The sequence below is a fragment of the Papio anubis genome, chromosome 13, assembly GCF_008728515.1.
Source record: "Papio anubis isolate 15944 chromosome 13, Panubis1.0, whole genome shotgun sequence".
Classification (NCBI taxonomy): domain Eukaryota; kingdom Metazoa; phylum Chordata; class Mammalia; order Primates; family Cercopithecidae; genus Papio; species Papio anubis.
In genome coordinates, this window is record NC_044988.1 from 30,340,172 (window position 1) to 30,412,260 (window position 72,089).

Below are 72,089 nucleotides of genomic sequence, written 5' to 3' on the forward strand. Positions count from 1 at the left end.
TGTGTGACTGCCCAGGTCTCATGGCCAGGAAGCCATCCCTGATGGGAAGTTATAGTCAGAAAGTGTTTGGTAAGCAAGAAATAAAGATCAAGGACTTCAGGAGACCTTAAGTGACCATTGCGGGGCATTGAGACCAGGACATGTTCTAGTTCAAGTGACCATTTGGGTCATGGCTCAGATGTCATCTTCTTAAAGGCTACTCCTAATCATCCATTCCAAAGTAACTCTCCCTTCATCATTCACTATTACAGCAATGGGTCTCAAATTTCAATGTGTATGGCTGATGGTCCCACCCCCAGAGCATCTGATTCAGAAAGTCTTCAGTGAGGGCTGAGAATATGCTTTCCTAACATGTTCCCCGATGATGCTGATACTGCTAATTTAGGGACCAAACTCTGAGAACCACTGATCTATTTCATCACCCTGCTTTTCTTTTATACAACATTTTCTTGGAATTATGTTTGTATTTTAAAATTTGCCTATTGTCTGGTTCCATCGTAAGAAATTAAGCTTGCCGCGAACAGGAATTTAGTCAACTAAGTTTAACTGCTATGTCTCTAGGATTCGGAATATGCCTAATTTGTTATAGGTACTCAAAAAATATTTATTGAATTAACAAATGGACACATCACCAGGAAGTTCAGTGGGTGAAAGGTTTTTTAGATGGTGGTGATTGGAGTGCCTCTGGGCCACAGAAATACTTGTATCTATGCCCAGATAGGAGGTGCTGCTCATCAAATTTGCTTCTAGGCAAATAAAATACAAAGTTGCAAATCTAGGGACAGGGAGCAGTAATCATGAAACATGATGCTAGTGAACCAACAGGATAATTTCAATAGTAGGGATAGGAGGGCTACCTAATTTCCTCTAAGGCTTGAGTATATTTGGCCATTGCTACAACAGAATAACATGCAAAGCTCCCTCCTGTGCCTAGGTGAATTCTATAGCCTCAGCAACTCTGTGCGTGAGGGGTGTCTGCATGGCTTCTGGTTGACCAAAAGCAGTTATTTAAGCTAGACTGTGTATTGCAGACTGCAAGCCCTGCTACCTGTGTGTTTATGAATTGGAAAGTGCAGGGATAAGCATAGCAGTTTACCCTCCATGATGAAAGCTTGGGAAATGACCATGGCTTTCCCAGTTGTCCATTCTGGGGGCTGGCACACTCCAACTCTGCAGCCCTCGGCAGGCTGGAGACTTTCAGGGCTAGTAACTTGGTCACCTCATGAGCTGCTCTTTCGCTTAAACATATACTCCTGAACCACTGAGCCTCTTTGACCCTCTCTATAGCTTAGAAATTATTCAGCATTTTGGTCAGCCTGACTTGATCCACTTTTCTCTCTACATTTTTCTTTATGATATAGATTTTCACGTCATCTGGAAATACCCCTATGAGCTGCCTTTCAAATGGCTTTGGCAGAAGCAGTTCTGAGGACAGGAGTTTCTTTGAAACTCCCAGAACCAAAAAGTGAACCATTATTTTATAAGAAGTCAGGTTAAAGGGGAGAAGGGAGAATCAAGACTCCACAGTGGGCAACTAAGAATGCTTCTGTTGCAAGCATGTGCCTGGCTACTTGGCTACAGTCGGAGTAAGTCAAGGTGATGGGCAACCTGGTGAAGCCCTGTAGCCTCTTGGGAAGAACTCCTTACTCCTTGCTATTGGTTCTTAACCCCTGATGTATTAAACTCACTCCTCCCTCCAACCTCTAGAGAATCTGATTTGCTGTTCCTAGCGGAGTGTATTTGGTCTGCATAAATAAGTACCACAGACTTCTTTTGAGGGTGGCTTAGACAGCAGATATTTATTCCCTTGCAGATCTGGAGGCTAAAAGTCAGAGACCAAAAATTCATCAGGGTTGGTTTCTTGGAAGGCCTCTCTTCTTGACTTGTAGCTGGCCATTTTCTCCTCTTTGTCTCCACGTGGTCTTCTCTCTGTGCTTGTCTGTGTCCTAATCGTTCATTATAAAGACACCAGTCAGATTAGAGCCCACCCCAAGGACTTCATTTAACCTTAAGTACCTCGTTAAAGACCTTGTCTCCATATACAGTCATATTCTGGAATCCCAGGTGTTAGGACTTCAACGTGTGAATTTTGAGGGGATGCAATTCAGCCTTATCAGGTGGGACCCCGGGAAGTTGTATTTCTAGCATTTTCTCCAGGTAATTTCGATGAAGCCAGGCCTAGAGCCCGTGTTTGGTAGCTCCTACAAACACCTGCTAGTTCTGCAGCCTCCTCCACTGGCATGACCCTCTCTTTTCTCCTTTGCAAATGAGAGCTTCTCTGCCAGGCCAGCTGACTTTCAACTAGATTGTAACAGATATGCTCCGGAAGGAATCAGTAACCCAATACCTTGCTGCCTGCAAACATAATCTGGGTTTGTTTGTGGCTGGGCTTCTGGGTATCAACCCAGAGACATTTCATTTCCAATGAACTATGTTCTCAAAAGCAAAGTTGGTTTGCTCTTTGTAGAAAAACCTGAATCTGAAGACAGGTTGTAAGTGAAGCTTAGTATGCTGGAAAATGGATCAGATGTAGACCTAATTGCCTGTAATTTATCGTCTGTGGTCACAATTTAGTCTGCTTTCCAAGAATCCTCATTAAATCTTCAACCTCAGGATACCCAAAGGAGCGGTGCAACACTAACAAGCATTTGCCTGAAAAGTCAATCTTCAGTATATATTTCCCTCATATAAATCCTTCCTTTCTTCCACTCTCAAAACTGTCCATATGAATGCAAATAACTCATCTATAGTAGGAGCCACTCTCTCTGCATGTGTGTTTTGGATGTAGGGAGTATGGGGGTGAGGTAGGTTGGGATTAGCCTCCCATCATCTGTGTGAAAAAGTTTAATTTTAAAAGCACACTCTGTTTGCCATTTTTTCTTTTTAGTTTATGAAGTGGTAAATCTGCTCCTAGGTAGAGATAATATTTTCCTTTGAATTTTGTGGAGGAAGAGCAGTTTTTGAGTTGTGCCCATGTCTCAGGGATAGTTAAAGTGATACATTTTTGACCAATCCTGCTGTATTAACAGCAGTGGCACCAATATCACAAGTTAAATATAGAATTTACTATTGGTGTGGGATGTCAAGGTTCAGCTGTCCTCAGCTTTGATTTTGGACCAAAAGGAGGCCTAGATACAGGGGCTCTATCATTCTTCTAGAGAGTTTGAACATATGTGGAAATGTGTTTTAGGGGGTCACGTGTGTGGGGGCATTCCTGAAATGCAATGGAGGGAGGCAGAGAAATGAGACATCTCATTCTGTTCAGAACAGGTTGGCACAATGAAGACTGATGCACCCAAAATGCTTTTAACAGGCCTCCTGGGAGCCTCATGATGGATATCAAAGCGTGAATTTTAGTAACAGCCAAGATGGAATGAATTGCTGTGATGCTTCCCTTCAACCCCTCAAACACTGAAGACAGGCTGAGGGAAGAGGCCGGCCTGGCTTGTCCTACCTAACTTGTTCAGGAGGAAAGTGGGAGCAGAAGAAGCCGGCAGATCTTGCCTGTGCCTTGATCTCCAGGCCCTGCCTGGTTTGCACTTGGCACAGAACCTGCAAACTCGAGACAGTGCCCCTGAGCCTTAATGCTGCTGGCTTAGGAGAGAGGTGAGGCCACCCAAGAAAGCATTATCCCCACCCAAAGAGAAACGTAGTCCCATGAAGGCAAGTCAGCCAGGTAGGGCGGAGAGTGTTGGGTAGAGTAAAAAACTGAAGTCCCAAACTTCTCAGAAAGGACAGAAGAGTATGTGGTTCTGTTTACTACGGGGCATGAATGGAATATGGGAGAACTATTCTTCCTTATTTTTTGCACTTCATCTGTATAAATTAATACAAGTATTTTCCTCATGACTTCTTCTATTCCTTGGCGTCATCCTCAAGGGATAGGTCTTCCTCTTTGATTCCATTTTATTTTTAAACTTGTTTCTCCTGGAGTGGGTACTTTTTTACCCTTAAAATAAACACTATAAACTTTCAGTTCAATTCCACATACTGTTACATTTCACCAAAGGGTTAATAAGTAAAAAATGCTTTCTAAAATTTATTTTTATTTCCTTTAAAGTTTTCAAAATGATTATTTAAAGAAGCAACAATTGCTTTTGCAACCACCCCCTCTATTTGTGGGTTTTAATAAGATACCTCAAACAAATTTGGGAATAATTTTGAAAATAATCCTTTCCAAAAATGACTTAAGGTTGAAAATAAGATTACTTCTCAAGTAATAGAAAACATATATTATTTTTACATCTTGAAGTTCAAGAATATCTTATTTTTATAGTAATGGTTGGCAGTGTGAGAACAACATGCATCACTTCCTATGGATATAGTTATTACTGAAGTGTTATAATCAAGAAATGTGAAAAATCTAAATTTGATTTCATGATTTTTCCGAGATTTTCATTCTGTATGTGTCGCTGAGACTCTCCAAATGCATTTTTTTCTATGTGAAGAATAAACTAGATCTTATTACATTCAAAACTTTCTTTTGACTGCCAGTGGGGTAATAAATTCAACTGTTCAATTTTACAAACATGTATCATGTGTTTAAAGTAATCTTGTAGGTACCTGGATGGGAGATGCCAAAATTAATAAGATATATTCTTATTTACTATCTGTTAGGAAGTAGAGATGAGAATTGACATAGCTGGAATCTAACTAAGGCAGGCTTCTATCAGTACTGCAGTAAATCTGTGAAGAAGAAATGATGTGCTATGGAGTGCACAGTTATTCAAGCAATATGTATTTAACACTTGCCAAGCCAAGATCTCACCTGTGTACTGGGAATACAGTGGAAAAAAAAATGTACTGTCTCTGCCCTCTTGGAGCTTATAGGATACGGAAAGCATATGTGTCCAGAAGGGACAAATTCTGGCTGGAGTACCGAGGAGTAATTTCATTGCAAAGACCATACTGGGATTTTTGTGAGAAGGAAGGTAGTATCTCAACATAGAAACACCAAGGGAAAAAGCATTCCTGAAACAGAACAGAAGCTCAAGGTAGAGACTTTGGAGAATGTATTTGGAAGTGGAGAGTAAGTCTCAGATGCTGGATCTCATATACTGGAGCACAGGATGAATCTAGAAAGATTTGGAGATTGATTCCATGCTGTGAAAAACTCTCAGTGAACACACTTTACTTGATATTTCATGAATCATGAAGTGACAAATATCTCTCTTAATGGTGGAAGTATTTCCCATTAAAGTTTGTAAGGTAAGCACTTTTTCCCTTCTTGTTGTGAGTAGTCAAAAACAAACAAACAAACCGTGGAGAAAGCATTTTTTCCCTTCTTGTTGTGGGCAGTAAAAAAAAAAAAAACCTTGGAAAATTTTGATTAGGAGGATGTTGTGATCATATGAGAATGGCAGTGGCAACAGGGCTGTTTCACAGATCTCTATTATGACTACACTCCCCTCCTGATTCCCAATGAACAGGCCATGGTAGACATATCCCCCATGGGTAGGTAATGTCTAGAACATCAGATTACCTGTGGTGCAGCAATAGGGCCAAAGTCTTTCTTTTTGAACCTGATCTGTAAGAAATTTGCTATTTAGCCATGTGACTGAAAGTGAAAGGAGGCCAAGAAGTGGAGTATGGCCACTGCAATTCAAAGGCTTGTATGAGCCAAAAAATGAGTAACTGATGATGAAGAAGCCATAAGAAGGATATGAATAGTGTAATTAAACAGAGAGGAGCAGGGAACATGAATAAGAAGACGATACAGTGACACCAAGAGCGATTTATATTCATGACCATGAGAGTTAGAGGGGTAGCTAGGAAATCCATCGAGGCAGAACATCTGTGTTTTGGTAACTTGAGGGATGTGGGGAGGGGAAGTTTGTGATGGGAGAAAGAATTTAGGAGAACTCATTAGCCAGGCATGGTGGCAGGCACCTGTAATCCCAGCTACTCTAGAGGCTGAGGCAGGAGAATTGCTCAAACCCGGGAGACAGAGGTTGCAGTAAGCTGAGAGCACACCACTGCATTCCAGCCTGGGTGACAGAGCAAGACTCCGTCTTAAAAAAAAAAAAAAAAACAACTCTAAGATTTCAACACTGAGTGACTAGATTGGTAGTGATTCTCTTGCCTGTGCTAGAATGCAGGTGTAAGGGAATTTTGTAGAGGCAGAAGGTGCTGAGTTCTTCCTTGGGCAAATTAGGTGGATACTTGTGGAATATCTATGCAGAGATGCACAGATGAATGGTCCTGTGAATTTATGACTTTGAAGAGAAATCAGTGAAGGGGAAGGGAGGCAGCATTTATGGTATCTTACTATGCAGCAGGTACAGTGCTAAGTGCTTTACAAATGGATCTTCATTTAGTTAATGTTCTCTGGAAAGACCATATAATTTGCCTGTTTGTTCTCAAATCCAACCCCTGTTTGCTAACTCTGTGTTGCATTGAGAAAGTCTGTCCTTGAAAATGACTTCTGGCTTGATTTGACCAGTGGAAGGGATGGTGGGAGATTGGAGGGCTGGAGAAAGATATTTCTCTCCTCTCTGCTTCCAGTTGCATCTCCAGTAGCAGTAGCTGCCTTTTCTTTTCTTTGGTACTCTCTCTAACTGGACAGAAAAAGAAAAGGGGAGAAAAAACCCCACAGTCAGTATGCTAAATTTGACTGCATCTGCATATAAGAGAAAAAACTTGCCAAGAAGTGGCTTAAATATATGTGTGTGTGTGTGTGTGTGTGTGTGTGTGTGTGTGTATGTCTGTTATATAAAAGATAGGCAGTTCAGACCTATTATGGTAGCTTTGCAGTTTCTTTAGGGACCTAGTCATGTATCTCTGCTCAGCCATCTCTTACATGTGGTTTCTACTTTCAGGGTATCCTCATGGTCCAAAATAGCTGATGAAGCTCAGCCATCATATCTGTGCTCTAGGCAATAGGAGAAAGAAAAGGTGGAGAAAAGGATTATCTCTCTGATGCCGCCACTTGTATCTCATTGGCTGAAACAGAATCACATGGCCACAGGAAGCTGAAAGGGAGGCTGGGTAATGGTGTTTTAAGTTGGTCATAACTACTCAGCTATAAATCCAGGCTCTTTTGGATTTGAAATTGGACCTTGGATTTGGATAAAAAAGAGTGGGGATAATGGACAGTACACAGCATTTAGAAGTCTGTATTTCAGCTATAAGGTCACTATTATCCTCATTTTAAAGGTAAGAAGTGGTTCTAGAGAGCCTAATGAGGTCTCACAGGTGGTACATGGCAGTGCTAATATTTCACCTCAAGCCTCTCTGACTCCAAAGTTCATGAGTTTTTCTCTATAGTAAGTGTAGGGCTGGAGAGGGAACGGAGAGTCCACCACATAGAGCTGATGACTGAAACATGAGAGAGGATGGAGCAAATTCCCAGGAAGAACATGGAAATAAAACAGAGGGGCTCAGGAGAGAAATAAAGAACCAGAGGGGCTGGGGAGGCCTAGAGTTAAAGGTGGAAGATGAATAGCCATTTGGGGAAAATAAGAGGAAAGGTTGAAGAGGAAGGAAGAAAGCCAGAGAACCAAGGCCCTGAGCAACCAAGGAAGCAGAAGGCTGAGGCGGCAGTTTCACAGTGGAGGAACACTGGCCTTGGATCAGGGAAGTTGGGTTTGGTTCTGAGCTCTGTCGTTCTTTGATGACATGACCTTGATAGTTCTTCCACAGCTTGAACCTCATTACACTCATTTCCTGGTAAACAGAAAACATGCCCAGGTCATTGGTGAAGAACATCAGAACCATTTATTTTCAAATACGGATACAGGTCATATTGAGGAGGGTGTTCTGCAGGCTATGTACTCTAAGTTTAGAAACACTACTTGATAAAGTCTTGCTCTTTTAATAGTTTCCACTGCCTTGGATGTGGCCTGGGTATAGAAGTTGTAGTTTATGGTGCATGTCTTAATTCCAGATCACTGTTTCTACCTCTGTTTACAAAATAATTGTGAAATAGTCAAAGGCATGGAGAGGTCAAGCTATTTCCTCCTTTAATTCACTGCAGAATAGAGGGGCTCTGATCTATCAGAATGTACCCACACGTAGAATGGGTCTCTGACACTGGACAGCTTCAGCCGTCCACCTGTCTCCCTGCACTCCTCTCTCTTTGGAAGCCTCTGCCCATGGACTTGGCTAGTGAGTTCCTCTCCATTCCTTAGGAGAAGGTGCTGTTATTGCATTGGCCCTCTCTGTGATATTGTGCAGTACTCTGCACGTTTATAGCTTGCATAAATATTGAATAATAATAAATAACTACAAGAGAGGAAGAATATTATAGGCTGGGGAGAGTGAAAGATGCTGAATTCATTATTTGAAGGCCAATCTCAGGCCTCTTGGCTATCTCCTTCAAAGAGATTTGTTTGCCAGCTGTGTTGAGAAATATACTTTCCATATGATGAGCCCAGAGAAGCAGCCAGTTTCCCTACAGAATGCTTTTGGAGTATCCTCAGGAGGGCCTGCAGAATCCTTAATGGCGTTTCAGAGAGGATAACCCCTCACGCCTCCTTGGCAACTGCGTTAGTGGAAAGCCCTGGGGAGAATGGCTGTAGCAAGATGATGAAATTAGAGGAGTGGGCTAGATTCTTTTTACTTCATTTTACTTTCTGATTCCATGTGCAAACAGGGCAGCTTTCCAACCATTTTATGGATGCATTGTTGGCTGAGAAGGTCACTTGCTTTTCACTCACAATGATCTTGGCTCAAGGAGGGCATTTCTTGTTTAATACGTAATCCAAGTTCAGTGTGTCAATCAGATGCTATCTCCTCCATCTCAAAGACATTTTTTAAAAATTTGATGTTTATGAATGAGTTAAGACAGACAACTTACTTCTTAAATTTGAGGTATGGTAAAATGTTGAGTAAATATTTACAGAGCTGGGAGACTGGAAAAACTATAATTTAAAGAGAGCAATATGCAAACCAGTTGGGCTCACATCCTTTGTAGTTCTGACTGGCTGCAGCCTAGCCCAGCAATGTGGGTCTTTAGTAAATAAAACTAATGCCTCCTTGATAGCATGATCAATGTCTGCATGTTGTACTGAAAATGCTTCCATTGAACAGATTGGTTTCATTCACTCAGAATTTCACATTGTTTTCATCTTGTGATGGGAGAGAGGAATTCCCAAAATCTTGAATAAACAAGAACTAGTACTAGCCTTGCCCATGTGTTCCTTGCCTTATATGTCAGTGCACCCTTGCGATTGCCCACCTAGCTGGTGAAACCTAGTAGGGGCAGGAGGAGGTGGAAGGTGAGCTAGGCCGAAGTCAAAAGCAGGGGATAAAAGTGGGTAGAAGTTACAGTTTTAAGAACAGCAGCTCGATGATGGTCTTTTCAAGATGTCAGGGCTTTGGAAACCTCAGTGTGGATTTGGCTTCCTAGTGGTAGCTGGTAGCAGCTGGCAGCACAACTGTACGAAGTGGGAGACTTTTTCCAGAGACAGAGAACTGTTTGCAACCCAAGACTTGGAGATCAGATTTTAGGATTGCAGCTTTTTTTCTAACAAACAGTAAATGACACAGGATAAAAACTTTTCTAACTTTTTTTTCAACTACCCTGCTCCCCTTAAAGACAGACTCTTAAGCAGAGACTGTGGGACCCTTCTCTTATCCTCGAAGACTCAGGCCTATAAGTGAACTAGGAAGATGTGGAAGGGGCCCTCTCTAATCACTCTGTGTAGGAGGACTGACCCAAGAAACCGTGACTGTTTCCCGCAGAGAAGAAAATGGTTGTCACTAGCTAGGCCTTAGTTGCCTTCAAATGTTTGAAGAACTATTACAGGGGAGAGAAATCTCTCTCTCAGAAAGGCCTTTCCTGAATTTCTTAACTTATGATAGGCCTCTTCTGTATATCGATCTGCCTTTGGTTAGTTTCCTTCATAGCACTTCTTATGACTTGCAATTATTTTATTTCTTAGTTTGTTTACTTTTTACATTGACTTCCCTTTCCGGAGAACAGGGATCATATTTATATAATTTATATGAATATGTTTTATTATGTCACAATTCACTTCTTTCTCTTTAGCCCTGGGTGTGGTACTGCACATAGTTAACATTCAGTAAATATTTGAGCAGAGGATGGGTAAAAAGGACAGCTCAGGAGATCCAGGGTGATGCTGTTGTTCCTGAAGGGACAGACTCTTCTGAGGGTGTCTGCTTTCTGTCCCAGAGTTACAAGTTGCTCCTAATTCCACTACTAATCCTGCCAGTTGAAGTATAATTCCCCACTATGGGTCACCTGGGGGATCAGTAAGAAAAAAATCAGTGAGTTGATACAAAGTTTCATTATGTATTATGTACATAAAAAGTAACATACACTTAAGAGTGTATCTTAAGAATAATTTTCTTTTTTAAAAAAAATAGAAGCCAGAATGTAAAAAAGTCTCTCCCTCGCCCACCCCTGCTCCTCTCTAAATACACACAAAGAAAGAGTGGGCAGTTCCTCTTCACTTTCAGGTATTACTGGTAGACAGCATCGGATTGTAACTCCAGCCTGCAATCAAGCAGACTTTGCACCTGAAATGGTGAGCTACTTGATGAGATGCTGAGGAGTTGGTTGTCTGTCAGTTAGCTTCCTTGGGTTAATATGACAAGGGGCTTCCACTATGTTTTGAAGCAAAACAATGACAATGACAACCCTATTCCCCCCACAAAATAACAAAGATAGTCTTGAGTAAAACAATGCTCTGCACCTAGCTGTTTGTTAACTTCAAATGTATGACATGGTCTCTTCCAAACCAGACGTTTGAAGAAATTGAGCCTTTGTTGAACCAGAATTGTACTATCTTTCTCCAAGCGGCAATTTTGTGAGATTTCTTGAATTGAATGGTATATCATGGAAGCATTCTCTGTATGGATTCAAAACTCAGGTCCCCAACCCTGTCTTTGACAGATGCATTTTAAGTAATCCAAGAAATGGCTCCACTTCATCACATACCACAGAATTGAAGGGCATCTTCTAATAGTTACTCTGCCCCCATATGCATGTCAAGGGAGTTTCTCAACGGTGAGTAGAACACAGGAAACAGAAGTTGTGTAGCACTTGAAGATCTGACTAAGCCCATCAATGTCTATTCTGGATGCAGAAGCTACATCAGTTTTCTTCCTGAAAATGCAAGAAAACAACATGCACATTCTTCAAAAGAAAGAGCCACTGAACAGTCAGTGGAATAAAGTCCAGGGCCTGCGGCAAGAGTTTTTACCACTGGTATAAAGGACTGTCATTGTTTTCCTGGCTACAGATCCAGGAATTTAGCCACATTTAAAGACAACATGCCCAGAGTAGTCCAGATTGACAGTTCTTCCTAAGTGACCCAATGGGGGTCATGTTCTCAAGTGTTTGGTGAATATTCAAGAAAGATACCATCCTACTATTACAGGAAAATGGCAGCTGTGTCTCCTCTTCCCTGTGCACTAAAGGGAATTTGGTATTGTCTGCTGGGTCCCTCATGCCTTCTTCATTGGGCAGATTCTGGATAATGGATGAAGGGAGGAATTAAGGAGAATCAAGACAGGCTTCATTTGATTTTCATTAGAAAGCACCAGAGAGAGAAGGATACAAAAAGGGTGAAAAGGTGAAGAATCATTGAAGTTGATGTGACCAGATTTGGGGGAGAGTTAGAGTGAAGAAATAGTGAGTTTTGGGGAACAAGTCCTCTTACTGTGAGAAGTAAGGAGGCATAGAAAGAGGATTGTAAGAATTTGGTCGTACCTATGAATGAATCTTTCTTTGACATTTTTTCAAGGTATTGCACTACAGTACCACATAGCTCTACAATAACTTTTGGATCCCAAGTTGATGGATATTTGAATGCAAATCTGTGTCCAAACTGGGTCACATGGTAGCTAGGCTTTGTAAGGGTTGCACGGTTATAAACATACATGTGAATGTGCACAGTCATTCTATTCTGTGGACAAGATCTCATGAATCACTGCAGGGAGGAGGCACAAAAATCCTCTTAATTAGGAAATAGATGTTACTACTGAAATCAGGATTCAAGACATTGCTGTCACCATGGCAGCCTAATTTGATATTTTCATTTTCTCAGAGTCGGTGAGGGACCTGAACTTTTAGTGAGGCAGTCAGTGCTATTCTGTTTGGTTTTCTGTATTATCCCAGTTGTTTTGAAAGTTGGAAATATACTTTATGCTGTAAAGGAAAAAATACTAATATTTTTAAAGGAGACTCCACCATCTAATTAAACCAAATGACTTTAAAGTAATCATTCTTTAATTGGTGGGCTAAACAAATTCTGCTATAACATGATGTTAAAAGTGGATGATAAAGAAGTCAAATAGCCACAATATTAAGATTGCTAGGACTTAGCAATCTATCAATTCCTTATGGCTTTCTTGCAGCAGGCAGGGGGCAAGTTTTGGTGAAGACCTTTTGGGAAGTGTTTTGTTTTTTATACCATTAAAATTTCTTTCGCCTATGACATTTTTAAAAGGCTTTATGGAAGTTCCATTTTCTAGGATTTCAGAGTAGTGCCATTTTTTTAGTGCTTTACTGGCATGATATTAGGAGAGGATACAATTCTCAAAAGAGCAGTAAATCTTACCTTAGATATTTTAGTTGGGGTTACAAAATCCCCATAAATCTAGAACTTCCAGTGCTACGTTCTTGGCCTACTTCTAAAATGCTTTGGAATTAATTGCCCCCCAATGTGAGGTAGATTCAACCTCGGGATGTATTCCAAAATCAGTGCAAGCCCTTCTGGCTTCCCATGGCTTCTCAATATCTATTCTATATTCCTTCTATTCACTTCCATCACTGATGAATCCTTTAATGTCTACCATCCATCAAAATGAGCATCACTTACCACTTCATAACTTTTATGTTCTGACTTAGCATGTAGGGTCTTTGCCTAGCCTCAAAATACCAGATCCTACAATGTATTTGTCATCTTTACTGTATGTTTAGTATTTAAAAAGCACTGGGGTAAAATGCATGGCAAATTTCCAAGACCAGTAAAAGGGAAGATCATCTCAGAATGATTCCAAGTACTCTACTGCCATTTACGTCTCAGCTCTCTGTTTTGTTGGTCACTGCTTTATATCAATTATTTATAAAACTAGGGTTTTCTAGGCACGATGTTTCCTAGTAAAGTTTCCTCATTTAGCTCAACCAAACCTAATGCATTTGTGTTTAGGAACCCAAAGTAAGAACCACTGTGTCTTACCACTTTGAGCAAAGAAACAAACTTAGAAGAATGATACAATCTACTGAGTATGCCTAGAGAAGTGGATGAATAGAGGGGATTTATCAGTAAGACTTTACAGGTTTGTTATTTGTCAACCTGTCATTCCATTTGCAACAACAGTCTTCTCTGGTTTATGTAAATCACAAGTGTCATGACATCTCCACCCTTACTAAGACTTCGTTGTGACTTTGATTACGATTTTTGAATCGAACAAGAACAGATTAGAGATACTGCTCTGTTAACATTTGTGCTTAGCTCATTTTAATCACAAGAACAAGTCTTTTCTGGTTAGTCTAGGTTAGGTTACAAATCTAGAAAAATTTCTGGAATTGTATATTCAGATATGCTTTTTTATTTTCTTCTGGAGCCCTCTTAGACTTATGTTTGAGCTTCTTGGTGTATATTTTATACGTTAGCTTCCCTTCCATAATTCTCACCTCTTTGTCTTTCTGTGTTGTGTTCTGTGCGATTGAATCAATTGTATCTTCCAACTTACTAAATATTTATTTTATTTTCTTACTTTTTTTTTCCTTTTTTTTTTTTTTTGTGTTAGAGGTAGGGTCTCACTGTCACCCAGGCTAGAGTGCAGTGGTAGTATCATAGCTCACTGCAGCTTGAAACTCCTGAGCTCAAGTGATCCTCCCACTTTGGCCTCCTAAACTATGTAGTGACATTTTCCTCCTTTCTGAAATTTTTAGCCATTAAAGGTAATAAGGTAATAGTGTTCTGGTTGCTTGGCCAGAAATCTGAACCTCAATTCAGGGATAGGGTAAGAAACTTATGACAGAGCGTATGACTTCTTCAAAACTGTGTATTGAGTAGGTGTAAAGGTAATAATTTTATTTACACTAGGTCTTCTGGCTTCTTTGAATACAGTCATTCATAATCCTGCAAAGTTGATTAAAAGTTTTCCTATCTCACATAATAAATGTTCAAATGAGTCGCCTCTGGTTCCATTATTTCTTGGGTTAGATTCTTACCTTGTGAGACGGTGAGGATTCTTCCTATAATTTCCACTAAATAGTGATGTATGTAAACAAGAGTGTGTTAAAGGATTGTGGCCAAATGGGTGTGTGAAGCCACATGTGGCCCTTTGTTATACATCACCGCTGCTCTTTCTCCCTTGTTTGTTCTCTAAATCATCAGTAGCAGCTTGATTCCATTCAAAACTTCAATTAGGTGAAACAAATAGACTGTACCCATCCAGCTCAAAGCCCTGAAAGAGCAGAGAGTCGAATATGCAAAATGCATGAGAGAGAGAGTGAGATCCTTCATCCCTTTGGGGGAGATCAGGGAGCCTTAACAAAAAAGCTATTTTGTTTATCATTAGATTAGATGTTGCATTAAATACATTAAATTGAGGGTGGAAAAGTAGGCACATGTATTTCATGTATTGTTGCACAACACATTAAGTTGTGGCAGGCACACTTTGTTGTTGGAACCTCCAGGCTCTTTCCTACCCCAACCCCTAGTGAGAAGGGCAATCTTCCTAGGATGGGAGCCAGGGCTGTGCTGTCTAGCCTGTGTGCTGGGGTGGGGGGTGCCCCATCCCCTGCTTTGGAAAAAGGACTCCAGAAGCATGAATGCACCTTTACAATCCAAGTGGCCCTCTGCACAGAGACTCTCTCAATTTGGCATTGCTGGTGTTAGAGGGTAAAGGTGATCAAACCTGCAGCTCACTTGTGACATTTGCTGGCAGAAATAAGGGGATGTTGGCTTGCTTCCACAGTTGTTCATTTTTAGGAAAGCTCTCAGAATGTGGAAAATAATTCTGCCTTCATTTTCTCTCACTTGTATCTTCACTTTGCTTTACTTATAATTTAGGTATGATATTTATAAAAAAAAAGTTCTAGTTTTAAAAAATGTGTTAAAATTTGCCTCTATTGTTATACATATTTTTAAAATGTGCCTAGCATATTAGAATAAAAATGTTAAAGCTTGAAGACCCCCAGTGATCATCCAGTTTTTCAGCCTCTTTATAGATAGGGAAACTGTGGGCTGGAGGTTCTGTGACTCCTGGGATATCATTCGATAGCATTGTGATTCTAAAAGTGCGATGATCTTGGTCTCTGTTGTCAGACTGCAGAGCTCTTTTTAGTGTACCAGGTCACCTGATATGTTTGTGGTCATAGAAATTCTTAGGTCACAGTCTCTGTGAAACAGAGTTCTTCAAAAATATTTAATTAAATCAGTTTGTACTATAAACAAATGAGTGTTCTTTCAGAGTGTAACTTACCTTTAGTTTTCATTTATGGTCTTTGCAGCAATAAATATATCTGTACAATAGCTAGGCAGCCTCAAAGAAAATATTTTTAGTGGAAATAAATTATTTTTCTTCCATCAGTTTCCCTAGGTGAGACTGAATTGAGACTAAGGAAAATAGAGAAGATGACTGCAAGCCTGTGAATATTCCATATTGGAATGTGGAGAGCGATTTTGCGGTTGATAATTTTGCTGCCTTATTTTCTGACAGACCGAGTTTCAGGTCCTAAAAATGTAATATAATCATCAATCTGAAACCTTTTTATAGCATTTGTCAAATTCATCTCTTTTTTAAATTCAGAAAAATCAATTTTTGATGGATAGAAATCTCAAGGCCCCAGAAAGCAGGCATCCCTGGGGTTAACTTCCTCTGTAGTAGGCACAGGGCTGTACATGAGTGTTTGAATTAATATTTTGATGTTTCCCAAGCTTCATTCTTACTTGAGTAAAGGGGAGAAGGGGAGGACTGGGGAGGCCTTTAGCAGTGGGAAACCCTTTTCAAACAGAATAAGGAAGACATCACTTTTGATACCTAACCCCAAGCCAAACACAGAATGTTCTAGCAGCCTTAAGATTTCTAGTTTAATTGCTCTATCTAAGACACTAACTTATTTGCCCATCCCCTTGAAAGCTATCAATCTGAAATTCTCTTTGAAAGTCAGGTGGCTTGCTTTATACTCAGTAGGCATGTTCCATGGTAGCTCTGTTGTCCAGAGCTCTCAGCAGAAAAGTTTATGCTCTTTGTAATTCTACATCTCTTCTTCAAATCTCTTTGTAATTCTACATTGATCAGTTGGGACATGGAAGCTGAAAGAATTTCAGGCCATGCTGCAATGCTGTACATTCTGAAAGTTCTCTGGAGGAAATTCTTACTCTTACCCTATTTGTTTACTATAGATAAAATATACATATAATAACATTTATTATTATAAATATAAATATTTATTTATTATATAATAAATAATTTCAGATAAAATAATCTCAGAAATACTCTGGTGGCAAGTGTAGACTGGCTTTTAAATATCTCTAATTATCTGAGCATCTAGGGACTCAATCTATGTAACTTGTATCATTGGTGCTGAAGTCAATCATTATAATGTGGAAAGAAACCCCTTTTCCATCAGAGTCAAAGATGCCTATCCTTGCACTCTGGGAAAATAATATTTATTATAAAGGCAATTGTGACATCCAAAACCACAGTTGTTATCAAGTTCTTCATACTCCAAGATCCTTTACGTAAGAATGGAGGGAATAAATTTCATAGTTTCATTCTTTCGTAGGTACTGGAATTACCATTTCCAATACACGTGTTATTAAAAATTATCTTGAAATAATCAAGCAGTCAAAGGGGACATTGGAAATGAGGTAGTAAAAAGACTATGGGACTCACAAGTAGATAGACCTGGGTTAACACACTGCGGGTAGTAAGGTGGTTGACTTGGCAAGTGAATTGGCTAACCTTTGTAATCTCAGTGGTTTTACCTGTGAAGTGGGACTAATAAAATTATCACAGTGTTGTTCTAAGAATTCATTGAGACAATGCATGTAAAGTATCTGGCTTATTAGGAACTTAATAAATACTGATGTTTCTCCCTGTTGAAGACTTTAATACTGCTTTTGATTTATGTGCTGATTTTGTCCTGAAATTGTTTTTAGGTCCAGTAGTTTTTGTTGGCTCAGTTGGGAGCTCTGAATGAATGAAAATCCCAGGCAACTCTGACACTGGGCTGGATGAAAGATCCATTCCCAAGAAGTTCAAGGAAATCAATACCTTCCTAATTTCTTCACTCGGTGTAGAGTTATATGTGTTGCCCCAAATTCTGTTACTCAAGTCTGATAACAGTGTGGTGTGGTGATTTCCAGTGTTAGAAAACCTACTCAATGTTATATTACTCCTTGTGTCCAACATCTTAAAACAGCTGTGGATAAACTGATTTTTCGAGAGGCTATGGAAGTTTAACAAACTGTTACTCTATTGCCTTGGGTAGAGATGGTTAAGTGTGGGAGTCAAAATGAGGAAACACCACCACCAGGGAGGACACTAGAGACAGGGGTTCATACACACAGAGCTTGCAGCTTGTGCAATGATATTGCGAAGTCATGTTTAAGTGGAGACTCAGATACCAGATGTGTACAGCTGCAGTAGAGGAGCCAACCCAGCCAAAGAGAGAAAAGCCCCATGCTGGTTGTTTTGCTTTTGAGTGAGAAGGAAAGGGAAATAAATCTCTCACAATAGAGAAAAAGAAGATAGTTAATGTTTATTTTTTATCACCTTTTTCTTTTCCTTTATTTTAAAGTCTAAATGGGGCCATTTGTCTTTAACGTGCTTTACCTGATCAAGAAATACATGAGCAATTCTATATCAATAAAAAAAAAATGTGAAAGGTTCTGCAGAAAAATGTTCGGTTCAAGTGGCTTAAGACAGGTTCCATTTATTCAACAATCTATACTTTTTAAAAGGCTATACTTTTCTTGAGGGTTCCTTCAGTTCATAGCATGAAGAGGGATGAGTTGCTGATCCTATATACACAAGTATTGCTTTTATAACCATATTTTTTTTCTCTTTGAGAAAAGATTTCATTTAAACCATCATCAACAAATGTCTTTGCTAATGGTCATATATACAGTGGGACTAACTTTTCTCTGGGGAAGTTAGTCCATTGAAAATTATTTGCTGTAACTTATTCCTTACCGCAGGCAATATCATGGTCTAACAGAAAAGCATTTAAAACTTTGTCATGTGTTATTAAGGAATATTTACACTTGTGGGGCTATTCTTAAGATAGCCAGAGCACTTTTGTAGCTGAGTTACAAATAGAACACATCCAGACTAGGTTTGTTTATTTATTTATTTAGGCTACTCCTTGCAGAGCAGGGCTAACTCCTAAGCAGTGTCCCCAGCCTTGTCTAGGCTTAAATACAGAAAATATAAAGCCCAGAATCCTAGTTTCCAGAGTTTATATCTACAAGACTAACCTACCTGTGAAATTGGTTAGAGCTAGAATATACTTGATTACAACCCCTTTTAAACTGAGCTTCCCATTACGTCTATACACATATTGAAGACTGTAAAGAAGGAAAACACATAGGAAAACACATGTTTTCTTAAAAATGTCTTAACTTTGGAGATTCATTATTTGTTATCCTAAGATACTAGTATATCTGAAACTTGACAATGCAAGTTTCAGATATACTAGTATCTTAGGATAACAGTAAAAGACAAAGATTAGACTAGCAGGGGAATAAAATGCACAACAAAATCACCTCTCCCTTCCTGCACTCTTATTTGAAGGAAAAGACTGGAAAAGATGCTTGGTTTAAACCACATGGGAAAAACATCTTTTCAGCTGCAAACTGCCTTTTATATTTTAGCAATGTAAACACATTGTATGGGAATACCAGGGGCTGTGCTGCCTCCCTGTCCAAATACTGCACACAGGTAACACTGAACAAGAAGTGGCATGATAACATGGACAGACTGCCCGGAACATGGATACCATCTCCCAGGGCCCAGGATTCAGAGGCCTACAGGTAACACTGGTGTTTCTAGGCTTCTGCAACAGTGAAGGACCACTGCCACCTGTGGACAGCAGCAAGCATTAGCGACATGCTGCAGGCCGAGTGAAGTGTCAGTGTCATGTTATTATGGTGACAACAAGCAACCTGGCGAATCAGATATTCCAAAATTTTCCCAGTAAGTGTTTTATATCTCCATGACCTGGGATGGGGCTTTTCACTGCAAATTAATAAGCATCCTTCAGACCGTATGTATGTAGGACATGGTCATCATGTGTTAATATAAAACCACAGAGAAGGCATCTTAAATCCTAATGCCTTTGAGGGGCAGTTAGATCATGTAGATGTAAAATAATAAGAGTGATCAGGACAGCAAGTTGGAGACTGCATGCCCTACCTAGAGGCATTCAGTTTTGTTTATTTATTTACTTTTTAAAGAATGTACTCTATCAAGCAACACACGTTTGAAGCTCAGATTCAGCCTGCAACCATCTAGTGCCAGAGGTCTTATGAGATCCCAGGTGACATTTGTGCACCCAGGAGCAAAAGTCTAAGCACGCTTCAATTACTCATTCATTAACCAAAAAATACTTATTGCATCTTTGTCTTATTCTAGACATCACTCTATCTTGATAGACAAGTTGAGAAAACAGATATTAAACAAATAATTACACAAATAGAATTACATTTGTAATAAATGAAATGAATGAAAATCCCAGGCAACTCTAAAAATGTATATCATATTTCATAACATGAGCTTGCTTATAAATTACATCACTACACTATATACCTCTAAAAAAAGAGAAAACCCTGCCAATTAAGTTATAGCTCTGTGCTTTTTTATACATTTCATTTCATACTTATGGAAAGAATTCATTTTTTACTTAGTGCAACATAGAATTTTTATCACACATTCTTGTGCGTATATATAAATTGAATAAAGCATTTCTAAAACCTTTTCACATTGAGAATGGAACTCATCTGAAGCAGTTTTTGACACAGAGTCATCAGCATCCATGCTTTTGTATACACTGTCATTTTCTGGTCAGCAAGAGAGATGGACATCAGCATTTTTGAGAGTGCTCTACTGTTGTCTGTGAGGTGTCTTCCCAGCAGCTGACACTAACTCTCGAAGTTTAGATACTCGTGTTTTGTTATTTTATTTTATTTTATTTTTAATAGAAATAAGCTTGTTCTCTGTTGCCCAGACTGGAGTACAGTGGTGCAATCATGGCTCACTGCAGTTTCAGCCTCCTGGGCTGAAGAGATCTCCCCACCTCAGCCTCCCCAGTAGCTGGAACTACAGACATGTGCCAACATGCCCAGCTAATTTTTAAAATTGTGTGTAGATATGAAGTCTCACTATGTTGCCAGGGCTGCTCTTGAACTCCTGGCTTCAAGCCATCCTCACACCAAAGTGCTGGCATTACAGGCCTGCATCACTGCACCCAGCCACTGGTGCTTTCTTGATTTTACCAACAGGTGCCAACAGAAGTTTTTCAGACATTAATTAGGATGTCTATACTTTCCTGCAACAGTCCTTTCATAGTTTATTGATTAAAGAGGGAAGGGGCAGTATTTGTGGAATCACGTTGCTGGAGCTAACACTCACATTCACGCACGTGCCAGCAATGAAGATCATGTCAGGATGCCCACTGATGCTGAGTGGAGGAAATTGGAAGACCCCATTGTTGGAAAGTCACGTCTTGATTTCAGAATGTAAAATTATGAAAATAATGATCAATGAAAAAGAGTCACTGTATGATCCAACTTGGTCTTCAGGATCAGTGGTTTTCTCTTGGAGGAGGTGACATTTAGGCTTAGATTTGAAAACTAAGAAGTTGTTCAGAAGACCAAGTGGAAAGTGTGATCCTGGTAGAGACAGGACTGGATTACAGGCTCATCTGGACACAAAACTGCAGCAATGCTACAATATTTCCAGAGTAAATGTGAAATGTGGTAACTGCCATCCAGGTTTTTGTACATGAAGGCTCACCGTCCCGAAGAAATGAAAGTAGGTCTCACCCTCACTGAGACTGAGAGGATTTGGGAGTGCACAATAAAATAAAACTATCACCGGTCTGTTTCTTGAGTACTTTTAATATGTGGTTACACAAGTTGCTTGGCACAGCTAATATCTGAAACTGGCGGTCACGATCATCTGAAATTCCAAAACCACATCATGGCTAGGGTGGTGATAGTGTGCTGGTATAGTGTTGTGCATAGTGTATGACAAATGATAGCCTTTGTGATCTAAATGCAAAGCTCTTCAATACATCTTCTCACCCCCTAAGAAGTTGTCTTGCTTAATAATTGACAAAAGAAACATATGAAGGTTGTGCACATTTTTCAGAATATTAGTTTTGCTTTAACCAAGTGAATTGAAGTGTTTATAAATTTGTTTCTGTAAACAATTTTTATTAATAGAAAACTAGGTTTACCCCACTCTCAGGAGAGAAACATCAGACAAATATTTAAAGACTATCTGTTTGAAGGAGCCCCAGACACTCAGTCCTCCAGGTCACAGCCATGTCTTTAGCTGTTGCTGGCCTGCAAGGAGGTTGGCAAGTTCAAGGAACCAAAGGAAGGGCAGGGCATCTGGGACATGGAGTAGATGATGAGAGGGGAGGGAGGAAGGAGCAGACGCTCATCCAGGATCATGCCATGGAAACTCCCTGTTAAAGATTTTGGTCTTCATGTTATGGGAACTTTGGAGTTGTCAAAGGGTTTTAAGCAGTGAACTAACATGATCATATTAGCACGTTTACTGTGTGGCTCCTGCAAAGCTAACTGTCTGTTGGGAACAAGTTATTTTCTCTCCAGGAAAAGCAGAGTTCTTTCATGTGGCAATCTGGATTTCAAACATGGGTGAACCTTCTTTCAGGTGTTGCCTAAAAGGGGTATGTGAAGATTATTGATCATTCACAGCAGACATTTGGAAATTTTGCGGAGCTGAAATGAACAAACTACACCAACAATAATAAATCTATAAGTAATCAGATTCCAGTGAAGTAGAGCCTTCAATGGTTTTATTTCTTTTTTTCCTAATTTCATTTTGGATAAATGAATGAAATAATACATGAACAAAATCAGAATTGGGGATCAAAATAAAATTTCCTGTGTTCCTAGGGAGAGAAGAGATTCCAATCAGTCTATACCATATGAATAAACCTCTCAGGTAACACACAATAAGTTGAGTCTCAATATATATTTAAAAAGCAGCTGGTCGCAGTGGCTCATGCCTATAATCCAAAAACTTTGGGAGGCTGAGGTGGGTGGATCACCTGAGGTCGGGAGTTTGAGACCAGCCTGGCCAACACGGTGAAACCCTGTGTCTGCTAAAAATACAAAAATTAGCTTGGCATGGTGGCTTGTGCCTGTAATCCCAGCTACTTGGGAGGCTGAGGCAGGAGAATCACTTCAACCCAGGAGGTAGAGGTTGCAGTGAGGTGAGACCAGGCCACTGCACTCCTGCCTGGGTGACACAGTAAGACTCAGTCTAAAAAAAAAAAAAAGTAATGACAATAAGGCATTAAACTGTTAACGACAGTTTTGATTTGTTTGGTGGTAAATGCTTCTTTTGTTTTGTTAGAGAATAGTGAAATTCATTTCAAGAACAGTCAATGACGAGAACTTATGACACAGGTGAGTTTTGGCTAATCAGTAATTCCTCTTAAATACTTCTGCACATAGCATTTGAACTAGGCACTGTGTTCATTTGTTCATTATCCTTTTTTTTTTTTTTTTTTTTTTAGACAGTCTCACTCCGTCATCAGGCTGAAGTGCAGTGGTATGATCTTGGCTCACTGCAACCTCCGCCTCCTGGGTTCAAGCGATCCTCCTGCCTCAGCTTTCCAAGTAGCTGAGACCACAGGCACGTGCCACCACACCCTGCTATTTGTTTGTATTTTCAGTAGATACAGGATTTCACTATGTTGGCTGGGATGGTCTCGATCTCTTGACCTCGTGATCTACCCGCCTTGTCTTCCCAAAGTGCTGGGATTACAGGCGTGAAGCACCACACCTGGCTTCATTATCTCTTTTAATTCTTTTAAAAACATTTTGGGGCAAGCATATGATTCTCATTTTATACCCTTTACCCGAGCATTGCATTTAAATGAGAATAATTTTCATAGTAAGGATGAAAGCTAACATTAACACAGCACCTATTATGGGCTAGGAACTCATTTAATCTTCATAACAGCCACCGGAGCGGGCACTATTATGACCTCATTTTTAGAGATTGGAAAATGAAGTCACAGAGAAGTTAAGTAACTTGTCCAAGGTCATACAGCCTGCAGGGAGTGGTGGATCTGGAATTTGGGCTCAGAGTGTCTGGTTCCAGAGTCTGTGCACTTTACCACTACACATATCAACTCTTCAAAATTAATGCTTTTTGAAAAGTCAGTTCATGATATATAGATATGTACGTACACAATCTTTTTCTTTTGAACACTTTCACAAACCCCTTTAACTGGTTCACCCCAACATAAAAAATATGGGAGATTTTTGAAACCTAATCCAACTTTATGGTATAAGATGAGTAGAGTTTAAAAGCAAGCAGATGTTTGCAAAGCATATAAAATTCAAAATTACTCTATACTTGATGTTATTTGGAACACAGGCATAATTCTTTTCAAATATGATTTTTATCTAAATGGTGTCCCTTAAAACTTCATTTTAACACTCAAACGATCCCCAGCTGTTCGGGTAGATTGGCCCCTGCTGGGTCTGTTTCCCAACACTTCCCATATTCCACCATAAATATTCATGATGCAGTACTCCTGCCACCCAAAGAGGGGCCAGGATTCATTTTTATGAACTCCTCTCAACTGGGATTAGCATCTTTCACCTATTACCAACTCCTGAGTTATGGTTTTGTTCTGCCATGGTCTCCGTTTTCTTTATTTTTACTGATATCTGAGAAGCCTGAAGAGAATGTGAAGTGTTAAAGAAACTTCTAATCCCAGGAAGTTGGCCTAAGGAGTATACAAAATCAATTTTTAAAATTCAATATCTTATTCAAACTGTACACCCAGACCAGTGTGAAACCACTGTTTTCTTACTCTGCCAGATTTCCTAGGCAACAGCACTGCCTCTGTAAGAGGTTTGTAAACTTAATTTGGGGGCTGGGAGTGGGGAGGATAGAGAAGCGAAATGGAGGGGATGCCATTTCCACAGACAACACATGCTTGGGCTACAAAATGATAGATTTTTTTCCATATGATTTATGTTTGAATGTATTTAGACCTCAGAAAATACTAGGAATAAATTTTCTCCTTTTTTCTTTTTAGTTAAGAAAACAACATTTGGGATCGTGAGGTGGCAGGAGAAGTGTGAATTTTCCCATCTCTGCAGTTCTTTCTCTCTTCCTCTCATCTTTAGTGGGCTTTGTAAATCAGACTTACTGTTTACATATGCCATGTTTATAATGTATTCTGATGCAACCCAGGCTCTTGACCTCATCCAGACCAAAATCTGGAAACTGTGACAACTTGCCTCGTCAGGAAATAAACACTTGGTCTTTGATGTTAGACTTGAGTTCTTATACCTGCTTGGCACTAATCAGTCAGATAAACTTGGACACAATATTTAACTTCTTGAAATCTCTACTTTTCCATTCTTAAATAGATGGGAATATCAGTCACAAAGGCTTCTTGTGAAGCAAAGTAAAGTATGAAGATAGAATACTCAGCGCAGGCCTACATAAGAAATGTGGGTTCCATCCCCTCTTCCTTTAAGAGACAGCAGCTACTTTGATGTTGGAAGAAGAAGTGAATAGTGAAAGATGAATAGTTGGACCTTACCATACTGGGGCACAGTAGTCACAGTCCACTTTTCATGGCTTTGCTGCATTGCAAAATGGCAAGAGGTTGGCTTCTGAACGTCTTGGAAATACCATCCAATTCTGTAAATGTTTCTACCATAATATGAGTGAGTTGTGAGGAGGGACAGACTGAATGGACTACACTTCCAGGGTTGATTGACTACATAGCAGACTGGGCAGTATTTTCAACCAATCTTTCTGCAAAGGCTATTCTATTCACTTGAAAACCCACTGGAGCCAACTGATTACCACCAACTACTCCTCAACTCCGCCAAGACTACTTCAAGAAGGAGGTGCTGAAAGAACCATTACTTATCAACAAGGATGGATTATCGTCTACCTCGACATGGATCTCACTAAAAAAACAAAACAAAGAAAAAACAAAAAAACACCTACTGATACTGATACTGTTCCAGTCAGAAGAACTGGCTAGAACAGAGTCAATGATTCAAAAAACTGGAGGCAGTACACTGGACTATTTAAAGGATAGAAGGTTAGTACGCACTTGTAGTCATATTGATGGTGTTTGACTCCTGTCTTATTGCACCTAACACTATAACATTAGGCAAATCACCTAACTTTTCTGAACTCAGGTTTCTAATAGCAGTAGGACCTGCCTTATATGATTGTGATAGGGATTAAATGAGATAGTCCAGGCAAAATATTTAGCACACTAAAAATAGTGTTGGCACAATACTCAATTTATGTTAGCTTAGAATTTTTTCTGAAGCACATAGCTGAGAGCAAACATTAGATTCCCATCCCGTATTTCATTCATGGGGCAAAGGAGCTAACCATGGATACTTAATTGATCATGCTGGCAGAGACTTGGGTGGAAGTGCAACAAAAGTATTGAATGTCCATTGAATATAGAAAGTAGTTTGACCTTACCATACTAGGGCACAGTAGTCACAGTCCACAGTTGTCAAAGTCCTTGACAACACTGAAGGTTTTTAAAATATGTACTAGTACCTACATTTTGGAGAGTGAAACTTGGTGGATTGTTCTACTGTGTGTTGTTAGGTGACTCTCTGTTTGCATTTGGAAGGTGCAAGCATGCTTTCCAATGTGTGTGCATGGAGTGGTCCTTTTTTTGATATGAAATGGCAGTTACTATACGCAGAGCCTGGTGTCACCTGTGGTTGCATTTGTTAAGTATGATTGTCACTCACCAGGCAGAGCTATTGGCTATTTCAATCTCAGGCAGCTTCAGGCTTGCCCTATTCTTTTCAGCTGTGCTTCAGCATGTATTTGGAGCATTTCTCTAGCTTTCATTGTTTCCAGTTACATCATTTGGTCCCTCTTGGACTGTCTCATGGTCTGCTATGCCACTGAGAAGTCTAGCCCTGTGAGGTAGTGAGTATTGTTTAGATGCATTCCAGTACCATACTGGATGGTCATTTTGCATCAGTTAAAATTCACTTAGCTGACTAGTACCAATAATAACGTTGTTCAAAATACTGTACATAACATTGTAGTGCACTGTTTTTTTCCTTTGTTTTTGAGACAGAGTCTCACTCTCCCAGCCGCCCAGGCTGGAGTGCAGTGTTGTGTTCTCGGCTCACTGCAACCTCTGCCTCCTGGGCTGAGGCAATTCTCCTGCCTCAGCCCCCCAAGTAGCTGGGATTACAGGCATGAGCCATCACCCCTGGCTAATTTTCATATTTTTTTTTAGAAACAGGGTTTCATTGTGTTGCCCAGGCTAGTCTCGAATTCCTGATTTCCAGTGATCCACCTGCCTTGGCCTTCCAAGGTGCTAGGATTACAGGTGTGAGCCACTGCTCCTGGGCAACATCATAGTGCTTCTGATGTGACAAACATGGCAGAGTGGGGTCAGAAACTGATAGGGAGAAACATCATCACGACCCTTGTCCACTCAGTCACCCTTATCTGTTTCCTCAAAAGATATACATTAAAAGAGCATTATTTGGCTGGGCATGGTGGCTCATGCCTGTAATCCCAGCATTTTGGGAGGCTGAGGCGGGCGGATCATGAGGTTGAGAGATCGGGACCATCCTGGCCAACATGGTGAAACCCCATCTCTACTAAAAATACAAAAATTAGCTGGGTGTGGTGGCACATGCCTGTAGTCCCAGCTACTCTGGAGGCTGAGGCAGGAGAATCGCTTGACCAGGAGGCGGAGGTTGCAGTGAGCTGAGATCGTGCCACTGCACTCCAGCCTGGCGACAGAGTGAGACTCTGTCTAAAAAAATAACAAAAGCAAAACGAACAAACAAACAAAAAAAACAAAAAAAACCCACATTATTTGAGCAAGAAGTGGAAGTGTTGGCGAGGAGCCTAGTACAGTGTCTATTACCCATCTGACATGTGACCCCTTGGACTGTGGTTGAGCCTCTTTTGATAGAGCACGAGAGGCAGAAATTGACTGAGTTCATGGAAAACTGTGGGTGTAGGTTGGGCTATTTTGTGCTCAGGTCAGCAGGTGAAGCACCAGAGGTGAATGCGGTCTTGCCAACTCTGCTCGGAATTGAACACTATTCTGGCTTGTGAGGAACTGGCAGTTCCTTGTCTGCTCCAGGCAGCATTGCTCAACATGGCACTATCAACATGATCTAGGGGAAGCTCCTGCAAGCAGCTTCAGTTGACATTAGTTCAGTTGGAATAGGAGGGGAAAAATTGGAGGCCAAGAGTAACTGTGGCTAAGAAAGTGGTTTACTTTGGGGACCCCAGAACATTCTGAGAGAAAGTTCAAGGAAGTTTCTCAGTTCCTACATGGTCGATCTAATAGCTGATAAATAGGAACTGCTTAAACTATTGTAATTTGGGTATTTAAATTCAATGTTGTGACCTTAATTTTTATTATAAAACATTTTTTGTAGAGAAATGTATAGGTGGAACCACTTTTGGAGTAGCCTCTTAGGTTGAAATGGAAAAGGATTCTAGGGTAAGGTTGCAGAGTTAGTAGCCCACAAATAATTTCTTTACTACATCATCCCTAAGTAAGTTTTACATCCAAGTAATTGAAGTCAAACATGTACAACTTTCCTTATAACATTATTTGTGTGTTTGATTTTATTTTTTAAAAAAATTTCAAATAATGATGGATCTTTACAATAATCTGTAATGAGATGGTTAGTAATCTGAAATAATATCACTCCAAGCTTAAATGTGTTGGCTGTTAAAAGAGCTGTTCATTTTTAAGACCTTTCCTGATCTGTTTTCACTTCTAAAAGCATATATTTGTGAAGATAAAAGGAAAAATTGCCATAAAGTGCCTAGCATGATAGGTCCTAAATAACTGGTAGTCTTATTATTTCTATAAATTATAAAGGGCCTTACTTCATACATTCTGTCAAGGCAGGATTTTGGGTGTGGGCATTCTGTTCTGAATATAGAGGCATCTTAATAAGAATAGGATTTTGGTAACAGTGTCTAGGTGCAAAGGGGACTCTGAATGTATGTTAGAAATGCACCGTGGTGAATTAGGAGGCCATATTATACCTTTCTGCCCATAGATCTTTCTCTGGGAGCTACTCCCCCTATGACCCTTGATGATAGGAAGGCCCGAGGAGCCATGCAATTCAATTACCCAGTCCCCTAATTACAGAAGATTGAATGATGAATCGTAACATGAACCGATCAGGCCAATCATACTACCTCTTCCAGAGTTTTAATTTGGGCCACTGAGGGAGATGAAGCGTCTTAGTTTGGTTTTCTCCAAAACTCCAAGGCCAAGATTTAATTGCAGCAGTTTATCAGGAAACATCTGTAGGGAAGTGGAGAAGTGAGATGGGAAAGCAAAGATGGCAATAAAAGGTGAGCCATCGGTCAGGTGTGGTGGGTCATCCCTGTAATCCCAGCACTTTGGGAGGCTGAGGCGGGTGGATCACCTGAGATCAGGAGTTTGAGACCAGCCTGGCCAACATGGTGAAACCCTGTCTCTAATAAAAATACAAAAGTTAGCCAGGTGTGGTGGCAGGTGCCTGTAATCCCAGCTACTTGGGAAGCTGAGGGAGGAGAATTGCTTGACCCCAGGAAGCCGAGGTTGCAGTGAGCCGAGATAGCGCCACTGAACTCCAGACTGGACGACAGAGTGAGACTCCATCTCAAAAAAAAAAAACAAAAAACAAAAAACAAAAACTAATCAAACAAGTGACAAGTTTGGAATTAGAGCTTAATCCAGTTAGGAGACTCTGGTAGCCCATGTGGAATATGTGTCTCAATTATTCCATCCTAGGGTTAAAGGAGCTAAGATATTTATCCATCATTTACTATGAGTTATTGGTTAAAGGAGTTAAGACATTTATCCATCACTTGGTGTGAGTTATTGGTCAAAGGCTGCCCCCAGGAGGTGTTAAATCACATGCATTTCCTGTGGGCAGAGGAGACCCAAGTCCAGAGATAACACTGGGGTTAGGAGTTGCCGGTGCTGGCATGGCAAATTGAGCCAGTGGTATAGAAGTCTTCAGGGCCAAGGGGATATGAGGAGGGTCATGACAGAGCATGATATAGAGTCAGTTTGTGGCCAGGAGATGAGCCGTTTAAACAGAGTGTCTGAAGGCAAAGTTGCAGGCATGTGTAGGCTAAGGAACAAGAGAAAACTAGTCTTCAAACTGAAAGCATGTAGTAGGTACACAGACAAATAAAGAAGAGGGGGCATGTGGTCTCTGAAACATGGCAAAGGCAAATTCGGCCAGTGAAGATGCTCCAGTTCACAAAAGATTCAGCTGTGTTTGATTTTTCTGTTTCTAGATTGTTTATGAATACCTGGCCCCAGCCCTTCTTAATTTTGCTAACCCAAGTGTTAATTATTCATAAGATGTGGCAGAATATATTTTCCAGAAATGGCTAGCAGTATTTTCAGTCTCATATTCTCTTTCATAACTGTAACACTCCTCCATCAGAAGGCGGAGTCTATTTTCCTGCCCCCCTACCCACCCTGAGATTATGTGGGTCTTTGTGGCTGCCTTGGTGCATAGCATCTGGTGAAGAGCTGCTGCGTGAGTTCTGATGCTCAGCCATAGAAGGTGGATCTTCTACTGGGCTCTCTTTCTTGGCATGCTCACCCTCAGAATCCAGCCCCCATGTTGTGAGAGAGCCCTGAACATATGGGGATGCCACTTGTAAGCATTCCAGCTGAGTGTCTCTGCTGAGGTCTCAGTCAGCAGCCCGCATTAGTCCCTAGCTATGTGGATGACTGAGCCTGGAGATAATCCCAGTGCCTAGATTTTGAGCTGCTCTTGTTAACATCGTGTGAAGCGGAGATGAGCCATCCTCATTGAACTTCACTCTAACTGCAGAATTGAAAGCAAGTTAAATTTTTTTAAAAGTCACTAAGGATAACTGGAACACAAAATAAAATAACCTATGTGGATTCATATGAGTTATTTCAAGTGGTTCAGGGTAGTATGAATCCATGCTTAGTGGTCACCCATTTGTTAACAGTTAAGAGTCCTTTTCTCCTCCCAGCCCATCAGCACTAGTGGCGTCTTATATGGGGGATTTGTCATAACTCTTACTAGTTCATCGTACCAAACCCAGATCAGCAAACTCTTACCCAAACTAGTGTGTGTTATTACTCCTTACAATCATACTCTGGACCCTGAAGGAAGACTTAGACCCTGAAGCTCAAGAAGACTTGGGGCTTTTTGTACATGCCATATTTTGTGCCTATATTTTGTCAGCAACTGTGCTTTGCATGCATTGTCTCACTTAATTTTTGTCGAAATTCTGAGATATAGATATCACCTGTCTTTTATAGTTGAAGACTCAAAGATTCAAGAAGATTAAATAACTTGCTTAAGACAACACAACACATGTCAGAATTGGGACTGGACGCAGTTCTGGCTGCTCTCACAGCCTACATTCTTCCCTCTGTGCTGCTCTGCCTTCGTCTTGGGGCTTCAAAGGACTTGGGATTCACAGTTAGTGAAATGTGAAAAGCTATGTTTTGCACTACATAGACTTTGAGAGTTGGCATGGTAATATAACCAATAGTTACACCTTTGGTTTATGAGAAATTACTTTCTGAAGTTAAAAAATTTATCACATTATAAATAGAGGTGCTCTGCTTGTATATGTGCATGTATATATACATACATATATAATAATGTATACATAATACATTACATAAAACCATATATCATTACATATATAATATATATTACACATTACATATACAATTTTACATATTACTACATATGATATGTCTTTACTAGGTCAAATGCTGTTATATAGAGAGAATCCTTGTTTGTGGTAAGAATTAATAATTTACTTGTGCTGCTCTATGAAAAATGAAGCACTGCTTTATATATGGCTTATAAATTACTGTCATTCACCTAATTTATTCAACATTTATTGATTGATTTTAAAACATTTTATTTTGAAATAATATTCAGATTTACAGAAGAGTTATGTTACAAAGATGGTACAGAGCTCACAATATCCCTTTACTCAGCCTCCCAAAATTAACATCTTACACATGAAATTAACATGGGTACAATATCACTGTCTAAACTATACACTGTGTTAAACTTTCACCAAATATTCCACTAATGTTCTTTTTTCTGCTTTAGGATCGAATCAAAGTTACCACATTGCATTCAGTCATCTTCTCCATTGCATGCCCCTTTCTCAGCCTTTCCTTGTTTTTCATGACCTTGATACTTTTGAAGAGTGCTTACCGGGTATTCTGTAGAACGTATTTAAACTGGGTTTGTGTATGTTTTCTCATGAACAGACTGGTGTAGTGGGTTTTCTGGAAAAATGTCACAGAGGTGAGTGCCTCACTGACCTTCTCATTGCATCACAGCCTAGGCACCTGGCATCAACATGACTTACTTCTGATGATGCCAACCTTGGTCACTGGGTTTAGGTAGTGTCTACCAGGTTTCTTCACTCTAGAGTTACTATTTTTTGCTTTCCACATTCTAGAAGTGAGTCACTAAGCCTAGTCCACACTCAAAGGGAAAGGAATTAAGCTCCACCTTGCAGAGGAGAAATATGATTGATTGGTTTTTTAATGTGGCAATGAGAAAGAGTGTTTTCACTCCTGGAGTGGCCTATAGATCCACAATATTAGTGGACCTCTGGCTTATGGAAACACTTCTGGGGACTTAAACCTTGAGTCATCCACATTTGTAGTTTCTTCATCATGGAAAATATACCTGATAGAGCAATGCCTGTTCTTATTTGCTGTGTGATTGAGAACCAAGTTGTAGGTCTTCTAAACGTTCCCTTTTCACCCCTGAAAGAAAGGGCTCACGCTCAGGTTTACCTCTTAAATCTTGAAATCTATAATGTTTGATATAAGGCATATGAAACATTTTTTTATGTGTATAGAACTTCTTTTCTCTGAAAGGAAGAGAATATATTTTTTTAATTTTTTTGAGACAGGGTCTCATTCTGTTGCCCCAGTAGGAGTGCAGTGGCACAATCACTGCTCACTGCAGCCTCAACCTCCCTGGGCTCAGGTAATCCTCCTGCCTCAGCCTCCTAAGTAGTGGGGACTACAGGCACATGCCACCATACCTAGCTTATTTTTGAAATTTTTGTAGAGATAGGGTTTCACCAAGTTGCCCAGGCTGATCTTGAATTCCTGGGCTTAAGTGATCCACCTGCCTCGGCCTCCCAAAGTGCTGGGATTACAGGTGTGAGCCACTGTGCCTGCCAAATATGTCTTTTTTATCTATTAAGTTTCCCTGACATCTAGAAAATAATAATAATTATTATAAATCATAAAATGTATAAATATATAAACATATGTATACACATATTTATATGTTCTATATTATTTGCATTATTATTTTATAAATACATATAAATTTGTTAATATAAAGTTGTAAAAATTATAAACATTATTAGATAATAACAGTGATTCCCATTAAGTACCTCCTATGTGTTTAGCATTATGGTTGATGTCATAAAATCTTTATTTTTAATCCTTGCAAAAATATCTATGAAGGAAGTATTACAATTTTCATTTTACAGTAAAAAGAAGATGATATTCAGGTGGAGAAATGATCATTCCCAAGATGACATAGTAAGCACCAGAGCTGGGATTTGAATTTAGGGCTCTTTTATCATGGACTCTGAACTCAGTAAATGTTTGCAGATTGACTGATTAAAATTGCTTAGAGGAAAAACAGTATTTGAAGATTGGGCTAGCAAGAAGTATTTCAAAAATTACACACCATCACACATGACTGAAGAAGACAGATGTCAGGCTGTGCTGGCATAAAGAGGAAGTGCCACTTCAAGTCTGTCGAAAGAATCACAATGACACTCAGGTGGATGTGTGAAAACAGCAGCTACGTTCTGACTTCTGCGAGGCCAGAATACCAGCTTCCACTGCTCCCCGCAATCATGGATAGTGTATTAGTCTGTTCTCATGCTGCTAATAAAGACCTAACTGAGGCTAGGTAATTTATAAAGGAAAGAGGTTTAATTGACTCACAGTTTAGCATGGCTGGATAGGCCTCAGGAAACTTACAATCATGGTGGAAGGGGACGCAACCACGTCTTTCTTCACATGGCAGAAGGAAGGAGAAGTGCAGAGCGAAGGTGAGGAAAAGCCTCTTATAAAACCCTCAGATCTCATGAGTACTCACTATCATGAGAATAGCATGAGGGTAACCTCCTCCATGATTCAATTACCTCCCACCGGGTCCCTCCCACGATACTTGGGGATAACGGGAATTCCAGTTCAAAATGAGATTTGGGTGGGGACACAGCCAAATCATATCAGATGGGTTATATTATTTAATCTCATATCCTTTACATGCCCCATAAAAAAGTGATTCCTCTATCTCATGTAGAAGCAGAAAGTAAGAAAGATAGTTTTCTTAAAATATCTTCAGAGATCATAGAATGAGAAAAGAAAAAAGTTGTGATAGAATTGAAGCTCTCACAAAATAATGAAAGAACAATACTAGATGAGATATAATGGAAAGAGATAAAACCAATCTCTCTCTCTCTCTGTTTCTCTGTCTCTGTGTGTGTGTGTAAGAGAGAAAGAGAGAGAGAGACAGAGACAAAGAGAGAGAGAGACAAAGGGAGAGAGAGAAAATGAGAATATATGAATACAAATCTCCCAAAACTTTAGCACAAGCAATATTCCATATCTATATTTCTGGAAATAAGTTTAATTTTTATTTTGTGCCCCTTCACTACTATCCTGTGGGATACTTCACTTTGCTTATTCTTTGGCATTTTCCCCAAACTGCCTCGTGTTGAAATGCCTAGAGATCTCAATACTGACCTCTCCACTTAGGACCCCATGAAAATATCCAATGTCTGGCCATAGCGTCCCTTTGGGTTAGGACATATCTTCTGTACTCTGTGTGGAATAAAGATACCATCACGAGCCCAACTGTTTTCAGCTCAAATGACCAGGGACATCCAACCATAAGGGTTAGAAAACCCTAGCAATCTTGTTTCACAGAAATGGAAACCTCAGCTCTGGGAGGAATGTGTGGGCACTGGTGGCTCAAGGCTTCATGGCCTAAACTGTCACCACTGCAGTTTCAATGGAACAGAACGTTGAGGGCACCAGAGCACAATTCTAGCACATGCATGTCCCATGAGAGAAATCCGTGTTACCACTCTGAAACGGACTTGGGGATTCCCAGGCGTTTCTTTCTGTTTCTCTTTCTTGGTTACTTGGTTTAATATTTCAACGTCCATCCACTGGGAGACACCAAGAACATCCTGTTGTCCTAGGCTACCTGGGTCTGCTCTGTTGCTGGAAGAAGAGTTGAATGGGCCATGCATATTGACAGTCACCTTTCCGAGAAGGGTTGGCCCTCATGGTCTGCAAGTTGCTGTTGTTCCACAAAGATTGGTGCTGCCAATATGTAGGCTGAATACAGGCCTTTTAGTTTAGCCATGGTGAGGTGTATGTAACTGAGCCCAGAGGACAAACACATGAATCTATGCATGGCTGCTCCCTCCTTGACACCCAGCAACCGCCATCCCCCTTTCCTTTCTTCTGTGTCTTCATTCTGTAATTTTAAAGTGAAAACAGAACTTCTGCTCTGTTTTCTTCTTTCCAGTATCCTTTCTCAAGGATTACTGTCTGTCACTCTTTCTTCCTCAGAGTTAACAGCACCAGCCTTTTTAAGTGTTAATTTGGGAAATAAACCAGTTCTCATCTGTACTTCCAGGCTGATCTAGAAAGTGTGATGAGACTTCAGGTTACACTCAGCAAGCCTGTGCCCGGTGGGTCGAAAGGGTACGCAGGGCTCTACCCTGTTTCTCAGCTCTGCATTCATTGATTTGATACAGTTTCTTCTGTTACTGCTGAAATGGGGGCAGGGAAGATGTGGATTAATAAAAGCATGAAATAGAATACATGTGTAAAATGTGGTAAATAACAAGGAAGGGTGGGAGTGAGGAACAGAGGGCAGAAGAAGCTTGTTGTGTAAAAACGAAGATTTCTGTGGTCGATCCTGTCGTTTATTTGGGAAATCATAGCATGGGCACCTTAAGAAATTCACTGAGGACATTTGACTGATGGATTTCCAAATGAAAATCATGCCTGAGAAATGAACTTCCAGGTGTGCATGACCACTTAATTTAGATTTCTTTTCCTTGTTAACGTTGCCACAGGCACAACTTTTATAAGGTAATGAATATATCGTTTGTGTCACTCAGGTTAGGTGCTCTGCATTCAGTGGGGTGTGAAAGAAAATGCTCAGTTGGTGCAAGCAAAGGCCTTCCTCAAGGATCATTTTGTCTTTATGGCAAGACGTGCCTAAACTGGAAAATACTAAAGAACTTGATAATGGTTCATGGAGGTAATGTATTATATAAAAAATAATGATTCACTAAAAATATCTATATAGTTGTTATTATTTTATCTATGTTTCTAGGGAAAAAAACACTTCCGTGTTTGATGAAAACAGATGCTGCATTCTAGTTGCCATGGTTTTGATGACTGCTGTCATTATAAAGCAGCTATGACATATCTGAGCTCCATCAGAAATTGTATAAAGAGACACAGGACCAAATTCCTGACTTTGATGCTAAATAGATGCATCACCTTTTACAAATCTATCAGTCAAGGCCTCATATCTGTGAAGAGAGTAAGTTGGTCTAGATAATTTTTATTTCCTTTTTATTTGTAAAGGTTCTGTGATTCTAAGTCACAAAGATTTAATAAGAATTGTTCTGAAGCAACGCTGTAAAGTAAATTATTTATATTTTGTCTGACTGGCCATTTATGCCTTCATGAGTGGCAAAGGAGCAAACTTATAACTTAAGTTGTGATGGAGGAAAAAATCCAATTGCTGCCTCTTTAGCCTTTTCTTACTGAAAGAAGGATCAGACTTTCCTCGTCCTATAAAAGTCATTTGGAGAATGTTCACTTTAATTACATGCAATTTAGTTATTTTAAGTGGCATCCTTAGACAAGGAAAAGGTGAACTGAAATTCCTTCAGCATAGACTAGCACATGCCAGAGCATAAAATCTTACTCAACTGTAGGACAGGACTTCCAAAGCTCCCTTATCAGATACTCTTAACTGCTGAAGCAGGTCATCCATTGCCTTCATGTTTTCTCACTCCCCAAAAGGGCTTATTCAGTTGGTCTTTTACAAATTATCAGAAAGCATCACAGTTATTCAAGATTCACGATGTAGTTCACTTGTTTACAAATGACTTTTCCTTATAATGTATTTTTATGCCATCTTCTATTTTTATTTGCTTCTTCTTATAAAAATAGTGTAACATTACAGGGAATTTAAAAGCAATATCAAACTCCCATTATGTTTTAATCTTCAATAACTTTCATTTTGCATATTTATTTTCAGTCATCTCAGTGGAAAATCTGTGTTTACACAGTTATCATCATTCTGTTTGGGCAGTGTAAGTCTCTTTTCATCACTGCCAGTGTTGGTAATTTTGATGCTTACTGGGCTGAAGGGTATTTATACAGTTTTAAAGTGTGCTCTAACTTTCTTCTTCCTCTTCATTTTTTGATATTTCGCTTTTGAAGGGATAGATTCAGAACAAAATAAAAAGAAAGACTAAATGGTAAAACTGAATAACTCTGTATCCAAGTGAATAAATTGGGATGCATCCTCTCTCCAGAGCTGGAAGTCAGATGGGGAAGGAAGCATGTATTGCCTAATCATTGTTAAAAGAGGAAGGAAGGAGAGGACTTGTTGCATGTGGAAACAAGCAATTTTTTTAGCTTGCTCTGTAGCCATCATCTGCCCTGTGCCTAAATTGTTGCTTTTGGCTTTCTTCCATTAAATAAAGATTATCTAATCTCTTTCACTTTGAGTTCTGTTCATGAAGATGGTACCTGTGTCTATATTTATGAAATGAATGGCCTCCTGTTTGGCCGATTGATCATTTGTCAAATGCTGAAAATGGCTTCATTAATTATTGGGCTGCCCTGCTATGGTTGAAATCCAAGGACTTCCAAGATTCTAGAATCACAGGCATTAGAAATCATCAAACGCAACCTCAAGCCCAAAGTAGTATCCACAACACGAAATTTCCTTCCAATTGAGTCATTCACCAACTTTCAGTCTTCTAGGGGTAGGGGGCTCACTACCTATGTATTGTTCTATTCTTTTAGAGATACAAATTAAAATACCTGTGGGAGTTGATCAGGTAACATAGATGAATAAAATAGTCCTGGAATAAGAAAATCAAATGCAGAAATGGATTCAAACCATTTTTATTATTACTGAACTATGACATAAGGATGTAACATGATATAAATATGTAAATGTGTAAATATTTTAAATCCAAGGTAGAAAAAAAATACAAATTGAAAATAGAAACCTTGATTCTTTCAACACAGCATCCTTTGTATGTATATTAAACCCATATGCCTTCTCTCCTTTTTCTTGAAATGTGGCTTTTTCAATCTGTCTTTTATTTTCCTACACTTGATATAGATGCAGATTCAGAGAAATAATTCTCGACTGTAAGGAAAAAAAATGGGTGAGCGTGATGCTAAGTGGCAACTGATATTAAACCCCAAAATCAGGAAGGCAACAGGCCTCAAGTCGGGTCTGTGGTGACCTGACGAGCTCATGCTCCCTCCAAAATGGGCAGCCACTACTGAAGTCCAGATCATTGGTGACATGTGCTGACACACAGGAATGTGGGCCGTGGTTACCAATCTTCCCCTTTCTCAAGAAAAGCCAGGAATCTGGATTTTTAGTAGAGTCCTCTAACTTCTAAATGTTTTCTATTTTAAAACTCTAATTGGGCCAAATAAAACATGTGTGGGGCCTATGTGATATTTGCGAGCTGCCATTTTGCCTCTTCTAGCTTATTCTAGGGATTGGCAAACTATGGCCTGTAGGTCAAATCCAGCTCACAGCATGCCTATTTTTGTAAATAAAGTTCTACTGGAACACAGACATGCTTATTTGTTCATGTATTGTCTATGGGTGCTTCTGTACTACAGTGGCAGAGTTCATTAGTTGTCACAGAGATCATATTGACTGTAAAGACTAAGATACCTTACTATCTGGAACTTTACAAAACAAGTTTGTTAACCCCTTGTCTAAAAAAAAAAAAAAAAAAAAAAAAAACTGTTACAAATCCCTTCATTGTTTTTGAATTAAAATCTGCCTTTCTATAACTTCATTCATTGATCCTGTGTTTGTTCCTGATCACCTTTGGACATTTGCAGAAGATATTTGAATCCTACTGAGGATATTTAGTCATGAGATCATCCAGGATGCACTGAACATCTTCCTGGCCCAAAAGCTGTTACCCAAATTAGACCTGACTTCTTGGACAAGTGATGTATTTTGGAATAATTCAAGACGTGACACATTCAGCCAAAAGGTGGGTGAAGCTTGTTGGAAAATTGCAGAACTAGAAAGAGCCCAAGAGGTGGTTAATAGGAAGACTGGGTCAATCACTACATACTATGTGAATTCAACCTGTGATAGGTTGACTGATGGCATGACCCCTATGCAGTCTAAATTCCTCATTGCTCCTAGAATAATAACTGCATTTTGTTGTATGGCCACCATGTTCTGCGCTATTCAATCTGGCCTCTCCATTCTCTCTGCCATACTCATATTGCTTTAGTCACATGGCTTCTTTTCTAATTGTTCAGACTTTCTAACTGTTTCCTATCTTAGGCTCTTAGCATTTGCTATTTTCCTGCCTGACACACTCCCATCTCTTCAAGGTGGAAATTCCTTTCTTTTAGATTTAGTTTAATGTCACCCCTTTAAAGACACATTCCCTGACCACCACCTCTAAGATGACACATCTATTTCTAGAAATTACCTTTTAGCATACTTACTAATCAAGTTCCTAAAACTTATTTGTAATAATCTTATTCATCTGTACACTAGTTTACTGACAGTCTCCTCTATTGGAATTTAAGTATCTTAAGCAAGACTCTTCTAGTCTTATTCAATGTTTTTTTCTTAGGATCTAGCAAATTGTAGGCACCCCAAAATATTTGAGAAATAAATAAATTATACATCAGCAATAGTTCGGCATTATATAAATTATACTTGTGTTTATTTTGTTTGACAAATGATTTTGCAAAGTCCATCTACAGCATCTTAAAAAATAACCTTCTTAACTTTGAAAGAATGCTTTGAATTAAATTATGTCTGCTTAGTAATAACTCAACATTTCTATTTTGGGTGAGCATTTTTTAGGCGTACCTGTAAGCGGAAACCAGTAGGCATTCACTAACATGTTGATTATTTATACATTATTAAAAGACTATTTTCTATCTGATGCTTTGTCATACACAAAAACATATTGCCAAAACTCTTGTTTGTGCTTCTCCTGCAAAATGAAAATCAGAAGGACTTAGTGGTTTTTCACTTTATTTTACAGACAAGAAACTGAAGCCCAAAGATTTCTTAAGGTTACATAGCCAGTTAGCTGCAGAGCCAGGAGGACAAAGCCAAATTGCTACATTCCCACCTTCTGTACATTTAATATACTGTATTTTTTTTCCCTTTGATGGTTATTAGTTTTTTTAATGCATGCTAGTGGCAGTGAGAACACCCTATGTCTGAATAATAGTACATTTTTCTTGTTTTTAAATTTTTAGTTCTGGGGTACGTGTGCAGGATGTGAAGGTTTGTTACATAGGCAAACATGTGCCATAGTGACTTACTGCACCTATCCACATATCACCTGGGTATTAAGCCCAGCATGCATTAGCCATCCCTTCTAATACTCTCCCTCCCCAACTCCAACCCCCAACAGGCCCCAGTTTGTGTTGTTCCCCTCCATATGTCCATGTGGCCCCATCATTCAGCTCCCACTTATAAGTGAGAACATGCAGTGCTTGGTTTTCTGTTCCTGTGTTAGTTTACTGAGGATAGTGACTTCCAGCTTCATCCATGTCCCTGCAAAGGACGTGATCTCATTCTTTTTATGGCTGCATAATATTCCATGGTGTATATGTTCCACATTTTCTTTATCCAGTGTATCATTGATGGGCATTTGGGTTGATTCCATGTCCTGGCTATTGTGAATAGTGGTGCAATGAACATACTTATTCCTGTATCTTTGTAATAGAATCATTTATATTCCTTTGGGTATATACCCAGTAATGGGATTGCTGGGTCAAATGGCATTTCTGGTTCTAGCTCTTTGAGAAATAGTCACACTATCTTCCACAATGGTTGGACTAATTAACATTCTCACCAACACTCTAAAAGAGTTCCTATTTCTCTGCAACCTCACCAGCATCTGTTGTTTTTTGACTTTTTAATAATGGCCATTCTGACTGGTGTGAGATGGTATCTCATTGCAGTTTTGATTTGTATTTCTCTAATGATCAGAGATGTTGAACTTTTTTTCATATGTTTGTTCACTACATGAATGTCTTCTTTTTTTTTTTTTGAGACAGAGTCTCCCTCTGTCACCCAGGATGGAGTGCAGTGGTGGGATCTTGGCTCACTGCAAGCTCCGCCTCCCAGGTTCATGCCATTCTCCTGCCTCAGCCTCCTGAGTAGCCCCAGCTACAGGTGTCTGCCACCACGCCTGGCTAATTTTTTTGTATTTTTAGTAAAGACGGGGTTTCACCATGTTAGCCAGGATGGTCTCAATCTCTTGACTTCATTATCCGCCCGCCTCTGCCTCTCAAAGTGCTGGGTTTACAGGCGTGAGCCACTGCACCTGGCCATGAATGTCTTTTTTTGAGAAATGTCTGTTCATGTCATTTGCCCACTTTTTAATGGGGTTGTTTGTTTTTTTCTTGTAAATTTATTTCAGTTCCTTGTAGACTCCAGATATTAGACCTCTATTGGATTGATAGATTGCAAAGATTTTCCCCCATTCTGTAGGTTGCCTGTTCACTCTGACGATAGTTTCTTTTGCTGTACAGAAGCTGTTTAGTTTAATTAGATCCCATTTGTAAAGCAGAAAAAACCAAAATTTTTGCTTTTGTTGCAATTGCTTTTGGCGATTTCTTCATGAAATCTTTGCCTGTGCCTATGTCCTGAATGGTATTGCCTAGATTTTCTTCTAGGGTTTTTATAGTTTTGGGTTTTACATTTAAGTCTTTAATCTATCTTGTGTTAATTTTTGTATAAGGTGTGAGGAAGGGGTTCAGTTTCAATTTTCTGCAAATGGATAGCCAGTTATCGCAGCATCATTTGTTGAATAGGGAATCCTTTCCCCATTGCTTGTTTTTGCCAGGTTTGTCAAAGATCAGATGGCTGTGGATGTGCAATCTTATTTCTGAGTTCTCTATTCTGTTCCATTGGTCTATGTGACTGTTTCTGTACTAATACTAGTGTACGTTTTAGTACTGGTTATTGTAACCTTATTGTATAGTTTGAAGTCTGGTAGGGTGATGCCTCTACCTTTGTTCTTTTTGCTTAGGATTGTCTTGGCTATATGGGCTCTTTTTTGGTTCCATATGAGCTTTAAAATAGTTTTTTCTAATTCTGTGAAGAACGTCAATTGTAGTTTAATGGGAATAGCATTGAATCTATAAATCACTTTGGGCAATATGGACATTTCTTGATACTGATTCTTCCTATCCATGAGCATGGAATATTTTTCCATTTGTTTGTGTCTTCTCTGGTTTCCTTGAGCAGAGGTTTGTAGTTTTCCTTGAAGAGGTTCTTCACTTCCCTTGTTAACTGTATTCCTCGGTATTTTATTTTCTTTGTAGCAATTGTGAATGAACGTTCATTCATGATTTGGCTCTCTGCTTGCCTGTTGTTGGTGTATAGGAATGCTTGTGACTTCTGCACATTGATTTTGTATCCTGAGACTTTGTTGAAAAAAAAAAAAAAAGCTGAGTGTGGCATGCACCTGTAATCCCAGCTACTCTGGAGGCTGAGGCAGGAGAATTGTTTGCACCCGGGAGGCAGAGGTTTTGCAGTGAGCCAAGATCATGCCACTTCACACCAGCTTGGGTGACAGAACAAGACTCCATCTCTAAAATAAAAATTTAAAAAAATTTAAAAGGCTATGTACAGTGTGATTCCATTTGTGTCATATTCTGGAAAAGACAAAACTATAGGGACAGGCAAGAGATCAGTGATTGTCAGGGGTTTGGGGTGAAGGAAGGGGTTACTCTGAAGGGGCAGCAGGAGGAAATGTTTTGAGGTGATGGAACTGTTCTGTGTCCTGATTATGATGGTGGTTACATGACTCTGCATTTGTCAAGCTTGTAGAACTGTATAACTAAAAATCAATAAGTAAGTTTTACTGTAAAAAGAATTGTACTTTTTTCTGTTTAAAGTATGCATGTCCTGCTGGATCACATGCACGATCCTACTAGATCCACAATAATCCCATGAGAAAATTCAAACAATCTCTATTCTATTTTGTAAAATTTGAGAAATGACTAAGTATAATTTTGGATAGCAGTAATGACATGACCAAGGTCTCACATGTAGAATATGGCAGAAATGGAATTTGAATCTGTATATTTTACTACATGTTCTTTTTTATCCTTTGATATAGTACTTGCCTATCCTTGTTTTTCTTTTAATGTGGGGTCTGGAATACTTTTCATGTCAGCTCAGTATTTACTAAAATATTAGTTGTTTGCGGATTCATAATGATGGCAAAAACTTTATGTAGTGATTAATATATATAGTCGTGATTCTAAGTAATTTACATTTATTAACTCACAATCTTTGCAAAAATCTTATGAGGTAGATGCTAGACCTATACCCATTTTAAGGTAGGGGAGGCATGGAATGATCATGAACCGTGCCTAAAGTAACACAGATAGTGAGTGGTAAAGCTGTGATTTGAAGTCAGTGAGCCTGGCTTCAGACATTGCCTTAACAACTATGCCAGGGTGCTTAATTTCTGGCCTAAAAATGTGTAAAGCTGAAGTTATGGGCATGTCATGAGGCTGAGCTTAATCCCTGGAGAACTTGGATCAACAAGGCACAGCAGAGTTCTAGGCTGCTGGAGTTATCCATCCCCTCTCCTGCAATGCTGTCCTGGCCCATGGAGAGGCAACTTCTGCTCCCTTGTAGGGGAAAGGCTGAGGAAGGTGCTTTCCTCTTCACATAACCTGCTAATTGGCTTCTCTCCAGGGAGTAGGAGGGATGTGTTTGGCTGCTGAGATATTCAAAACCTGCCCAGCACTGGGCCATGCTAATCGTACATAACCAACCTGGCTCACCAGGGTGAGGTTCCCCCTCCCATTATTACTGGCAAGGTCTCTGTAAGGACTCACACTGTAAGGATAGAGACCTTGCCAGTAATAATCAGCCTGCCATTTGCTGTTCCCCCAACCTCTTACCCGCCTCGTGAACTAGTGGTTGTCCTTAGTGTTGGAAGAGGGCTCAGGTCTTTGGGAATTTGACCAAATATCTTTCCTTCGCATCAAACAGAATGGCAGGGGCAGTGAGGAGAGGGGATTCAGTGCAGAGATGCTAAGGAAAGGGAGTTCACTTTGGAGCTTTGGCACTCACAGATGAGGGAAGAGCAAGGACAGGTCCTCGAAATAGGCAGTTTTGTGACTATTATCAGGGAATGGAATGCAGAGTAAGAGCAGATTTCATTTACTGAACAAATATTTGTTGAATCTTACTGTGCACCCAGGCCTTGGGCATTTAGCATTAAACAAAACAGACATTGTCCCTGCTTGTGCAGGCCTCACATTCTAGTGAAAAGAGACAACAAACAAGTGAATAGATGAATAGGATAATTTCAGAAAGGGAGAAGTGCTCTGAAGGAAAAACAAATTGTCACAGTGATCAGAGAGGGGTAGGAGAGGGATGACTTCAATGTAGGTGGCCAGGGGAGCCCTTCCTAAAGAGGTGATATTTGAGTGATGAAGAGTCAGCCTTGTGAGCTGCTCGAGAAGAGTATTCTTGCAGAGAAAATTACACCATGACCTGCCTTTCCCTTCCCCTCCCTCTTCAGCCATGTGATCAATTTCCCAAGTGCCTCTTCCATCTTGGAGGGTGTGTCTGCTCTTGTCTCTCCTAGTTGGCCTGATTCCACCAGTGAAGAAAGCTCTGGCATTAGCAGATGTCAGTAAAGACTATCGGGTACCTAGTTGAAGCAACAGCCCCTCTCTCCTGTGAATTTCTTAGTCCAATCAAAAAAGAAATGAGGTTAGCTTGGCATGGTGTGTTTTTAGTGAGCCCACGATTTCCTTTGCTAAGAGCTCAGAGCCATCTGTTTAATAATCTATTTTTGAAATCACACAGGGATTGATGTTATGCGCCTTGGGATTGAATCTTTGAAATTCGCCAGTCCCTTTCTTTTGAAAATCTGGACAACATTTGTAAGTTTGCAATCTTTTGGAACCATGCCTGCTTTCTATGATTCCTCCAGGATCACTGACACTGGTTCTGTGACCACATCTGCAAGTTCTTTTAATACCCTGGGATCTTGATGTGCAGCACAGGAAACTTCAACTCATTCACTGCAGCCATTTCCTCTGTCTATCCTCATCTTTCTTTGGCAACAACCCTTTCCTATGAATATGTTTGTTATATGTGGTTTTCTGATTAGGAAAGTAATGCATATTATAGAACATTGTGAAAGATAAAAGCAGGAAAAAAAATGACTCATGTTTCCAGTACTTAGTGATGATGACTTATGACATTTTGGGATATGTCTCTTTAACTTTCCTTCCATCACTGTCCGCATACACATATATACATGCTCACACACAAATATTCACATACATGCACATACATGTTCAAGTGTGTATATTTTAAAAATTGGGATAGTAATGCACAATCTGCATTGTAACATGATTTTTTTCACTGAAAATATATTGTCAATATTAATCTTTACACGTTGAAAATTGCTTTTTATGACAGAAATGATGCAAGGAAAATAGGATTGAAGAGCTCCTTTACCTCTTGGCCATAGAGCATTATATCACTTGTCTCAAGTAGAAGTAATTCACCAATTCTGCACTTTCTCACTTTCTGTGCTGACCGTAACTGAGGAAGTCCTGTGGGTAGCCCCTTGTAGTAGTAGTGCCTTTTCTGGAGATTGAGTGAAGAAGAAAGAGCCCATTTTCCTGTCTCTTCTGGGACTTTAAAAACTCATGTTATCCTTGCAGTGGGGCTGTGACACCATCTTGCCTTTGGAATTGTGTAACACTTGAGGCAGTACATTTGTTTAAGTAATTTACCTCAGGTAATTAGTTTCATGCCAGTTGGTGGAGCCTTCTTTCATGGGTCTCCTGGAAATATCTGAGAGAAGAGATCAGCATCCCTTCCAAAAACTTATGTTAAGAATTGCAGTTTACAGAAATCGGTACACAATGTACACATCCAACAATAAACAAGGAGGTGTCTTACAGGTATTGGAGATTTGTGGGCCCCCTCAGGCTGCAAAACCAAACCAAACGCTGATTCTGCTCCTGAACTGATGGGCAAGATTATGGGCTGCGTTGGCTTTGATGCTGAGCCTTCCAGCTTCCTGGGTCTTCCTGCAACCTCTGTCCTCTGAAACCTTTACAGTTCAAGACGGCATGGTTCTCACTGAGCTCTTCAGTGCATTCCTGTACTGAACACTCCTTGCTTCCAAAACACACACCCCAAACTGGAAACATGAATAGAAAACCCTCTGTGCTTCATTTAAGCTAAATTTTCTTCTTTTTGACAGGAATCCAAGAGCTCCTGACTCTGTGCACAACCTGCACTTTGCAGAACCCCTGTCAGTATTATGGAGTGAGTAAAAAGGATAATTTAATTTTTTTGAGGGGAGGGGACATTTGTTTCTGTCCTCTCCACAGCTCTTTGAGGAATTGTTTCAGGTCTTCCTTGAGCTATTCTGAAAGGCTGACCCTCTAATAACCTTTCTCTGTATTATGTTCCTATGTTGCATCTCACTATACCCTTTTCCCAGTTTCTGAAAACACCAGACATCAATCTGAGTTCATCAGAGTGGCCCTTTTGTAGCTTACAACTTGTAGGCTCCAAGAGGGTAGGGGCCATGTGTGCTGGTCATGCTAATTCCCAGGGCCTACCAGAATGCCTGGCATTATAATACTAAACCTGCTTCATGCCAGGCATTCTGTTAATATTATTCACTAGCTTGACAAGTGCAACTTGATTACTCACAACATGCCAGGATATGTTTCAAAACCTGGGAGTGTCCTAGTCAACAAAACAGACAAAAATCCTTTTATGGAGCTTAAATTCTCATTAAGAAAGACAGATAATGAAAACTGATTATAATAGTTACATATTATGATAGTACATAGTAAGTGCTATTCAAAAAATAGAGCAAGGTAACCAGATTGAGATGATGGAAGTTGGTAATTATTAATTGGGTCATCATGGGATGCCTAATTTCAAAAGCTGATATGCGAACCAAGACTGAAAGGAAATGAAGGATTAGCTATGTGGCATCTGGGAGATACATGCAAGCAGAGAGCATCTAGGCCAGAGGCCCTGGGGAGGATGGGAGCTTTTTTGGCAAGTTCAAGGAACAGTAAAAAGACCAGCAAACATGCATAATTTAAAGGGAGCATACTAGGAGATGAAATCATAGTGGTAACAATTGAAAGTATGAAATTGCCATCAGTTGAGATGGGGAGGACCACAAGTGCAGTAAGTTAGTGTGTATGTGTTGGGAGGAGGGGAGATAAAAAATACATGTGGGGCATTTAATTTTGAGATGACAATTAAATATCCAAGTACAGAGGGTGAGTAGGCAGTTGGATATGTCAGTCTGCAATTTGGAAGAATAGGGAGATTTCAGTAGCTAGCTGGTTTTAAAGCCAGGAGACATGATTTCAAGTGATTATTCAACAATAGAGAAGGGGAGGGACCAAGAGTGGGGTCATGTCATGGGATCCTCTACTGGTAGGAAATCTAGGAGAAGGGAAGAAACCAGCAAAGAGCCTGAGAAGGAGCAACCAGTAAGGATGGAGGAAAACCAGGACATTGTAGCACATGGAAGCCAAGGGGAAAAAAAGATTGAACAAAGGCCTTTGGTGTATTCCTTTTGATAGATTTTTAAAAACTCATTTACCTGTCTTGTAGGTTATACCTTTCTCACTTCAGCTACTCCTTAATAATGGCTTTAACGTTCCTCTATTTCTGATTATTTTTCTGTCTGACATCCTGTATTACCATCATGGATCGTTTGCAATACAGGTACTATCTATTTCAACAGCTACTCCTGCACCTCATTCTATTTGTGCTAACATTATCTGGCTTATAGGGAAGTGAAACAAAGTATGAGCATAAAAACCAGACTAACCAAGGCACCGACACAGGGCACACTGATAACTATGAACATTAAACGAAACCTGGAAGCATTATATCTGGTATCATTTTATCCAAGTCTCTTAATGTGATGCTAATCTTCATGTATCAGATCAATTGCTCACTCTCAGGAACTGAAGGGTGTACATCAGAACAAAACCATCAATCAATTTAAGATGTTTATATAAAAAAAAAAAGATGTTTATATTGATGAATATCTGTCAAAATAAGAAATAGCACTTTCTATATAATCCACTATAGTAAGCATAATTAGATTTAATAAAAATTCTAGAGCAGTAATTCAACTCAAAAGATTCATTTGAGCAAGTTTATTATATAGATTGTTATGGCCAATGGGATAACTCACAGAAATAAAAGATGTGCTCTCTACCTGTGTTATTGGTAATGGCTTAGCTGCCAATAACTTGAGACTGTCAAGATAACAACATGAAAATAACAATTACTTAAGTAATATATTAGTGATAGTTTAAAATCCTTTTGTCTTATTTGAAATTTACAACGACCCTGTGAGGTACAACCCAGTCATTTGACAAAGGAGGAAATGGGTCCAAATAGATTAAGGGATTGATGAAGCTCATATAACTTGTTATTAGCTATTAGGACCAGAACTCAGATCTTCAGATGAGCATTTTAATTTCTTCCCCATAAACTATATAAACTCGGTAAATACTTGTTAAATGTACAGTGAAAGAATGCAATAGAAGTAAATTCTAACAAAACTTAGCCGTACTTTTTAGTTGGAAGCTGAGGGATTGGGCTCAATGGAATCATTGTAGCTGATTTTATAATACCATGATCCTATGTGGTAACTGCTTACAGATATCGGGGTAGATCAACTCTTTGATAACATGGGAAAGTGCTTCACATCTTAGATTATGATTGCTCTGAGTTTCAGATTAAAATGTGTGGTATTTACACAAGACAACTTCGTGCAACCATATTCGAGTGGTTCTTAATGACACATTTACGACCACTTGGTGGCTGAGTCATGAGGAAAGATTACTCAGGGTTGCGGCAGATGTCATTGTTCATTTTCCCACTTGAGGTGATGAGTCATAAATTGGGTTGGAATTTAAGATTAAGGCAGAGCATATGGGTGAGACCTCACACAGCTCATAAATTCAGTGTCCAGAGAGGCAAAAGTATGCCAAAGGGAATACTTAATGAACCTGTTATATAATTGAACTTAGTGGGTTCAACACATATAGCATAAGCAATGACCTTCCAATCCTCTTCCTTAAAACTATACAGGGTTTTACTTGGTTTTTTAGATAGGGAGAATATTATATATATATATTCCTTGGCATTTTGATGTGGAAATTTAGAACAAAAAAAATCAGCTGTAACATACTTAATAATATTGCTTTTAGAGATGTAGCCTACACATTTTTTGGACCATTTTGGGGTATAAATTTTGTCAAAAGCAGAGTAGCTGTGGTACATAAAGTTTGCATAAATAAGTTGAGAAATTCCTCGGATGACATTGTGCAGCATAACACAATTATACACCTGTTGGAGGGCCTAGAAGCATGAGTGTGCTCAAGCTATAATTGAAGGTTCATGCATACATAGGGATGTGGTAAGCATTTCATGGGCTGCTTGCAATCGGGCTGGGGTAGGGTGGGGAGAAGAAATCAAATTTCGTGGTGGGGCTCAGCTGTTGGAAAAATCCCATTAACATGTGTGAAGCATTTATTGAATTCAAACAAACAATTATCCAAGCTTATATAGATATTGTGAAGTGCTATGGAAGAAACAGGTTGAAACTATGGGTGATGGGGGAGGAAGAATACCTTCAATCCCATCACATCATCTATAAATTTTCCTCTTAAAGAGCCTAGTTAAGAAACAGCAAACCTCTGGGAGGCCTGAAATTAGCACAACAAAAAGAAATTTTATACAATATCATGGTTGGCCACGCTTTGCATAATGATCAACTCCAAAGAGTATATCATACGCTAGCCCAATCCCTCCCCTCCAGGCCTTTTAAAACAGCATAACACAAGCACATACATTCAATAAGATAATGTATTTCAATTTATAATGCATTTAATTTAATTGAATAATAATATCCTGCCATAGCACCTTACTAGAACCCAGAAAACATAACATGCTAGTGTTACTCTTCACTCCTAACATAGATTTAAAGACGGTGGTAATAGTGACCATTTGTGGTCACTCTGACACATGTTCCTTGGAGGGTCTTACTCTTTCTCTCCAAAGAGGTTATAAAAGCGCCTAATCACATACAGTACTTTTCCTGAGAGGTGCTCTGATAAATCTACATTTTTCTATCTAGTGCACTATTTAGCCAGTGATGATTTAGTGCCCCTTATAGTAACAAGGCAATTTCCCAGTTGACCTCCTTCTTAAAAGTGCTTTTTCTACAAGTTCTCTTATATGCATACTTAAAAATTGCAGTTTTCAAATTCACTTTACACTTTCTCATTTACTCCACAGATAGTTGAGGATTTTCTGCAATTTACACACGCACAGAATGAGACTCAGAGAGGTGGAGATTCCCAGGTATGATGAGAAGAGAAATGAAAGTCAGCTGTGATCCTCTTAACCACTAGGGGGTCCTCTTGCACATCCGGTGAAATGCTTTGTTTAATTTGCAAACGTCCTACTGGTTCAGAGACCAGTAGGAATGGACGAGTGAGGCTTTAAGGCAGAAAGGAGTGAGGCATGGGTGTATTTTGGGGCCCCCTTGAGTGCTGCAAACAGCAGAAACAAACAAACAAAAAACCTAATAAGAGGATAAAGCTTTTAAGGGTATTTTCCCTATCAGGGCATGCTCTTGGATAACATGCCTTAAAGGCAGCAGAAGGAGCCTATGCTTTGTGCTTCCGCTTGATGTGGACACAGAGCATGGGGAAACACTGGAAGGAACACAGGAAGAAAAGCAGGTGGGGGGTGGGGGTCATATTTAGCTTTGGGCACTCTAGGCATGAGGAGCATCTAGGACACCAGGTAGAGATGTCCCTTCCGTAGGGATCTGAGGCTCGAGGGAGCTGGCCTGCAGTAGATGTATTCATTCAGGGTCATTGGCCTTGGGGTAGAAGTCGAAGTGGTGAGAGTGGAAGAACTTTCCAGGGAAACATGGGTAGAAGGAAAAAGGTAACAGAACTAGAACAGATCTCATGGGAACCTTGTACAATCCAGGCTAGGCAGAGGAAGGGGAGGAAGCAGAAAAGACTGAGAGGGAGAGGCGAGTGACTCAGGAGGCCACCTGACACTCGGTAGACCAGTGTCAGAGGTCAGAATTCCACAAAGTAGGTTGCTTAGGGATGTTAAAGTGCTTTATAGAAGTCAAGGGCAAAGGGATTTAAGTAGTAGCTATTGGATCTGTCAATCAGGAAGTTACAGAAAACCAACTGATACCTTACAGTCTTCTCCTTGTGTCCAGAAATGGCACAAAAATATATCAGACCGTGTGTCTCAGTTTTCTAACACAAAGCCCCCAGCACACACGTACAAGATAGAATTGTTGCTCTTCTGTGCCCCTCTCCCTGCCCCCTGCCATGCCTGAGATGCCCTTTCTCTTCTCTCTAACCATTTTCTTTCTGCTCCTTTCTCAAGGTGTGACTCCCTCCTCCCTCCTTCTCCGACTAGCCTCCTGGCACTTGCTGCTAACACTCGTTGTCTGTAAGCCTTTGTGGGTTCATTACCTCAATCAAAGGCCCATGCTGATGGTCATCTATTTGAGGACAGGAGCAAGGTTTTCTTTCTCATTCTGTTTGCCCCAGCTTTCAGCATGGGGCCTGAAATACAGGGAAGACTCAGAAACTATTTGAACGATTGTTAAATATTTGCTGCTTAAATTACCACAATTAATATAATCTTGGATTATTAGAATTTGAGGGGCCCTTGACAATCATAAGAGACAACACATTCATTTTATTTCAGTTTCCAAGAGAAAAATAGAAACTCTGAGTTTAGTAACAAGACTTCACAGCTTGAAAATGAAGTAGTGCGAATTTGAATCCAGGCCTGTTTAATTTCAGAACTCATGTTCTTGCTGCTACTCAATGCTGTTGTCTCACTAAATTATTTGTGCATTTACCAACTAAAATAAAACATGCATTTAATGAAGTTCAAAGTTCAGTTTGGTGGGGTGCACGTCTTTCTATCCAGATCACATCAGGCATCCTCATGCATTCTTTGTCTTGGTTGCATTTCTGCCATTTCCTTTGCAAATTAGAGAAGCACCAGGGAAATAAATGTCAGGCTTCTGTGGCAGGCTGGGAGGTCAGCAACCTGGTGTCTGCAATTCACACAAACCACAACAATGGGAATACAAAGCGCAAATGTTTGTCTAACAGTTATTATACTGAGTGGGAGCACAAGCAGCCTCATCTTTGCAAGAACAGTGTGTGTTTGTAGAGCTTTCCAAAGGGGGAGTAGATTTTTACCCTGAAGTTTTTCAGATCAGGAAATAAAAGCGGGCTTCCCAGAATCAGCAGGGGAAAATCTCATGTCTTCAATTAGCAGGCACTTTGGTGTGAAGAGACAGTCTTCTTGAACTGGAGTGGGAGTGGATGGAAAATAATTTCTGGACAATATAAATGTTAAGAAATGAGGTGTTTGGATACTACCTAGAGTCATGTTGTCCTCAGATGACCCACCTAAATCATGGGAAACCCTGGAGCTGGTGCTCAGTGGGGACTAACAGCTGACAGCTGGGCAGTAACTCAGGTCAACTGACAGAGGAGAAGAAGGTGCAAACTCCTACTCATCCCTCAGAACCCCATGTAAGCCTTTTTTTTCCTCTGTGAAGCCTCCCTGATACCCCCAGGGGCAGAGTGAATTACTCTAAAGAGCACAGGTGGCCTTCCACTGTGTTATGCCTTGTACCATATTGTATTTATCCATGATTGTCTCTCCTCCATAGGACCGTGAACTTTCCAAGGCAGGGCTGACTCTTATTCACCTATGCCTACCCAGTGCCAGCTACTGTCCTTGGAACACCAGAGGAGTTCAGTAAATGTGTCAAATAAATGAATGACAAATCTTGTGCTGAGAGCTGACGTTTGACAGAACTGTGGCACGTGTTTTTATGAACTGTAAAAAATGGGAAACATTTGTGATACTAAGCTTCCCTTTATTTATCCAAGTCAGCATTGCTCACAAAGCATGTTTACCTACATTAGTTCATTTAATCCTCCCATAAATCTTGTGTGGTTGGGAGGGACAACACTTTCCTTATTATATTGATCATAGAACTGAAGCTCAGAGAGTTCACACAATTCATCTAAGGTTGCACAGCTAGCAAATTACACAGGAAAAAGGAGGCCCAGGGGTGTAATATGAAAAACAGTAATTTATTCCCTCCTTTCATCCTTCTTCCCTTCATGCCTCTTCTCCTTCCCTCCTTATCTCCCTCCCTTTCCCCCTCCTACCTTCCTCCTTTCCTTCTTATCTCCCTCCCTTTGTTCTTTTCTTCCTTTGATCAATCCTGTAATTGAATCTTGGCCCAGTTTTCCCTATCTGCATAAAACTGAGAGTAAACTTTTCCTCTCTGACCTCACTTTCCTTATCTGTGAGGTGGGGATAACTATAAGCAGCCTTTCATTTGAGGCAATATAATTTTAATAGATAATAAGTAACATGTATGGGTTACCATTTGCTTTGCAGTCTTTTTTTTTTTTTTTTAACTTTCAGAAAAGTTTTAGATTTACAGTAAAAACTGTGAAGATAGTACAGGGAATTCTCATATACCCCATACACTTCTGGCACTATTTTTAAGTGTTTCACATATATTTTATTTACTTAAAACCCACAATAACCCTGTGAAGTACCAGTCTCATAGACAAAGACATTCAACTGAGAGGTAAGGTAATGTTGCATCGACTGCTGAATGGCATTGGAGAGGCCAAGTCACAAACAGCCTTGGCAGTCTGACTCCAGGTCCATGCTCTTAACTGCTGTGTTCTCCTGCTCCCTGGGAGGTGAGAGCTTAGGCCTGGGCCTAGCCACAGTGGGTGTGTCATTAGACTTAGGACCCCAGTCTTTTAAAATATAGTCTAATCTTGTCCTATCACACCCATGGTGGTGTTGACAAAACTGATAGAATTACCTTTTGTCTATCCTACCTACCGTTTAGTTTTCAACATTTAAAGTTGCCTTTGTATTTATTTAAAATTGACTCTTCTCAAATGAAAATTTTAGGAACGGTAGAACTCATCGTAGATTTTGTTGGCATCTCCCTAGGGATGTATAACCCATAAATCACCCAGTTTTCTAGTTTTCCTTAAGAATCTGTAATGTACATTGAACCCAGAGTGCAGCATGCTGAAAGGGAGTCTTTGTGGAATGTAGTGAAATCAGGGCCCTTGAGACATGTGTTCACGTATATGTACCTTCTCTCTTCCAGTAAAGGATGACAGAGGGCAGAGAAGCCACCAGCAGATTCTTAGGAAGGAAGTAACAGGAGTGGAACTTCATTTTCCCATGGATTGTAAAGGGTGGGAGAAAAGCCATATAAACCTCTAGCCTTCCTAAAATGCCCTTTAAGCTTGTAGTGAATGGTAGTCATTCCTGGCAGCAAAAACTTATTTTCAAGAGGGTCTTTCAGGTTTGAGAAATGAGGTAGTGGCTATGATATTTCAGGAAAAGGGAAAGGAACATTTTTTGATATTTGGGGGAATATTTTGATGTCAATCATTTTTAACTGACATAAGAAATTCCAAGGGGAAAGCTGAACTATTTTCAAATGACTGTTGTCTTTTGAACTGTGTTTTTTGAACAGCCTGCTACTCAGAAACACAATGTGTGAGATATCCTTATATTTCCATTATACAGAATTTTTATTGCAATGGTCAGATTAAATAGTCACATCCTACACAGTTTTATTATAGTAACTGGAAAGATTGTTTAACTGGGACTTTGGAATAGCAACAAAAATTGTGTAGAGAAAAACTTACCTCACTTTGCAATAAAAACTATATACACTTTGGAGTTGATTTAGTACAAGCATGTAATCCTGTCTTGAAGAATATACAGGGTGGTCCTGCTATTGATTTCCAGATTCTTCGCACCCAATGATAGATGAGAATCTGTTTTCCTCTGGTTTAGTCCAAAGTCTTCTGCTGGCTTTATGTTAGTTCTCATGACTTGTTGTCTTGTGTTCTATCTTGTCCCTACTTGCTGTGGTTAAATTTTGTGTTCTCCTAAAATATATATGTTGAAGTCCTAAACCTCAATATGATGGTACTTGGAGGTGGGGTCTTTGGGAAGTAACTAGGTTTACATGAGGTCATGGGGATGGGTGCCCTGTGTTGGTATTACTGTCCTCATGAGAAGAGGAAGAGAACAGAGATGGTTTTCTCTACCCTATGTGAGAATACAGTGAGAAAGCAGCCATCTTCAATCCAGGAAGAGGCCTTTACCAGAAACCAAACTTGCTAGTACCTTGATCTTGAACTTCCTGGCCTCCAGAACTGTGAGAAATAAGTGACTGTTGTTTAAGCCACCCAAGATATGGTATTTTGTTACAGCAGCTTGAGCATGCTAAGACACAAGTTAAACTGGTCTGTGCCAGGAATGACAGCTTCTTGAATCAGGCATCTTACTTTCAGTCTCTCCTTTTGATATCCCAAAGTTCGTCTTCAGTAAAGTATTTAATAAGATCTCATGAAAAATTGTCCCTGCAAATTTTGATTTTGCTTTCTTCTAGTATGACTGCAAACTAACAACTTTACCTGCAGCAGCTTTATTCCGCACAGTTTCCTTCTCTGCCTTTTGCTCTAGCTGCTCTAAAGGGAGGGTGTGATGTTGTTTAATAAGGAGCAGTTACTTCTGCAATGGACTCGGCAGTAAAACTGGCTTTGACTGCTGGACAGAAATATGTAAGCCATGAAGTTTCCTATGTAACACCATTAAGTACTTCTGAAACAGCATGAGTTGGTGGAGTGCTGCAAATTAACCACTTCATATCCAATAACCTATGGTCTATAAGCATTATTACTTAAACAATTAGAAATTTTAGGGAAGAAAGATTTTTCACCACTTCTGTCCTAAGTATTGTATTGAGCCTTTTTCCTGATACCTTGAGAAAATGTGCCACATCATAGAGCAGAGGGAAGTATGTGATAAGTACCTTTATTCTTAAAGAGAATGCCAGGATCTTCTACACGTTTGCTCAAGGCTCCCTTACCACCCGTAATGCCCCACCTCTAAGACTATTTCAAGGGAGGAATAAAATGGGAAGAGGGCTCATGGAAGTAGAGAGCTTTAACTCGTCCAGTAGAAACAAGTAATTACTTTTTTTTTCTTGTTGGAGGTGGTAAAGGAATGCTGTGCCCTAGGCCCAAACCAGGTCCACGTGTGGGTAGTTCAAGAGAATCACTCATCATTAACATTGTAGATGACAATGCAAAAAGCCTACAGGAAGGGGAGAGAGCATCTCAATTTCAGGCTGTTTGCTGAGGAGGCAAAAGTTGTAGGCCCACTCACGGCACCAGAGCAAAGCACGGTGAGAGAGATATTAGGAGAACTTAGCGTGATCTCTTGTGTTACCTGCATGTACACAAAACATGCCTCTTCCCACGGAATTGTAAAGGCAGCAGTTTGGCTAGAACAGCCAGTGATGGGAGGGCAAGGGAGAGTCAAAGTAGAGCATTGCATCCTCTTATTGGTTGATATGGCCAAGATGTGGAGCTTCCTAGGGCCCAAGTGGCTGCTGCAGAAGGTGACCAGCTCTAGCTGTCTTGTTGAAATCCAAACCAAGAGCACAACTTCCAGAGCAAGGGGACTTCAGTAAAAGAGACTGTAGAGTGACCCTCTGGGGCAGGAGCTGGGGGTGAGGGGTATCTTGAGGTCAGCAGAAGAGCACCTCATCCATGTCAGGGAACAGTAGTACAGGTACTAATGGGTCTCTGAAGCACCCAGAGCTTTGTGTCATGACAAGGTCAATGTTTAAACAAGCGCTACACATTTGCTCTTTTCTATTTCCTCTTACTTCATCCCTAGGAGCCCATTACAGAATGGGAAGAATCAAGGACAGAAGGGAGATGTGCGCCTCATCTCCTTTCAGCGTAGGCACCTGAGCATAGGTCAAGCCTGCGTTGGAGGAAGGAGGGAGGGTAAATTTTGTGTGAAATCAGAAGTTCACTTTTTAATATCTGGGAGTCAATTTTAATGAAACAGGATATAACAAATGTAAGACTGGTGAAGAACCTGAAACCCAGTCTAGATGAAAACACTATTGAAGAATGCTTCCTGCTATTAAAAGAAAAAAATCACAAATGCTGAAATGTCTGAAAACAAATGGCTGGATGTGATGAACAGCTAACAACAAATTGAGAACCAAAATCTATACCATATTTTATATAATAAATCTGTGTATAAATTTAATGCATAGAGTAGTCACAGAATAAAAATAAATCATGATGTAAAGGAATAACCTGCAATAATTATAGTGAATGCAGCATAAAAGTAAAAAGAGAAAAAAAATTAAAGAGAAGTGGATAGATATGGAGAAGTCAAGTATAGTCCAATAAGTATCAATTGACATTCCTAAAAAATAGAATCTGAAAAATTGAACCATTCAAAGATATAATGCTGGAAAAATCATCTGACATGAAAGAAGAATTTCATAGGCAAAGCAAAAAACAGTGCCAGGAACATTTGATTCAGAACAATAAATATCTAGACATATTCTGGCTAAAAGAATTAATGTAAACAATAACAATATTTTAAGAAAATGGGTAGGAAAAACAGGTCATCTACAATGAGAACAAAAATCAGGCTTAAGTCTTCTTTGTAGCACTATTTAATGGCAGAACACAAAGGAGAAATGTCTACAAAGTTCTGAGGGAAAGAAAATAAAAGCAGACCCAGGAATCTTGCATCCATCTACTTGTTCAAATATAAACAGAACTGTCAATCTCAAGTATACATGAAATCAAGGAATATAGCACTCGTTAGCACTTCTTAAAAATCAACTCTGCAATAACATCTTGCCCCAAAAAAAGATGAACCAAAAGAAAAAGCTCAGGAACAGAAAATACTTGGTAAATCTAAATATAAAATTAATTTAAATTTGAATATAGTATAAATTTAGTAAATTGAGCAAAGATAGCTAGAGAACAAAATGAAAAAGAGTTAAACCATGGCAAAGTAAGTGTGCTATATCATCCTATATGGAGAGAGAAGAGAGGGTGACAGGAAATGGAAATATTTTAATCTGGTGGTAGTGGGAGAGACAGTACTTCCTAAAATATTTCTCCAAAGTTCAAACAGAAATTATGAAACAATTAAGAGATTGGAAATTTTCTTTTTAAACTTCCTTAAGTCTCTATTTCAGACAATATAGGTGGCTACTTTCTCATAATGCGTCTGAATGCATAAGACATATTTATAAAGAAACTATTAATAATTATATTGAAACATGGTTATCACGTTATTAAAAAGAATTGTTTGATATAGAAATAATTGTGCTTCTTTATTAATGCACTAAATAACCAAATTCAATAGTGGGTTTAATAAATATTATAATCTAAAGTAGTGACAAGTGTTAATGGTATTTTGAAATGTCTGAAACACATATAACATGATATGAAAATGTCTGTCACAGGTACTGTCAATACTTCTATGATTTGCAGTCTTCCTTCATAGTTGAGTGAAATGCTAAATTTCAATTAGAGGTTAGCAAAAACGAAGTTGTGATTTTTTTTTTTTTCTCATTCAGGTTCACAGACCGTCTGAATTCTTTCTTTCCACAGGTTTCCAGACATCCTTAGACTTCCATATTGAGACATTCTTTTCTAATGCTAACATAATTTAGAATCTCATATTTTTTCATACTTGAAAAATAGTCTTAAATATACAAATAGACGAAATTATTTTTTCCTCTGTCCTTAAACAGTGATGAAATGAATCACTTTTCCTCTCATTATATTCAACTTCCAATGATTGATTTGTAGATAACAGTATCAGTTTTAAGTATCCTTATCTTGAGATATTTAGATTACAAAAAGAAGAAGAAAAGGCTAGGAGAAAATTTTGCTTTCAGTCTAAATTGCCTTAGGTAGGTATGAACATGGGAAATAAGAGGTGTGGCATTTGCTTGCACACAATGCCTTCTTTCTGGTTCCTTGGTGCTCACTAGCACTATATTGGGTAAATGAGAAATATCCCAAAGAGTTATAGTTATGGCCTCTATAATTCCTAGTGTAATTAAACATTTCAACACAATAGAATTTGAAAATAATACATCAATTATAATTTTCCTACTGAAACCATTGGACTTTGTCAAGTAGAAAAAGTACCACATGTTCTTTTTTTTTTTAAAGAGGATCTTTATTTTGCACAGCAAAATAGAGAGGAATGTAGAGATTTCTCATATAGCCCATGTCCCCACATATGCATAGCCTTCCTGATTGCCTGGTGTTATGATGTACATTTTCTTTTTATTTATTTATTTTATTATACTTTAAATTCTAGGGTACATGTGCACAACATGCAGGTTTGTTACGTACGTATACATGTGCCATGTTGGTGTGCTGCACCCATTAACTCGTCATTTACATTAGGTATTTCTCCTAATGCTCTCTCTCCCTTCTTCCCCCAACCCCCGACAGGCCCTGGTGTGTGATGTTCCCCTTCCTGTGTCAAGTGTTCTCATTGTTCAATTCCCACCTATGAGTGAGAACATGAGGTGTTTGGTTTTCTGTCCTTGCGATAGTTTGCTGAGAATGATGGTTTCCAGCTTCATCCATATTACTACAAAGGACATGAACTCAACTTTTTTGGGCTGCATGGTATTCCATGGTGTATATGAGTCACATTTTCTTAATCCAGTCTATCATTGATGGACATCTGGGTTGGTTCCAAGTCTTTGCTATTGTGAATAGTGCCGCAATAAACATACATGTGTATGTGTCTTTATAGCAGCATGATTTCTAATCCTTTAGGTATATACCCAGTAATGGGATTGCTGGGTCAATTGGTATTTCTAGTTCTAGATCCTTGAGGAATCGCCACACTGTCTCCCACAATGGTTGAACTAGTTTACAGTCCCACCAACAGTGTAAAAGTGCCATATGTTCAAACAACTGACTCTACTGAAGCTGCAACTTTAGAGACAAACAGAAGGAAACGCAAGTCTGAGGGGCATAAGGGAAACCTTGGCAAAGTGACTTTCTTCTAGGATGAGAGCCTGGTAGACATTTAGATTGTTTTAAAGCTAGGATTCTCTGCAGGGTGTGGGATAAAAAGAATTTTACTGCCTGTCCAATGCATCGAACCGGTTTTTTATTCATACATTTTTGAGGTTCACTTGAACTTGACTTTGTCCTCACACTTCCATGGCCATTCTGACTTCCTGTCAGCCAATGAGTCCAAAATGTATCATTTTCTTCCTTATTCTAGATGGTCTGTATATGCTGTTCACTCTTATACTGCATGTTGGGGTTGCTCTGTCAATCAAAGATAGACTATTTCTTCCTAAAGCAGCCTGCTTGGGTGGTCAGTTGGCCTCTGGGTTTCTATACAATAATGTAAGATGAGAAATTACTCAACACATGTTGAGTTATATGAGGAACATTAATGGGACACTTCCTGGGATAGAAAAGGATAGCCCCATTTTTCCCTTTGAGTTTTTTAAAGGTTCTACTGAAAACACTTTAATAAATATAGGAGTCAGGCAATCAATACCTCATTGTTAAATAAAAAAACTCCATTGTGATTTAGACAGCAGACATATCACAGTTCTTAGACAAAAGTATCACCATCCAGGAATTTGTTTTCAAGTGTTCATTTACAATAGCAAGAATAAAATATGCTACTAGATGCCAGGCACTGTGTATTGCAGTGGGTTTCTGCCAAAGCAATAATCATAACTTATTGCCAACAAGGTTCCAAAATATATAATAGATTTCTAGGTAGTTTGGTGTGCAGTGAATATATATAATTGGCAATGCCTATGTCTATGGTGCAGAAGTCTGTGTAGTGTAGATAATAAAGTTAGTTACCAATGAATAAAGTAGCGCTCAACTCTAGGAGTGGCAGGTATCTTCTGCATTCGTGAGAGATTTACAGTGTAGATTAACAGACTTTCTGAAAACAAAGACAGGTAGGAGAGACTTTGAATTCACAAGTATAGCACTAGACTCTTCTATAGCAATATATAAATTACCTGCTTGTGTCTCCTGTTGAGTAAACATATTCTAAGAAGGCAGAAGTAGGCTCATTTTTCATGAGATAAATCTAGAAAAGGAATCAAGTAATGAGAAAGTAGAACTCCCTTGAGAATAAAATAGGGGAAGGTGCAGAAATGGTGACTTCATAAGAAGATGAGACTAGCAAGCACTACGGAATGTCCCTTTATATCCGCATGCAAGAGTTTGGCCAATGTTGCAAGAGATGGTATCTTCTGAGTTAGCAGACATAGTTTGTTGGAAGCATTCACATTTTAATTAAAATCTTGCATAACTTATATCAATTTCCTACTCTCAGTCTTCCACGTTGTTGTGAAGGTATTTTTTTAGATGAGATTAACATTTAAATCATTAGACTTTGAATAAAGCAGATTACCCTCCAATCAGTCGAAGATCTTAAGAAAAAAAAACTAATTGAGATCTCCCTGAGGAAGAAGAAATTCCAGTCTGGCAGCAGACTGTCTTCAGACTCTTCCTCGGGTTAATCAGCTCTTCCTTGGGTTTCCAACCTACCTCACTACTCTGCAGATTTTGAACTTGCCAGCCTCCACAATCATGTGAGCCAATTACTTGAAATAAATTGTTCTCTCTCTCTTTCTTTTTTTTGTCTCTGTCTCTCTTCCTCTCTTCACACACACACATGCACACACACACACACACAATTAGTTATATATCTTCGGTGAACCATCACTACTACAGGTCCTTACCAGAGTCTCTTTCAAAAGGATAGAGGATAGAGGCCTCCAACTCCAGAATACTCTCATGATATGTTTGGGGGACTAGGCAAAAATTGGAAGTGCTGGTGAGTCCTTTTGTATTTGAGGCCTGAAATGGGAAATGGCCCTAGCCCAGGACAAGCAGGTTAAGGCAGGGTCTATTCATTGGCAGATGTCTCAGCACAAAAGGAGCTTCCGACATCAGCTTTTGCCCAGGAAGTAGATGTGTATATAAATGGACCTGGGAGCAGTTAGCGTGATGCCATCTCTCTATGCCACCTCCTATCTCTTACTATTGCTGTTATCTATTTACCAGTGGGTTATGCCACTGCAGCCCACCCTCAGCTCCCTGACAACTTTGGCCCCTGACCCTAAATCTACTGCCATTTTTTTGTGACTTCAACATCTACAACAGATGACCCATCCAACACCGGGTTCTCATTCCCTCACTTCCTTATATCCAACAACATACTATTTATTTTCCACCCCACCACAGTCAAGTTTCATCTTGGACCCTGTCATCACTGGTGACTGCTCCAATTCCAATGTCTCAATTTCAAATTTCACTCACTACATATACTTCTTTCAGCTGACTTGCTCTAATATCCCTCTTCCACAATTCTTTGACCAAGAAGACACACAACTCCCTTGATCTATTGCTATCTCACTCTCTGTCCATGTCTTCTCATTTTGCCTGCCCCCATTCTTGTTCAATTTATCATCATCTGGTTCCCATTGTGGTAACACCATGGCAAATGCCTTCAACTAGGTGGAGGAAAAATGCATGCATCTCACTGAGCACTTGAACCTAGGGATTCCTAAAACATTAGGCCCTCATAATATTGAAGGGTAGTATATTCTTAGGAAAGGTGATGAGGTAGCAGGGGCACTTAAAGGCCTTCAGGGAATTGGAAACAGATTTCTCAGCAAGTAAATTAAAAGTAAAAAGCATTTTTTGTTTGTTTGTTTATCAGGTTGGGGGCTCCTTGAAGATGGTAAGAATTAACCTTGACTTTCTGAATTCCCTCAACTGCAGTAACTTTATGCAGCCACCAGATCTGAAAATCCTTCCTTGTTCTAAATGCGCACAAATAGAAAGACTTTTAAAAAATAACATTCAGGCATTTTGTGGGACTTATTGTTTCATATTGAGTAAAGAAGCATATCATCAGTTACATTTGCTGGTGGCTGACTGCTCACTTCCAAAATCATCTACTCACATTTATTCCAGGGGGTTGGTAGTTCAAATAATCTCTAAATTATCTGCTCATGTAGGTGAGCTAATAGCCATATATAACTATTTAAATTAAAATTAATTGAAATGAAAGAACATTAAGAATGTAATATTTTGGTCACATGAGCCATCTTTCATGTGCTCAGTAGCCATATATGTCTAGTGGCCAGCATATTGGACACTGTAGAGAAACTTTCCATCATCACAGGAAGTTTTATTGCACAGGAGCAGAGACTATGGCCCCAGACCAAATCTGGCTCCTGGCATATTTTTGTATAACCTGCAAGCTAGGAATGGTTTGCAAACTATCGCAAGAACAGAAAACAAAATACCACATGTTCTCACTCAGGTGGGAATTGAACAATGAGATCACTTGGACACAGGAAGGGGATCATCACACACTGGGTCCTATTGTGGGGGTTGGGGGAGAGATAGCATTAGGAGATATACCTAATGTAAATGACAAGTTAATGGGTGCAGCACACCAACATGGCACATGTATACATATGTAACAAACCTGCACATTGTGCATATGTACCCTAGAACTTGAAGTATAATAATAAAAAAAAAGATTTTAAAGAAAAATATGTGACAGAGACTGTATGTGGCCTGCAAAGGCCTAAAATATTTCCTATTTGGATTTTTACAGAAAAAAGATTGTCAACCTTGTCTTAGATAACAAAGCACTTAAGTGTGGATGTTTGTATAATGTAGTTTGGAATGTTACTGCTCATAGTCAAGAATTTTATTTGTCACTATATTATGGTATGCAATTTAGTATAATACATGGTTTGTGCTATTGGGCACTAATTCAATTAAATACTTACTGAAAAAATTTAAAATGTCAGTAGCTAGAAATGCTTACATGAATAATACATTCAAGGAATTCACATTTTATTGGAGTAGGCTGATGTACAAAGTTCTAACCATAGCACTAATTAGACTGTAAGTACTACTAATAATGGTATTAGACACAATGGTATTTGAGAGGAGAGCAGGGAGTGAAGAATTCTGACTAGGGCTGTCTTGTTTGGATGTAAAGAATGCAGCATGTAAGTGGAACTTAAGGATGAGTACGAATTAAATAGAGAGGCAGGGAGAAAGGAGTCCCAGGCTATGGAAGTGGCAGAAGCAAATGTGTGCAGTGGTGAAAACACACGAGGCATCTGAATAATTGCCAAATAGCTGAATGTGATTAATCATAGGATGAAGAGTAAGTGATGTACCAGGGAAACAAATAGGAGTCAGAGTTGGCATTTGATGAGAGATGCTGGTTTTCTATTACTAGGCAGTGAGTGGGCAGACTCACAGGTCCTCAGAAAAAAGCCCTAATCTGTTGGGTACCTGAAGTATTACAGAAAATGATATACCCATTTTTTAATCCCTCTAGGTTTGGGATCTGTATTTACCAGATGTGATCAAGGGCTCTGAAGCTGCAGGAATGGTAGATTCAGGGACATTGTAGCAATGGGAAATTGACACAGCCACCTCTAATGATTTAGCTTGACTTAGTACTTTCCAGTTTCCATGTTGCGCTGGGCACAGTAAGTCACGTTTGGTGGGAAGAATAGATTATAATGGTGGTCACAACCAAACAATTCTTAAGGTACAACCATAAAAATGTATATTTTGCCTGAGACTGCAGAACAAAACTGAAAAAATGTCCCCCTCTGCACAGCTATTGCACTGTTGAATTCCCAGGAAACCAAGCAGAGTGATAGAGTCAATGTAAGAATCACAATACTATCTAATAGAAGGGCATTGGATCTGATGAACTTGCACCTCTCCCATCTCCATTTTCTGGAGTTTTATGATCATGAATACTTGACAAAGGGCTTAACTGAGCCCTCTGAAATTTGTATTTGGTTTCTGGGAACGAAGCAAGTAGCCTGTGGGCTTCTTAAATAACATGCATGGTTGATCCAAAACTCATGAGAGTTCGGATCTTTCCCTTTGCCACATGATGACATCTGATGTCTTATTATTAGCTGCATTTGTTTAACTTTTTCATTTTATTTAAAACACAAGAGACTATCTTCTTTAGCCAATGGCCACAAGGACCAACTATAGGACAGGTTATGCCAAGTTTAGAAACTATTCAAAATTCGTGGATACAAAGTTTCAACCTAAACTCAAACCTTTCGATGTCTGTGTTAATTTATATTTGGCAAACAATAATTTCCAGGTTTTAAAAAGGAAAAACATAACAAGAGAAACCTTCCTTCAAAGCATATATTAAGGCCTCTTGGATACTGTATACTTCTGAGGAAAAAAAAAAAAACACTGATGTTTTAAGAGAAAGCCATTAAGAAACATATGGATTAAATTGCCCTCAAAGGACAGAAAACTTTAAAAGTTAGGAGGGAATAGGACTTTCCAAAAGCCTGCTGATGTTTTAAAGACCCCAAAGTTTGGAAGAAAAAGGAATAAGCCCAACATATACCCATAAAATGAATGTTTTTATTTCTAGTCAAAATTAATAATCACCAATTTGTCTCCCACTATCTCTGCTTCATGGATGATGAAATTGAGAGAGTAGGTTGCTAAATCATGCCACAGGGAGATATAGGATTAGATATCAGATGGTGATGTCATTTGCCCATGTTTTTGAGTATGATAAAAGGAAACTGATGGAATGGTTTGCCTGGAAGTCCTAGACATAGTGACCTGGCATCCTGGTGAACTTCTGCAATCCTTTTGTCAATTGTCCCACAGAAAAGGGCAAAAGAAACACTGCTTATCCGTAAAGTCTAGATTTTGGGCCACACACAAAGGATTATAAGGTATACGCTTTATATCTTGATGTAGTAGTGCTGCATCACCTATACATTTAATGTGTGTAAACTCAACTCTGAATGCTGTCCAAAATGTAAAAAGAGAAGGGGGGAGCGAAAGAACAAGAAAATGCAGGTAATTCCAGTGCCATTCTACTCAGTGAGCTTGAGACAGGAGACCAATCTCTTCAACCTCAGGTGATCTCAATTCCTATGTAACTTTCTTAGTAAGATCATCTTGCTTCACTGAAAGTAATTCTAGTGATTAAACAAACAGACATATGTATTTATAGACAATGACCCCAGCATGTAAGCTACCTACTATGACTGCAGCTTAACTAAAGAAATGGTGATTTATTTTCCAAAGATAACTGTAATGGATTCTCTGAGAAACTGTACCTTGACTTGCCATGTGGCCCCTTTCTAAAGACTTTTTTAAATAACAATTTTGATATCCTTCATGTTCCTTTTCTTTTGCTTTGACTTTAAAATGTAGCCCCTGCATAAGATGGTGTCACACATTATTTTTTTTCTATAGTTGCTGCATTGGCATTCATTTCTAGGCCTAACATGAGTTTTTTGAAACCCAGTAGTACCTTTGGGCTAGTTAAAATTTCCCCTCTCTGTGTATTTGTGAGCTAGCCCACTTGTTCCTCATCCCACTGACAAAAACACCAAGACACCTCACAGCTGCTGACCACAAAAATCCCTAATGATCAACACCAGAGTCACGTAAATAAATTCTCCCCTTCCCACGTGTTTCTGTAAACTAGCCAATCCACAACCCCTGGGGGAAAGCCTACGGGTTATCACACATGGACCTTAATAAGGGCATAGTTCCAAATGCCGTTATTAAGAGGTCCACGGGTCCTCTTTTCCTCGCCCCTTAGTTACCTGCAGGCTGGGCTCCTTTCCACCTCTTCTCACTGGCCTCCTGTTTGTACCCCTGACCTCTCCGGGATCTGTAAGTAATATGTTTATTCTGTTTCATGCATTTTGGTCTTACCTCATTGTGTGTCACCTAACTGACACACTCCAATCCAACTTTTCCCCATCAGGGCTCTCCTAGAAAGTGGTTATCTTGGCTTATGGCCCCTTGAGGTCTAGAAAAGACTAGAAGGCCAAATTAAAAATAAACCATAACAATAAAAATCACAACAGAAGGAATTTTTCCACTATTACCAAACCTGCAGAAGCCCAGTAACTGGATGAAGATGAAGGAAATTCAGAGAGTTGGGAAATTATACCCACGTTATAGCATCGTCAGTTAATGTTAGATAGAAAACATTAAAGGAAAGAAGATAGAGCTGGTTACAATAAAACAAGGGCAGGCTTTGCCATAGGGGTTTCTTGTACATATTATTTTGTCTCTCAGATATTAAGCCTAGTACCCATTAGTTATTTTTCCTGGCTCTCTCCCTCTTCCCACTCTCCACCCTCCAATAGGTCCCAGTGTGTGGTGTTCCCCTCTATGTGTCCATGTGTTCTAATCGTTTAGCTCCCACTTTAAGTGAGAACATTCAGTATTTGGTTTTCTGTTCCTGCGTTAGTTTGCTGAGGATAATGACCACCTGCTCCACCCATGTCCCTGCAAAGGGCAAGATCTCATTTTTTTTATTACTACGTAGTATTCCATGGTGTATATATACCACATTATCCAGTCTATCATTGGCGGGCATTTAGGTTGATTCCATGTCTTTGCTACTCTGAATAGTGCTGCAATGAACAAAACACGTGCATGTGTATTTATGATAGAATGACATATTCCTTTAGGCATATACTCAGTAATGGGATTGCTGAGTTGAAAATGGTATTTCTGTTTTTAGGTCTGTGGGGAATCACCACACTGTCTTCTACAATGAGAACCCTGATTTTCTATATCTGGACAAAAGACTAGGACATAAGAAAGAGAAGTTTAGTGGAAGGAACTAACTGAGGGAGAGACATTGCACAGCAGACAAGGACAAATAACAGGAGGGTGGAAACAAGGGTAAGTGAACTTGCCAAAGAAATAGGCTCAATAGGAAAGAATTGTTATGTGGGTATGCTTATGACTTTTAAGCATTTGACTTGCAATAAGTGTGGTTACTGTTTCTAATGGAAAATGGCAGACACTAAAAACACTGAAGATCAGCTATGAAGGTGAGCAGTGATATTAAAACAACACAGGGTTTGGTGTCAGATAAAGAAAGTGACATTTATAATGATTTTTATCTGCAAAATGGCTCTAACAATAGTGCCCAGCTCAATGGATTGTTAAAAGGCTTAAATGAGATATGATAAGGTGCCCAGCATAATGCTTGACAAATAGGATGCAGAAAAACCTAATCTTTACTTGGGGGTATTCAGAAATTCTCTACATTTAGATGTCTTCCCAGATCTCATATGACCTTGAAATAAAACTCCATCTTCCTGGATATAGAAAGTAAGGCTAGATGTAAGGCTTTGGGGTTAAAATAGGCTTGAACTTGAATCACTTTTACACCTCTAGCTGCTTGATACACCTCAGGCAATACCTCGATCTAACTCACAGGATCAAATGAGGTAATACACACATTAAAAGACTTAACACATGGTTTTCACTTAGAGAATCTTTGTTCCTTTCTCCTTGACTCTTTGTATTTTTGAAGTGTCTTAAATAGCTTTAATAGGATTTTTTAAAAGTTAGAATTACTTTTGCTCATGATAAAGATCTGACATATTTTTAAGTGGAAGATTACTTCAAGTATTTTTAATTAGCTTTTTTTAAAAACCACAGATTTTGAATTTATAACAACCTTTATCTCTGTTTTCAAATATATTCCATCTTTTCACCTCAGATTTGTTTGACAGCCTAATATTTGTGTGTATGTGTGTATACATACATGCACACAAATACATAAATTCAAGGGCAAAGAAAGTACTTTTGTTAGCTTATTGAGGTATAATTTATATATAAAATCCATCAATTTTCAGTACCTATACAATTCAATAAATTTTGACAATTGTATAAAGTCATACAACCACGGGCACTATGGTGTTATAAAATATTTTCAGCACTCCAATATGCCTCCTGGCATCCCCTTTGGAGTCAATGTCTTTCTGCTACTACTGGGTTTCTGGTAAGCACTGATTTATTCTTTTCCTTAAAATATTTTCCCTTTTCTAAACGTTTATATTACTGAAATCATAATGCATATAATCTTTTTTTTCACTTAGCATGAAAATGATAGGATTTCATTCTTTTTATGGCTGAATAGTATTCCACTGACTTTATATACCACATTTTGTTTATTTATGCATTGATGGACACTTAAGTTGATTCTTATCTTTGCTATTATGAATAATGTTTCAATAAACATGTGATTGCAGTTGTCCCTTTGATATATTGATTTATTTTCCTTTGGGTAGATATCCAGCAATGGGATTGATGGATTGAATGATAATTCTATCTTTAGTTTTTTTGAGAAATCTTCATACTGTTTTCCATAGTAGCTAAACTAGTTTACATTCCCACCAACAGTGTATAAGTTCCCCTTTCTTCACATCCTTGCCAACATTTGCTACTTTTTGTCTTTTTATTCATAGCCATTCTCACTTGGGTGAGGTACTATCTCATTGTGATTTTGATTTGTATTTATCTGATTAGTGATGTTGAGCATTTCTTCATACACCTATTATCCATTTGTATGTCTTCTTTTGAGAAATATCTATTCATGTTCTTTTCCTACTTTTAAATTATTTGGTTTTTTTTGTACTGTTGAGTTTCTTGTATATTCTGGATATTAATCCCCTGTTGGATGAATAGTTTGTAAATATTCCCTCCCATTCAACAGGTTGCCTCATCAGTTTGTTGATTATGTCTTTTGCTTGCAGAAACTTTTTAGTTTATGTCCCGTTTGTCTATTTTTGTTTTTGTTTCATATGCTTTTGAGGTCTTAGTTAATAAATTCTTCGCCTAGACCAATGTTCTGAAGAGTTTTCCCTATGTTTTCTTCTAGTACTTTTATAGTTTTAGGTCTTAATTTAAGTATTGAATTCATTTTGAGTTGATTTTTGTATATGGTGAGAGACAGGGATCAGTTTCATTCTTCTGCACATGGCTATCCAATTTTCACAGTAACATTTATTGAAGAGGGTGTCCTTTCCCCAACTTATGTTTTTGTATGCTTTGTCAAAGATCAGTTGGTTGATAAGTATTTTGCTTTATTTCTGGATTTTCTATTTTTTTTCTGTTGGTCTATTTGCCTACTTTTATACCAGTACCACGCTGTTTTGGTAATTAGCCTTGTAGACTTGACATCTGGTAATATGATACCTCCAGCTTTGTTCTTTTTGCTTAGGATTGTTTTGGCTATTTGGGCCCTTATTTGTTTCCATATGTATTTTAGGATTGTTTTTTCAAATTCTGTGAAAAATGGTGTTGGTACTTTTATAGGGATTGCATCGACTCTAGATTGCTTTGGGCAGTATTGTCATTTTAACTATATTCTTCTGATCCATGAGCAAGGGAGGTTTTTCCTTCTGTTTGTGTCATCCTCCATTTCTTTCATCGGTGTTTGGTAGTTTTTCTTCTAGAGATCTTTCACCTCCTTGGTTAAATTTATTCCTAGGTATTTTTTTTGTGTGTGTGGCTGTTGTAAATGAGATTGCCTTCTTGATTTTTTTCTCACCTAGATTCTTATTGGTGTATAGAAATGCTATTGATTTTTATATGTTAATTTTGTATCCTGCAATTTTACTAAATTCATTTATCAAGTCTAAATATTTAGAGAAATATTTAGATTTTTCTAGATATGAGATTGTATTATTAACACAGAGGAACAGTATGACTTCCTCTTTTCCAGTTTGGGCGCCTTTTGTCTCTTGCCTGATTGCTTTGGCTAGGACTTCCAGTACTATGTTAAATAGGAGTGGCAAAAGTGGGCATCCTTTTCTAGTTCTACTTCTTAGTGGACAGCTTTCAACTTTTCCCCATTCTGTATGATGTTAGCAATGGGTTTTTCATATATGGCCTTTATTATTTTTGAGGTACATTGCTTCTATGCCTAGTTTGAGAGTATTTTAAATCATGAAAGGGTGTTAAATTTTTTCACATCGTTTTTCTGCTTCTATTGGGATGATCCTATGGTTTTTGTCCTTCATTCTGTTAATGTGATGTATCGTTTTTATTGATTACTGTGTGTTGAACCATCCTTGCATCCGTGATATAAATTTCACTTGATCATGGTATATTTTCTTTTTGATGTGCTGTTGGATTGTATTTGCTAGTATTTTTCTGAGGAGATTTTCATTTATGTTCATTCAGGATACTAGTTTATAGTTTTCTTTTTTGTTGTATCCTTTGGTTTTGATATTAGGGGGATGCTGGCTTTGTAGAATGAGTTAGGGAGAATTTTCTTTTTCTTTTTTTCGTTTTTTTTGGAATAGTTTCAGGAAAATTGTTATTACTTCTGCTTTTTATGTTTAATAGAATTTGGCTGTGAATCCATCCATTCTCAGGCTTATCTTTGTTGGGAGATTTTTATTACTGATTCAACCTTACTACTCATTATTGGTCTGTTTGGGTTTTCTGTTTTCCTGGTTAAATGTTGGTAGGCTCTATGTATCCAGGAATTTAATTTTCTCTAGGTTTTCCACTTAGTCAGAATATAGCAGTTCATAATAGACTCCGATAATCTTATTTATTGCTGTGATATCAGTTGTAATGTCTTTTTAATTTTTCTTTTTTTTTTTTTTTTTGAGGCAGTCTCACACTGTTGCCCAGGCTGGACTGCAGTGGTGCGATCTCAGCTCACTGCAACCTCCGCCACCCGTGTTCAAGCAATTCTCCTGCCTCAGCCTACCATGTAGCTGGGATTACAGGTGTGTGCACACAGGTAATTTTTGTATTGGTAGAGATGGGGTTTCACCATGTTGGCCAGGCTGGTCTTGAACTCCTAACCTCAGGTGATCCACCCGTCTTGGCCTCCCAAAGTGCTGAGATTGCAGGAGTGAGCCACCATGCCTGGCCTCCTTTTTAATTTCTGATTTTGTTTATTTGGGTCTTCTCTCTTCTTGGTTATCCTAGTTAGAAGCTTATCAATTTTGCCTATTTTTTCTAAAAAACAACTTTTTGTTTCATTGTTCTTTTGCCATTTTTAGACTCTATTTCATTTAGTCCTGCTCTGATCTTTGTTATCTGTTTTCTTCTGTTAGTTTTGGATTTGCTTTGTTTTTCCTTCTTTAATTCTTGAAGCGCATTGTTAGGTTGTTAAATTGTAATCTTTTTACTTTTAAATGTAGGTATTTGTTGTTAAAAACTTTCCACTTAGCACTGATTTGCTGTATCCCACAGGTGTTGTGTTTCCATTTCGATTTGTTTTAAGAATTTTTTGTGGGTTTTCGTAGTTTCTTCATTCACCCAATGGTCATTCAGGAGCATGCTGTTTAATTTCCATCTATTTGTATAGCCATTTTAAAATTGATTAGATAATTCCATTGTATTGTCAGCTCACAATTTGCTTAGACATTAACAAGTTGATAGGCATTTGCATTTATTTCATTTTGAGGATATTGGGAATAAAACTGCCATGCACATAAATGTATAAGTCATTGTGTAAATATATATTTACATTTCTCTTGAGTAAATATCCAGATGTGGAATTACTAAATATTATAGTAAAAGTTTGCTAAAATCGATAAGAAACTCTTAAACTGCCCAAAAATGATTGTCGCGTTATGCTTTCTCACCAACAACATGGAATAAACTTTAATTTCTCCATCTCTCTCACAATACTTGGTATTGTCAATTT

General features: G+C 39.1%; 1 long non-coding RNA gene across 1 annotated transcript; it reads left to right on the top strand.

The window, feature by feature from the left end:
- The first annotated feature begins 33,351 nt into the window (after positions 1-33,351).
- On the top strand, positions 33,352-58,808 carry LOC116270008. Its single transcript, XR_004177850.1, has 3 exons — positions 33,352-38,550; positions 45,799-49,955; positions 51,012-58,808. It is a non-coding gene; the product is annotated as an uncharacterized LOC116270008 (long non-coding RNA).
- Positions 58,809-72,089: the final 13,281 nt, after the last annotated feature.